The sequence below is a fragment of the Cydia pomonella genome, chromosome 19 (genome assembly GCF_033807575.1).
Source record: "Cydia pomonella isolate Wapato2018A chromosome 19, ilCydPomo1, whole genome shotgun sequence".
NCBI lineage: Eukaryota > Metazoa > Arthropoda > Insecta > Lepidoptera > Tortricidae > Cydia > Cydia pomonella.
In genome coordinates, this window is record NC_084721.1 from 398,559 (window position 1) to 470,647 (window position 72,089).

The 72,089-nt window shown below is 38.2% G+C and overlaps 2 protein-coding genes across 4 annotated transcripts in view; both read left to right on the forward strand.

Annotated features, from left to right (window-relative positions):
* Positions 1-4,777: 4,777 nt before the first annotated feature.
* On the forward strand, positions 4,778-43,980 carry LOC133528415 (paired box protein Pax-1). 2 transcript variants are annotated; one of them, XM_061865800.1, is made up of 5 exons: positions 4,778-5,768; positions 41,971-42,118; positions 42,613-42,745; positions 43,029-43,271; positions 43,818-43,980. In XM_061865800.1, the coding sequence occupies exons 1-5, from the start codon at positions 5,651-5,653 to the stop codon at positions 43,899-43,901; spliced, it is 726 nt and encodes a 241-aa protein (XP_061721784.1). In that variant the 5' UTR covers positions 4,778-5,650; the 3' UTR covers positions 43,902-43,980. The 2 variants fall into 2 exon arrangements, with proteins under 2 accessions (XP_061721784.1, XP_061721785.1); XM_061865801.1 differs by having other exon boundaries at positions 4,778-5,729.
* A 21,117-nt stretch (positions 43,981-65,097) lies between these two features.
* Positions 65,098-72,089, forward strand: part of LOC133528168 (high affinity copper uptake protein 1) — a 31,849-nt gene continuing 24,857 nt past the window's right edge. Inside the window, exon 1 of one of the 2 annotated variants that reach the window (XM_061865428.1) lies at positions 65,098-65,167. The gene's annotated coding sequence lies outside the window, so the exon portion shown is untranslated. Of the gene's footprint in view, positions 65,168-69,762; positions 69,923-72,089 lie in introns of those variants that run through there. The other variant, XM_061865426.1, reaches the window with a different exon arrangement.

A 72,089-nucleotide genomic window follows, 5' to 3' on the forward strand; every position in this document is an offset into this window, starting at 1 on the left:
TTACGTTTACTCTTTTTCCTCCTTTTCCTTCTACGTTCGTCGCTGCTTGTGGATGATGACGAATACTGTGACGCTGAGGTCTCCGATGAGGAACTGGAAGTCGTGGATGGGTCCCTTGTTCGTCGTCTCGGTCTCTTGCGCTTGTGATTACGCGGCATGTTGTGAGCGTATTTTCGAGCACTTCTGATGAGAGAAACACAATGTTAATACCAAATAACACTCTTTATTGTACCATAAACCTACAACTAGACAGGGTGGATAATAGTACAGTGCTATATTTAATCATTAATTGACTCTCTTATTAAATACAACATGTAAGCAACCTTAGCAAGTTCAAATATAATCTATACAGTTACTTTATTTTAATTAATTGATATGCATAGCAAAAGGCAACATTAGCTAATTAATACCTATAATCAAGATAATCAATACTTAATCTGATACTTCTTTACAACTCGACGGCTGGTTAGCGAATGAATGCTCCGTTGGCTGCGTCAGGGTATTTATTAACGACGATGTGACGTCACCGGAACAGGTCTTGACGCCGTTCTTGTTGAGACCGCTCGAACTGGCAGTTTTGCTGCTTGAATAACACTCGGCGACTACAGTACCTATGGTTTTTTTTTATTAAAACAGTAGATATATAATTTACATGAATTACATTATATTATACAGTAGTTTAGTTTCTTTGCTTTAAGATATTTGATCCTTTATATCACCACTGCCCTCCATCCCCTCCTCCTTGCATCGGTTTCCTCATCACTGAGGGTCGTGGTCGTGGTCACTTCTAGGGACAGCTTCTCTTTGACAATTTGCCGCCACCTCTTTCTGTCTGTCGCCGAATGCATTACACCGTGGAGCGTTACATCAAGGGCTTAGCGAATTTGGTCTGTCCACCTCATTGAGCTCCTGCATCTCGGCTTATCGATTACGAATTTACCAGTGCCCAATAATTTATATAATATATTAAATGACGGTACGAATCAATGTCAGTCACCCCTACAGGTAAGCCAATACTAGCCAAAAAGACGACAGTTGACAAAGACTAATCATCTCCAGCTGACTATTGTAATAACAAACATATGTATTCACTTTTGATCAAATAACAGTACATGGATTCTAGGCAGGCCAGTCATTAAATTCCCCACCTTAATCCATTGCAATACAGTTGATTATGAGGCTGTAGGATTCCCGGGGTCATTAGCCGCTAGGGACGGGGTGTCCGTGTCAAAGACGCCGCACATGTGTTCTTTCAGTCTGTCGTCCCGTATTGGTACTTACATGTGTCTCATACAGAAGTCCGCATGTAATACAATGTTTTTTGTATTACCTAATATTGTGATTTACTGAGATAAACTGTTACCTTTTTTCAGCGTGCCTAGACAAGATGACAATCGTTCGCAGAGAAATGAGAGAAAGGAAATGAAACGCTATTTGTTTCTATCGCACTAATATGGAAGAGTGATAGAGAAACAATAAACTATCATTTAGTTGTCTGCAAACGATTGTCATCTTGACTATGCCCCCTGATGTGAATTTTAGTGGGCAGTTCGACAAAATCTTCGCGGAAAAATACGCCAGTTAAAAAATTTACAAATGTAGATTCAATATCACAGTGTATCGAGTATCATTTGTTTTATCAAAAATCATGCGTTGCCCGACGTAATTCCTAAAAAAAAACAATCATTTATTTCAGACATAATAAGCCCATATTATAGAATAGAAGTAATGTCCCAAGACTATTGATTAAGTAGGTTACCCTTGTAAGTTTTATTCTATTTTCTAAATATTGAACAATCTTGAAGAAAGAAACACCTGCAGTAAGTACTAGGTAGGTACCTACGTTATAATGTTTCGTTATAATCTGTAGGTACAGTCAGCATCAAAAGTAGCGGATCAAACAAGGTTTCAAAAGTATCTACTCTGTAACAGCTTAACAAAAAGTGATAGTTCTATATGTAGAACAATTAAGACTATAAATGACATACTTTTGAACGTAAATTTGAGAGATTTATCTATATTTGGAAAAATTATCCGGAATATCTCATACTTTTGGCGCGTTGTTTCATCCGCTACTATTGATGCTGACTGTACTTCCATTTACTTAAACACAAGAACAAACAGAATCTGATTTAAAAACAATAAACTCACAACAGAAACTTAATGATCGATTTCCGAGATACGGGCCGATAATCGAGCTAAAACAATACATTGGCAATAAAACGTGCATTTTCGAAAAAATATCACATTAAAGCTATAAATGCGTATAGAAAAGATAAAGTTATGGAACAATGGGGGTGGAAGGGGGGACAATCGCACATAATCCACGGCTTGCGCGCGAACAATGCGTTAGTTTGCGCCCGCGGCGTTTCCCGCGTGCGATATTGAAGAAACGAGCCTGTTATTGATATTTTATTTGCGTTCCGGTGGGATTTCGGGAGGCCGCCGGGTTCCGAGAACGTTGCAGGCTCATTACTTGCCGGGTTTGTTCCAGGTGTTGTTGCCTCACAGCTATAAACTCGATATGTCGTTCATGTAATTCAAGGAAACTGGCTTACCCGTCCGTACCTCCATCAGGAACCTTTCGGGAAAATCGGCGTTATTTCCATGGACATTACAACACTTTGTTATATGGAAACAACTTATTAGAAGAAGGTTGTAACATGTGTATAACAATAATGTAAGAAAATATATAACTACTTTTGTATAACTCCTAATCGGTTTTGTTTTGTTAAGTTTCTAAAGTTGTTTTAGTAATCATTGCAACAGTTTCTTCGACTCTGCGTAACAGAAAAACATTGGCATAGTCTCTATTATATTAAACCAATACAACTCTGCTGAAGAGAACTTCACAAATAAAAATAATTTCAATTTTGGAGGGCGCAATGTCGTATTATATATGTATAAGTACTCTATTTATTTATTTTCAATATTAACGAAATTCAATACCGATATTACTGCACCAGATTATTCGCATCCCAAGCAATATTCAATATAGGCACTTCCACTTAGCGCTAATAGAAGGTCCGCGCCAACAGAAATTCTCGGTATATAGTCTCCCAGGATAAAATTCTCTTATAGTCTATGAATAAACAATTAAATCAGTCTATTTTCTAGGACAATCTAACACAAATCGACCTAGTCAGATCAAGCTAGCTCAGCAGCGATTTTAATAGCACAGACTGTGCAAGTGTTATTTTAACATCATTCCTAATTCCATAGAAGTTTATTTGACGCTAGCTTGGTCTAGCTCTATCTTTCTTGGAAGATTATATGGTTACGTGGGTTTTAACGCTTATGCTGTCTTAGTAATGTTTGCAAGTTTGAAGCCAAAAATGCTCCGAACTCGTATCTAACTCTGTTCGAAACGTTAATGGGCAGTTAACCTCAATAACATATTTTTTCCTCTACCGGCACATATGAGTCGAATAAACCGTAATAATTCCGTCACAAAAACGCCTCAAACGGGAGCTACCGAAATCCTGTTAATTACCCCAAATATGTCATCTATGTGCGTAAAGACGGTCGGCACTGTCGGCGCAGGAGCACAACAAATTGCTGCACGCAAATGATGCGCGCAGACAAACGCGCCGACGGTTCAAATGCAGTAGTGTATGTGTATGTGTGCAGTAGCAAGTCGAGAATATGAAAATAAAATAATTGTCATAGATTTAAAATGGTTTGTATTTTTTAGCATGTAAGTACCTACGTACTTAGAAAAATACTTTTTTTTTATCATTAGGTAGGGCAATAAAACAAATTTCGTACTTGGCATGAAAAAATCGCGATTTTACCAACCTCTGTTTGTAGGAAACTTGCACTATCCTATTGCAAAGGGCACAGGGATTGTAGGAGTAAGTATTAAGTAAGTAAGTAAATATTCTTTACAGTACATATGGTGCTACTTTACCGCACTAGTGCGAAAATTAGCATATTACATTACTGTGTCGAACATTTAAAGGGCCATATGTACTGTAAAACGTTCTACGATACATGTGCGAATAGGTCCTCCCTTCGGTCGTGTTTTAATTTATCGCCACTCGTTTCGAATTTCCTATTTTTCACACTTGTATCGTAATGTACTATTATTGCACCAACAATTATACATTTTACATACTTACATGTAAAACTGCAAATAAATTTTAAAGGAAAATATAACCAGGTAACAATAGGCGGCCTTATCGCTAAAAAGCGATCTCTTCCAGACAACCTTAATAGTTTTTCATCGTAACGTCAAATAATGTCGTCAAATAGATATGGATTGGATATGTGAGTGTCAAAAGTGACGTTTTTGTTACAAACAATCGTCGTTGTACCTACTGTTGGGATTGTGAAATGAATGTCAACTATTATTTTGTGTTTGTTTATTTTTTAGGAATAAATCTTAGATTCAATAATAAAATGGAAAGGGATAAGTTCGCCTTTGTACAAATGAATGTGTGTTTTTTCCTGTTTTATGTTTCTTTTTGTACAACAAAGTGTTTTACTACCTACTACTACTAGGTAGTATATAAAATCGGACAGACAGACGGACATGACGAATCTATAAGGGTTCCGTTTTTTGCCATTTGACTACGGAACCCTAAAAAGGAGAGAGAATTAATATAAAATTTAAGAAATAATTACTGTTTTACCCAAAACATGTAAAAGCGGACCTAAATTTTCAAATTTTTATATTTATAGGTATTAGCGAAACTATATTTCAACAATTACTTTTCTTTAAAAGATACCTAGATCCATCAGTTTAGCAATTAAATATGTATTAAAAGTTACAAATTATTAGGAAATAAGCCCCATGTAGAGCTATCCCTGGTAACTCTATCTATCTATTGCGGATTTACCTAGTGAAAAGGTCATTGACTCTTGTCGTTCTAATATTTTATTTCCTACCTAGATATTGAGGAGGCTAGGTACTTAATTTTTTCGTAATTTCAACTATTCCGTTAACTAATTAACTACAATCTATAGCGTGATACGCACCTACATTACCTACAGTGTTTTAATTAACATGGTCTACAACAATTTAATGTTTTAAGTTTGATTATAGATCAAGTTTATGCACATTAACCATTGATCATCAGGAATCTAGCTGTGCTTCTATATTTTTTCATTTGACTGTACCTATGAAGGTACTGAAACATATGTATGACGTGATATTCAGCAACTCGTGCGCATACCTACCGAGGTGGAACTAACTAGTCTCTGTTGCGAGTCAGTAAACGGCTAACGAACATACATTATCAATTACAAACCGAGTACACGGATCCGGCACATAACATGCTCCTACATGCCCCGCCGACACACGTTCCTTGCAGCCGTCTCGCTCGCCGCCCGAGCGCAACCGACCGAACGGGAAAACAGACATTTTACAACGCCAATACACTACACCGGCGCCTCTAAAGCCTCCACATAAAGTTCGATACTCCGTGACTCGAGACGGAGATGCATCAACACGCTTCAAATAGAACGCGACACGGAAAAAGGAAAGCGTTCGAAATGAAGCGCGGCGATTGGGCGACGCGCGCCAATGGCGGCGACGGGCGGGGCCGGCGCGCATGCGCGGCGGCGCGCGGCGCGCGCGCACATGTCCCGCTCGCGCGCCGCTCGGCGGACGCATGCGTAGCTCGGTGGTGAGTGCAGTGAAGTGATCATGCTCGGAGGCATGGACGGCAAGGAGTACGGCGCGCTGCACGCGGCAGCCGCCGCCGCCTCCTACGCCATGGACACGGGTACGTCTTTCGCCCGAGAAAACCTGGACCACACACTAGGTAATTCCCGTCAAAACCGTATTTCCTAACACCAACACACATATGGCTAAATTACCACCTAGCTCTGCTCTACATTCGTAGAGAAAATTTTCTAAAATGTTCATCTAACTTTGTAAGGTAAATATTGCCAATTGTATGATTTACTCTACCGTCTACCTACTCTCCTACTGAAAAGCCTCCTTCTTAAACTGTATACATGTAACTTTCTTAACCTGAACCTGCGTATATGCGAAGCGACAGTTATTCTTCCTTTTATGTTAATTAATTCGTTAATCCCATAAGAACCGCGGATACCTAATCCTGTCAAATTATGATAGAACCAGAATAGGCTTACCGGCCTTACGGCAGACATTACATAGGTACCTAAGTATGATAAAACAAAGTCATTGTATTCATAACAGTAAGTATCTTAACAAGAAAATTCGGAAAACTGAGTTTATCCTGAATTCAACACAATTTTAAGATTTTTTTATCTATACATAAACCTCTATATTCTATATTGTTCATCTAAATTATATAGGTAGAGCTGTTTACGAAAACAGATATGCCTACAAAATTATTAACATTTTAACTCCATAACGATTTGGAATACATGTAAGGATTATTTTACTGACTGACTTCTTTTCTTTTACTTTTATTGCCTAATTGTGTGGAACTTGGAAACACTACGATTACTAAGTAGAGTAGAAGAGGTAGGTTTATAATTATGCACGTCGCCTAATATGTGCATTTGTTTTTATGTAGGTTTTATTAAATATCAAATAATCAATATTTAGGATTAAAAATAAATAGGTTTAAAGTTAGGTACACTTAGGATAACCTGTTTTCATAGGTTAGGTTAAGAATATATAAGTTGAAACAATATTGCCAACTACCTTACACCTCCTTCAAAAGAACTAAAGTATGGGAAGAGATAGGGAGTAGGTACCCAACTATGCCCCTTGACTATATGAATCATGAAACCACATTAATCACAAAAAAAAACACCTACAAACATGTATTAAAACTGTAAATATAATACTAAATGTGCCGGTTCATTTACGGCATTGATCATGAAATTATTCCGTACCTACTAGCAACCCGCCCGGCTCCTCACGGGTTACACAAAACCTTAACCAATTATACACCGAAACCTTCCTCAACAATAAATAAATAAATATTTAGGGGATCCTACACAGATCGACCTACCCCCAAACTAAGCAAAGCTTGTTAGTATGGGTACCCAGGCGACGATATCTTTAGATAAATAAGTACATACTTATACACATAAAAAACGCCTATGATTTATGCAGGAACAAATATCTGTGTTCATCACACAAATAAATGCCCTTACCAGGATTTGAACCAGGGTCGCTGCCCACTAGGCTAGACCGGTCGTCAAGAATCATTCTATTGATATTTGACAGGTGAAAAAAGCATGAAAATACGTTCAGTAGTTTTCGAGTTTATCGTGAACATACAGACAGACAGACTTTGTTTTATATGGTATAGTGATTTAAAATAAAAACCTGCGTTTAATTCAGTGTCCAACATTTTACTTCTAAGTTCAATACATTTTGCTCTATTGGTAGTGTTTGCAGGGACCTACAGTGGTGTAATTCCACGGAGTTTAAAACATTTCAACATGTTACCCGGTTAAATTTTAATAATAGGCTAGGCTATATATAGTAGGAAAAAAACGAATGTGAATTAAAAATGACAATAAAAAAACAGTTACATTATGAGCCCCATGTTGCTTAGTACTATATTTGCAAAAGCTTGTGTCAGCCTTCCCCATTGAGTATAGGTTGGTGCATTCAATTACTGGGGTACAGTCAGCATCAAAAGTAACAGACCAGATTACGCGTCAAAAGTATCTTCATTCTCTGATAGCAGTGACAGCTTAATACTATGGCCACACTAAGCTCCTCGCTCTGCTCCTGGCTCTGCTCCTCGCGCTGCCGCGATGTTGCCCGCTCCGGCCCCACACTGCCCTACTCGCGCGATTAATCGCAACGCTCCATACTTTATATTGCCGGTCCTCTGACTCGCGCTAAAAACCGACAAAGGAGGGAGCGGTGGGCATGACGAGGAGCATGACGAGCGCCATGACGAGGAACGTGGCCACACTACGTCTCTGCCTCTTCCCTCGCCACTTCCCGTGTCACTCGTCGAGTGTGTGGCCGGGGTATCACAAATGCAGAACAATTGGTCTGTAACAGATACTTTAGGACGCGAACTGTAGAGATATAATAATATCTTTATTTGGAAAATAATTTTCGGATGACAGATACTTTTGGAGCGCTATTTCATCGTTGTGATAAATGCTGACTGTAATGAACAGAATCAGGTGTTACTTTAGATTCGCGAAAAGAAAACGTGCTTGTCAATCAGTGCCAACCCGTTATACTTACTTGCATATTTTTACATGCAATTAATGTTGCCACCCTCGCACGGCAAAAATAAATACGCAAATAAATATAACAAATCACCAAAAGTACAAAACTCGACACGTGTTTCGCCTCTCTGCTTCTTCTGATAGGATCTTAAAATTGTCTACATGACTTGTGTATCTAATAAGGGGGCACTCCAGAATGATGTGGTTGATGGTTTGGTCTGGTTGCCCGCAGTTACAGGCAGGAGAGGAGCTGAGGCCCCATTTGTACCAGTGGTGGCCGCAGTTGCTAATTCCTTTTCTTAGGCGGTTAAGAGCGGACCACACCCGGCGGGGTTCCTTGAAGCTTGGTAGAGCAGAGAAGAGGTTTGCTTGGTCTCTGACGGATTCCCATTCTGCGGTCCATGCCTCCACCAGGGTACGTGGTCAGGGAGTTTTCCATCCGTAATGCCGGGGGGTTTCGGGATTTAAGACGTTTTCTTCCGATGCCCTCCAGGTCTTGGTGAATTGGTAGATCAAGACTACAGTGCGCTTTCACTAGTTCGCGTTGGAGGCATTTTTCTCTTCGCAGGAGCGCAGCCGCAGAGGCTATGTTGCTGAGAGCGAGGAGCCAGTAGATGGGTGTTGGCTAATATTATTAGATGGAGAGTTGCTGGTTAAGCTGCGTGTCGACGGCTGAAGTATGAACACAATTTATCTAGACTGGAGCGCAGTACTCGGCCGTCGAGTAAACCAGAGCCAACGCTGTGGTTCGGAGACATGCGGCAGAGGCTCCCCAAGATGTTCCTTTTAATTTTTGCACTAGTCTATTCCTGGTCTGCAGTTGATACTTTTTGTAGGTGACACATGTAAGTAAGACTTCTGTCTAGAGTAACTACAAGGTACTTGGGGTGCGGATTATGTTTAAATCAGCCAACTGTAGTAAAATATCAAAACAACGATTCTCAGAATCATTTTTAATGCTGACTGTGCTGTCTTCAGCCGATTCACGCAGAGTACAAATGAAAAGAGGGCAGTATTTCTAGCACAACAAGGAATCTCTTGGTCAGTGGTGCTGGCTCAGCTGCACGCACACAAGCGTAATAGTGACGCACGTGCGATAACCCATGATACCCCCGCGATACCGCTGCAGCGCGCACGCACCATTATGACTGGACTTTAAATAATACCTGACAAAATTAGCAAAATTTTATTTAGAAACCAAAGAGTCATATAAACACACTGATTTAAACTTTCACGATTTTTACACATTATTAACTAACATAAACGGGACTTAATCGCGTATCGATTTGTGTGACCCTGAATATTTAAAGAGCAAGATGTCGCACATTCAGGAGATACTAAAAAGGAACGGGTATAAGGTAAAAAGGTGGCAACCCAGACGGAAAGCAAGAGGGAAACGTCCTGATGTCTCCAGACAACCGGCATTTCTGCCGTATGTAAAAGGGGTAACGGATAAAGTTGGGTACTGTTCCAACTTGGAAATTATTGGAAAGTACTCTATAAAGACTGTTTACACCCCTTTATCCAAAGTCGCAGGGAGCCTAAGGTCGCCAAAGGACGTTATTCCTTTTCAGTCACCTGGCGTTTATAAAATTGATTGCAGTTGTGGTAGTTCCTATATCGGGGAAACAAAGAGCACCATAGCAGAAAGAGTTAAGGAACATATCACAGCTGTCAAAAACCGTCAGGTGAACAAGTCTGCTGTGGCTGAGCATTTACTGGAGTCAGGACCAAACCACTGGATCGAGCTGCATAACCCTTAAATCCTTTCCACGGATCGCCATTTCTACAGCAGAAAAGTGCGGGAAGTCATTGAAATCAAAAAACATTGCTATTTCAATCGGGACGAGGGTTTGGGGATCTCATCCACATGGAATCCAGTCATTAGTTTATGTAAGCGAGAACGAATATCGACAGTCGAAAAATCGAATATCGTTAGTGTTGTGTGTCGACAAAGTAACATCCCTAGTGCGCAGAATGTTCACGTCAATAAACAAGATCAAGTGCGGGTAGTTCGACAAACTCGCGCGGCTAGAAGATGTTGATGTCAACTTTAGCCAGTCTCCTCCGAGACCACTGGGACAACGCCGTCCTCGAAACGTCGGAGGTAAATTTAAAACTTAATACGCGATTAAGTCCCGTTTGTGTTAGTTAATAATCATATAAACACATCAAAAATACAATACAAAAGATGCCCGCAACAAAAGGAAAATACAACAAAAATACCTGGAGGTTCATAGGTAATTATAAACTATAATGCATTAGCTATAATTCTACTTCATAAGTAGAATTATAGCTAATGCATATCAAAGAGAATACGAAGTTATATAAATCTTTGATGCATATTTATATCAGACAGTGTAGTTAGCACTAAAGTACGGACGCTAAGCAGGAAGAATTTTGTACATGGGCACGACATTTACTATCTCAATCGCATGCGCGTGATTACATTGCTGTTTCACCCATAATGTATTGTCAATAATATATATAATATTTACTAATGTAACTCTTCTGTAATGATTGTTTGTGCCAAAATAAAGAGAATTGCTGTTCGACCCATAATGCAGGCGGTCAATGCCCCACTACGCACGACGAACAGCAGTATAATGTATGCGCATGCGATAGATATAGGAAATGACAGGTCAATGTTCGAAATTCTTCGTGCTTAGCGCCCTTAATTTTGTATCTTTACGCACAATGAGAATACGCTACTGACGATTGTATTATATCCACTGACGATTGACGTTCACTTGCTGGCCATATGTAGGGTCCATCTTATAAATGTTATAGAAATTGAATCTCAATATATGTATGGATAGATCAATGTCCTCCTGAGTTCTTTGATTTTGTCCGTTTGTTTGTTCTCCATTTTGAGTAATTACATATGTATCTGAATAATTTATATCTGGGGGCACGTTAGTGCCCCCGCCAAGTCGAGCAGAAAAGCGGCACGGCCGTACCATCATTTACTCGAAGCAGTCCAGGTATCTTTCGACCTCCCCTATAACTTCGTTGAGGATAAAACTAGAAGCCCGAATTGTCAGTAACCAAGCAGGTATTGTATAGACACAGTATATTTCAAATTTCATTCGATTTGAACCAGTCGTTTAAAACGTTCATTTTAAACCTTAATTCAAACAAAAGTCCTGACTCTACGCTAATTTCTTTCTCTTTTCGACTCTCGGCTTTTATGCCATCGCTCTAAAGACTTACCCCCTTATTCATAAACGTGTACTAAAGTTACGATGCCGCTGATCATCGTTTGTCCCTTTTTGACGTATTGGTATGATGGAAAGGGACAAACAATGATCAGCGGCATCGTAACTTTAGTACACGTTTATGAATAAGGGGGTTACTATGTAGAAAGTCTGTTTGTGTACGCTCGAACAGATCCAGAAAGTAAAGAATTAGTGGGCCTGGTTCCTGACCTTTTTGAAGAACATTGCACTATCTGCTATATATTAGTGTAATATTGTACGCACGAATTACGTAAGGATTAGTGTCACATGTAAGCAATAACAAAGATAGATAACCCCGTTATCTCCATTAAACAAGTTAATAGTCTCCCGACCCGATGGTCTTAATACCTAGTGATCTGTCACAGATTTGATTTCTTCCGATTTTATGTATTTGCACGTTTCATACCTATCTTCGTAGTTTTTAGGGTTCCGTAGCCAAATGGCAAAAAACGGAACCCTTATAGATTCGTCATGTCCATCTGTCTGTCCGATTATGTCACAGCCACTTTTTTTTCTTATCGATCAAATTTCGCAGGCTATTTAGTCGAATAATTTAAGATATTCTTAAGTATAAATAGTTATTTCTGCACTAAGAGAGCAAAGTGGGTTTTCAATTTTGTGTCTCGAGCGAAAGAAAGCACAAGATTGTACGAGAAAAAGTTTTGCGTCTTGTGTACACATTTTATAATTACCTATAACATAATTGTAAATTATGCCATATTTAATACTGTACTAAACACAGATTTCAACTTTCGTAATTTTTATTTTAACACATAGGTAGTTTACTTAAACGAGACCTAAATGAATTAATTCATAGAAACAATACAAATATTCTTTATTGCTCCCCAATATGAAAAGAAAAATGACAAGTATCTTTCTTTATACTACATCGGTGGCAAACAAGCCTACGGCCCACCTGATGTTAAGCAGTCTCCGTAGGCTATGGACGCCTGCAACTCCAGAGGAGTTCCATGCGCGCTGCGAGTGCTACGACCGCACCCATTAACGGTTTTAATGATGCTTAAAACCTATAAAATGGGCGCGCACCAAATTAGTTCATATTACGATGTATTTTGTTGTAACTGTTGTAATATAGATAACGATAGTTTATTATTCAAGTAGGCATATTACAATGCGCTTATGAACGTCAAATAAAGCTACACCGGCTCTAACCCTACACCCGGACCCGACCCGACCCAAGAATATTTAAAATTAATTAATTATTAATTATTTATTTTGGATTTGTTAGAATTAACAACTTATACCTACTTGAAAGGCAGGACTACAGGGCAAAAGCGCACGCACAAATACTCAGATACCTATACAGATCAGGTGAAACGCTTAGATTTAGATACCCGTAAATGTATGGAAATCATGGCGCTTCGTTTCGTTTTCTGCAAACGATTGTCATCTTCGCTAGGTCCTTAGATTTATATTTCAGTTTATCTCATGTGTAGGATTGTAGGTTTCTGCGTTATTATTTCTATATGTATACATACTTATATTACTTATGTGTATTTATATAAGTATCCTAATAAATTTTACACCATAATGATCTTACCTATTTTAAAGAATAAAAGATACATCTTAAGTACCCATTTTAAAATAATTGACATTATGGCATTAAGTATGAATGTAAATTGGTGAGGTATTTGGTATTTAGATACAGTCAGCATCAATAGTAGCAGATGAAACAACGCGCCAAAAGTATCTGATATTCGGGATAGCTTTTCTAAATATAGATAAATCTCTAAAATTTACATTCAAAAGTATATATTTTACAGTCTTAATTGCTCCACATATAGAACTATCACTTTTTGTTAAACTATTACAGAATGGTAGATACTTTTGAGACCTTGTTTGATCCGCTACGTTTGATGCTGACTGTACCTACTAACAACACATATAACGAAACATTACATGTCTTAAGTTTTTGAAAAGAAAGTCAGGTACACTTTTACGTACGCATTAACATGTTAACTAATAGTATTTTATGCAAACGTTGTATAAGATGGGTCAAAAAAGGCGAGTATGGCGTAAAGGAATACGCCACGAGCATTTTTTGACCCACTTATACAACGTTGCATACAATACTTTTCCTACGAGTCAACAAAAATAAATCTTAATTTAGGTTAACAAAGCCAAAGTATATAGCTAAGATACGCGAGCATACCTTGTTACGCGCCCGGCCCGCCGCCGCCGCGACCCGGCCGGTCGGCGACGCGTCGTAACTCATGAGGCCCTAATACTTGCTCTTTGCTAAATTAAATTTTTGGACAGTTTTTTTTTCTCGATTTTGGCCACAGTAGCCTGTGGGGACTAACATGCAACGCTAAGTGGTCTTCGTAGTCTATGGGTGTTGCTGTATTACGGGTGTCACATGCGTGTTTCTGACTTATGAAGCAATTGTTTCTACTATGCAATGCAACCAAATGAATATTTTGTAAGTTGACAGCAATGCACTTAGTTTGAAACTGTATTAGTTTTGATTTTGTTAGGTTCGTAGCCATTAATCGCAGTAACGTTCTAGCGATTTTAAAGCCCAAGTGCTGTTATGAGGAATAGACAGCATAGACTTTTCTTGAAACCTTTTATGTATATTCTTATATTCGTGTTAATGAATGTATAAATGACCGATAACAGTAGAGGAGTAGGAAAACATATAAATGTAATATGAATTCATAGTTCATCATACCTTAGTTTACAATTAAGTCGGCTGGCACCGGCGGCCGCGCCGATACGAGTATCGCGGGTCGGCGATAATCGCGGTTATCGCGGGTCGCGTCAGCACGAGCCAACATAAACTAACGTTCCAATTGTTATTTACGGAATTCTGTAGCTGAGTCTTAATAACTTTTGGCTATATGCAAACAGTTGGAGACAACGCACGGCGTGGAAAAAAATTACAACTTCCAGGGTATGCCAATTAAAAATAGTTCTATTTGAAGTTTTGGAAGAAAATTACAATGTTTGACAATGATGCAATGGCGGTCGTTATAAATTAAGTACTTTAATTCCTGAGATTAAACAACAAGAACCGATTTACCCCGATTAGCCCCAGACTTTAAAGACTTACCTAATCTTTTCTACGAGTATTCGTTTTCCCTACATAAATAGCGTGCGTATTGTCTTTTCCTTTATTGAAGATTCTTGTGACATGTTGCAGTTTTTGGAGCTAATGTTTATGATAACAATATTTAAGAATAACATAAACAGTAGTTGTGCCCGCGATATCAAACGTAGACGGAAAGACGTGTAATAATAAGTTAGCTGCAATATCAAGAACATTAATGAATGAGAATGTGCGCGAGTCGACGGTCGATTCACAACTTTATTCGATATTCTATATCGCATTCAAACCGTTTGATATAATTTCTGTTACCTACTCGTGTTGGTCAATTGGTAATAACTTAGTATGGTAGAAGTAAGGTTCTTTAATTTCCGAGCCCTTTATGGGAAATATTCAGTGTAAAGAAAATTTTAAATATGTCTAGCAATTTTAAAGTCCCTGGGGGATTTGATTACTTACGCATGACAAACCCTAAACAACAGAAATATTTTTTACATTACATATGGTGCTACTTTCCCGCACTCGTGAAAAGATTCTTTGTGTCAAAAAAATATTTCTTCTACCTTTTTCTAATCAGAATATGATACCGAATGGGCATATAAAACTAATCCCCACAATTTTTCTTCCATCCTGTATGTGTTTAACTGTGTTCGCGGTTTAATTTAAACTTTAGAGTGGGTCACTCATTACCTAAGAAAATGGTAAAATAATCAACGCATCATTTTAAAATCCCGTAAAACTATTTCCAGGACTACAAACTACAACTTTGGTCCTCAAGTTCAATAAGTATTTGAGTATCAATACCAATGTGTTTTTGGTCATGTCTGAGTTTTTCTTCCATTTAGAAAAATATTTTGCCAAAACTTTGTATGCGGGGTCCTAATAGGAGGCTCTAGGTATTACGATTTATTACTTTACATGTTTTTGATTAGTGGACAAATTTTAAATTATAAGATTTGACATTAATTAATGAAATGATTAGATAAATAGTTTTAAATACATCTTTCTATCGAAACGGTTTATGAACGAGAGATCTACAGTAACGAAAACAAATAAAGTGATACTTGGTAGGCAGTAGTAAATAAATTAATACTTACAATATTGAATAGGTAAAAAAGGCCTAACTGTGTCGTGTAGCCAACAGGAAAAGATACATTTTGTTTTTTTTTTTTAATATACAAGGAAATGATATTAATTAATTCAGCGGTCACATACTTCGTTTTTTTTACAACTTATTAGCGTATGCTGCCTTTCACTTAACATTATTTAACACGCATAAGATTAATTATTATGTGACATGTCTATAGCGAAATAATCTGGTTTAAAAACATAACGCAAATTTTCCCAAAGTTTAATTAGAGCGAATCCTCGAATGGTGGTGAAAATCATGAAAATTAAAGAACCTACCTACGTATTACATATGTATTAGCAATGGGTAAGTTGCAGGACATTCTAAAAACCAACCAACTGCCATCCAACGAGTAGGTTTGGTAAAACACGTTCTGTTGCAATTTTTGCAATGGGTTCTAATAACTGTCGGAAATTCCTAGAAACTTTATGAGAACGTTCTTATGCAAGTTTCCACTTGGAAAATTCTCTTTTACTCGTAGATTAGGGGTTATTACTCAATGTACTAAAAAGTTAACGACTGTTTCATCTGACATTTACGTCACACAAAGTGGCATCACAATCGAAACTATCCGTCAGAACTATTGGCAATAATAAACGTGCAACTAAATATAAATAATAAAATAATAAATAAAATAAATTTTTATTGGCATTAAGGTAAGTACATTTTAGTGATTGAAGTCCCTGACTTCTGAGCTAGGTAAAAAGTGTAAAAACCTGTGTTACAGAAGTCAGTGTCCTCTCCCAAACATAATAGTAACTATTAAGACTTTAACCATTTTCATTTTAGACTTAAAGTAGATAATTAAGGCTTGTTTTAATAATACCGAGAATTTTCCATGAAAATTTTGCAACTTTTGAAAATTCTCTTTAGCGCAACCTAGTCAACCTATCCCAGTACCCTATTACCGCTAGCGCTAGCGGCGACGCGCGCCGGCGCCATCGCTAAAGCTCTGCTCAAACAGCGCATAATGTTACAATTTCCTGTCAATTAGCACTATTTACACTACCCTGCTCCCATCACCCTTATTACCTACGCCGTAAGGTAGGCTGCGAGGGCGCGCAAGTAGAGGACAAACATTGCTGTAGCCATTTGTACTGCCTAATCGTATTGTGGTTGTTTGGTTACTGCGCTTTTTATTCACATTTGTGTTGGCTCGGCGGGACAAAGTAGCTGTCTTTGTTTGTTGATAGGATTAATCTTTGTTCATATGATTTATGTTTGTTTAGACTCAACCACTTCAAAGAAACAAAGGTATTTACCTAATATTTAATAACATTTATGTAACTTTTTCTTTATGAATATTCAATATTCATGAAATAAAATTTTGTAGATACTTATACATAAATCAAAATAAAAAATGATAAAATGTGTGTAAGATTCACATATAAGTAAGCATCCAATTGTTCGGTTTTATACCTAAATAGGTATCTGAATGCTAATGTAGGTTGGGATACCTAAGCAACAAATTGCAGTTCGTTTCGTGGTTTACTATAGAGTTGTGCTAGTTGCAACTCTTTCCTCAATACATACCTACGAAATGAAACTGACGCAGCAACGCAGCGCAATAATAAATCACGGATTGTGATGCTGCATAGTGCCGAGTAATGGCAATTTGCACATAATACCTATTTACAAACAATTAAGAGAATCGGAAAGCTTCTGCAAATGAAAAACCCAGAAAAATATTAAAGGCAAATTCTTAAATTGAATATGGCCGATAACCTCACATGAGGCATGAGCCACTCAAGCTCTGGTTTGAATTAAGCAATGCTTTTACTCGGGAGTGGACAAACAATTCAATAATTCAATAAACGGCGGCGCCTTCACGGCTGCCGCAGCTCTCGCATCACATCGGTAGTCTAAGATGCTTTAAAACACCTAACACCTTCTACTAACCAACATTGTATTATATTCTACGAAATAAGCAATTTAAATTCAAATTGAAAACTATAGCGGCTAACGCCCTGAACCCTTAGGCCACCGGTCGAACCTGTCCTGTGATTCGGCCTCATTCAATTGAAAACTTGTATCGTAAAACTGAATGCACTAGCAAACACACCATAGATCATTGGCAGGCTTTACAATAAGGTTTAGAGGAGTAGGTGTAATAGTCTAGAAGTGGAAGTAGCTTCTATGTAGCTATGTCTACTGTGCGACATAATGAACAAGAACCTAACGGAATTAATGATGATATATTAACGGGTGGTAAGAAAGCGACTATTAGCAATCGAATATTTTTTTACCCGAGAGTCTTATGTAAACTGATTTTTCACACTGCCACCGAGTTAAAGAAAATAACACTTGCTCGTAAAGCCCGTAATAAAACTCGCTCATAGGCTTGCTTGACTCTGCCAGCAGCGCGTTGTTGTAAACTGTGTACTGTGGCCAGTTTCTCTTCGGTAGCTTGTTTGCAGTAGCGACGCGGAACGCGGCTGTTTGGGCGCAGTCATAACACAAGAAAGGTCTTAACTGTCCGAGACCTTTGTCCCTCTGACTGTCTTTTTTGTGTGAGCCGAGGTTGTGTCTGAGATGCTCCGCTACCTCTCTCTTTGCTCAGTATGTGTGTGATTATCGTACTGCTAAGTGACGCTATTGTACTGGTATTAAATTTCAGGATAGGTACTAATTACTGAATGCAAACAGTTTGTAATTAAGATTACCACTTTAATAACATTTGGCATGTGTGACACGGTTTGTAGGCAATTAATTTGGCATGTTTGTACCTAATTAAAAAATCACAGCGATCGATTAATACTATCACTTCGTGTAATGACATTATGACTAATAAATGGAGCTATATTTTGGTAGAATATTATCAGGATCTAATTTTATTGTCGATTTTGTCATTGAAATAGAAAGTTAGCGTTTTGTCTTGGTTTCACTTGATCTGATTAATAATGATAATTATGAACAACGAAAAAAAGAAACACGTTTACAACTTAAGTAATCTTCTTAGTAATACCAAGAACGTTGATGAAATCAGTTGTTCAAAGTCTTAGAAATTATTTATTCGTTTCACGAAATTTTCCACTATTGTGTGTATAAACGCCAATTTTCTGAAAATTTGCAAGTATTAGGAGCTACTTTTTGCTCTTGCTCAGAAAAATAATCAACACTGAAAAAGAAATTCGAGTAAGTAGAAGTACACGAAATAATATGTGGAATTCTCCTTTAGCTTGTAAGTACAGGGGCCCATTTCTCGAACGGTATTAGACTAATATACTGTGACTACAACTATTTCTATATAGTTGTAGTCTTATAAATATGAATTGTTTTGATATCTAGCTGATATTATTTTAAGAACATACCACATGCTTGTGTTAGACTCTAGCCAGGCCCAGATGTAAAATAAAATAAATGAAAAAACAAATCTAAGTAAAAAGTGTCCCTATAGCTAGGACTGCGTCCTCGCGTTGTTGACGCACGCATTAGCCGAGTCAACATCGTAATGGCGGCAAACACGACCCCCCCACCCCCTCCCTACCTGCGACTACTGAATCAACTCCCGCGCACCGAGAGCGCGCTCTTCTATTTAAATGGATTGTTATGCAAGATCTTCAGAAGCCTTACGGCATCTAGTAAAGATTTAGATAGTTTATTCTTCAAAGTATATTACAGGAACAATGCGTTTAAGAACGTCAAAAAGGAAAACTACCACCGTATCGGTTTTACTTGTACGGTAGAAATCTATGACAAGAATATTGAATGGATAATGATCTGAAACTTCTGTAAGTAATGGATTTCGGCAATTGGCATTCAGATGTTTTCGGGGGTTATTGTTGGTTTTATAATCTCTGCTCTCATACTGATGATTTTCCAATATGTCGGGCCTTTCAAACCTCGTCAGCGCGTCGGAATCTCAAATATACCGGTTAGGTACGGTTGTTGATCTTTGAGTTTCGCAAACAAGGGCATTCTCTCTCCTTGTCTCTCGAAAAGCATCCTACTCTTTCGTCTTATTTAAGGATTCGAAATAAATGTACGTAAATAGGTAATGATGAGGTCTAAAACCTTATAATACCTTTGTCATGTTGTTTCAAAGTATAATAACAGACTGAAATCACTTACATTTATTGAGTAAGTATGCGTTTTTTAAATATCAAATGAAATTTTACAGTCTCGTGGCAGGCTTGTCCACTTGTTCTTTAGTATATTTTATGATATGACATCTATGCTCAATTGCAGTTTAAAAATAAAAACCGGCCAAGAGCATGTCGGGCCACGCTCAGTGTAGGGTTCCGTAGTTACTCTTCCGTCACAATAAGCTAAACTGGAGCTTAAAGTATAGTATATTGTTAACCAAGGGATGAAACGGTACCTTTCACGCGAGTTAAAAAAATAGGCAAATTTGCATAATCAGTACCTAATTAAAGTAAGTCTTTTTACTATGGGAGAAACTTTTTGCGATAACTCAAAAACAGCTAAACTGATCATGTCTGCTATAGTTTTCATTTAATGTCTTTCTTAAGCTCTACTTCCACGATTTTTTTCATATTTTTTGGACCTATGGTTCAAAAGTTAGATGGTGGGGAAACATTTTTTTCTCCTTCGGAGCGATTATCTCCGAATATATTCACTTTATCAAAAAATGTTTGTTGAAGACCCCTATTAGTTTTGAAAGACCTTTCCAACGATACCGATAACTTTCCACACTGTAGGGTTGAAGCAAAAAAATTCACCCCCGCTTTACGTGTACCCTCAAAAAAATTGAATTTTTATATTTTATTGTACGACTTTGTCGGCTTTATTGATTTATATATCCATGCCTCGGAGCAAAGCCTCGGACAGACAGACAGACAGACAGACAGACAGACGGACATGGCGAAACTATAAGGGTTCCTAGTTGACTACGGAACCCTAAAAATGCTTATTATACCTACGCGTGCAATACGTACGCATAGGTAGATACAATATACGTAAGTAAACAAAGTGAGTTGCACCCTCCAAACCCAAAAATATCATAACTCAGCGTCCAACTCTCTCAAAAGTCTCAAAACATCTTGAAATATTTACGTTATGGAATCTCATGGGGTGTACAAGAAGTCTGCAGTCCAAACCATTACTCAAAGTTTTTCCAGAGTCCAGCTGTAACCTTTAATTGAGCGCTTGACTTTAAAACCATTACTTCTTAAAGATCTTTACTCAACAAACCATGTATTGCGATTGAGAAGCCAAACACAGGCTAGTCGGGACCAACGTAACACGACCTATAACAAATTTGTGTAATGTTAGACCACACTTATACTGGTCTCCCTGAACCTACAACTCTGTAAGAGTTCTGAATGTCATCCCCGTTGTGCGGAAATCTGACTCTAAAAATACGCCGAACAAATTGAATCCCCTTAGTTTGGTCGTAAAAGTGCCACAGCCTAACAAATTGTGCTCGAGCGACGGTTTCGAGCCGCGTGATGGATCGTTGGCCATCGAAGAACTTGCCAGATCGATTTATTTCTGTGGCTGTAGATACATATATTATATTAAGGTGGTTCGACTAGGTTACCCAAAGCTTAAACCTCACTAGATAGCGCCACAATTGCAAATTTTGAGTTTTAATTTTTTTGTGGAGTAGTCTTGGTATTTCTATACTGTAAAGTATAATTAGCGCACTCTTTAAATAAATATTGAAGTCGTACTGGGATCCTTGTAGTAGACAATTTGGCACAGCGTGAGTAGGCTTCAATAGCGTTGCGGTATATACGTGGAAATACATGCAAGAGGATGTGGGTTCGAGACTCATTATTTTTTTTTTGTTTTGTTATCAGTATTATCAAGTATTATGAATAAATTATTTTATGAGAAATATGAGCGTTTTCCATAAAAATATTAAAAATCTGATTCTCACACATCATGATATTTTTGGGTTCTTCCAACTCAGAATCACTAGCATAATCAATCCTCGTGCTAAAAAAACCCGAAAATTTGTATTTTAGTTTTACACCAAAATTTCTTTCACACTAAAATGTGACGTAATGGTATGGATATTTTAGGATATCTTTTTTTAATGCTAGGATGGAGAAGATTCTAAGTAGAATGAACCTAAAAAAGTCCAAATTTGTAAGTCAGTTTTTCCGGTATTTTTTTCAAAAAAAAAACGCTGTTTTATTTTGTTCTAAAATTGAAACAATCCCTTATTGCCCAGCCTTTAAAAAAGTAGGTACTATTTTACAGTAGAATTAAAACATTTTTTTTACGATACATTTAATTAAATTACAGTGAGTTACAAAATTGCATTGCCTTTTATTTATAACCATTATAAATAAAATGAGATATTTACTAGAAGTTTCACACAATGCCTAGAGATAGAAAATTATTTATTTATTTTATTTATTGTCAATTTCATTCAACGGATCACATCATATCCAATTTATGTGTTTATGTATTGCATTGTTTTCTACCTAGTTGGTTATTAAATTCTGTTACTGCAATAATCTTTATCTATATAAAATATACGAACGAAAGTTTAATAAAGTATATATTAAAATGAAGTACACAAAATCAGGAATTACATATGACAATATTCAAAATCGCCTCCTCTGGCTTTGACACAGGCCCTCAAATGACGAGGCCAGTCATCAATAGCGGCACGCACGATTGTCATGTCTAATTCCGTCTTAACTATGGCCCGCTTGAGGGAGTCAAGATTTGTGTGGGGTTTAGCATAGGCTTTCTCCTCAATAACCTGCCATATGGCATAATCCAGGGGGTTAAGGTCCGGGCTGGAGGACGGCCAGTCTTCATGGGCAATAAAGTCAATTTTGTTCCTTCGAAACCAGGCTTGAGTTATTTTTGCCTTATGTGCAGGAGCTGAGTCCTGTTCAAAGATCCATGGCTGGTTTTGAAATAGGGTGTGGCTTAAGGGCTTTAGTATTGGTTCGAGAACGGTTTCCAGTTTCTGGTTTTCACACCTTTTTCACAGAAGTGAACCTGTGTTAGCCCTGAGTATGACACACCCAAAATCATATTTGGCGGGTGCCCACATTTGTGCAACGCAATTACTGCGATACGATTCTCTTTTAGGTCCCAATTCATTATAGATACGACGAGATAAGCGTTATGTGTGGTATATAATTATAGCTCACAAATCCACCACATTATGTCATTTTTTATTTTTTCGGTAGCATTTGTTTTAACGGAAATAAAGAGGTTGCAAATCGAGTAACAGAACTTCAGAACAGATATCATTTGATATTTACCAGTCGCTTTTCGGTGAAGGAAAACATCGTGAGGAAACTGGACTAATCCCAACAAGGCTTAGTTTTACCCTCTGGGTTGGAAGCTCAGATGGCAGTCGCTTTCGTAAAAACTAGTGCCTACGCCAAATCTTGGGATTAGTTGTCAAAGCGGACCCCAGGCTCACTTGAGCCGTGGCAATATGCCGGGACAACGCTAGGAAGAAAGAAAGAAATCGAGTAACAGAACTTAGTAACCAACTAGGTAAAATAGTTATGATGTAAATGTCCATATCATGTTGGAGTCATATATTGGCCAACTAATTATTCAAGATCAATACACTTAGCTCCCTTAGGAGGTATTCGCCGAAGTACAATCTCGGGCAAAATTGAGTTTATATAAAAGTGAACTAGTTTCTGGATCATATTTTCTATGAATTGGTCATTTTTGTAGACTTCAATTACAGATAGTGTAGATGGATTCACGTAACAAACGAAAGAACATTTTTTCATATTTGTTATCCGTAGCTGTCCCTGTACCTGAAAGAAAAATAATGTCATGATAAGACAAAATCTCATATGTTATAAAAGAAAGATGATGCAAAAGCACTAACTACAACGAAGGAGTGAAACTGTAACTTACGACACTTCACCATCATTATTGCGCTTCAATTGAGCGCGAACTCTTTTCCTGGATTTTCTTGGACCAGAATATCGATGAGTTTTGTAACTTGATTTAATAAAATGACAATTCAGAACATGCGGCAGCGTTGTTTTCTATCAAGTACCTCAAGCACCAGGGCGGCTACCGGGAAAATCGAAATTCGTCAATTGCGGGCATTTTTCTCTGTCACTCTAATTACGTTTTAGTGAGAGTAAAAGAGAAAGATCCCCGCAATTTGCGAATTTCGGTTTTCGCGGTAAGCCTCCAGGTCCTGTCAAGTTTCAGCAGTGTTGCCAGGTGAGCGGAAGAGAATTATCGTACTTGAGTGTCAATATTATTGTACCGTTGAAAAAAAATATCGTACGCCAATCAAACAGGCAGCCCCTAAAAATGTCTAGCAAAATAAGCTTAAATTTTCAATTAATATTTAAAAAAAGCCAATTTTCGTCTAAATTGCGCAAAAAATCTGTTTATGTTTGTGTATTTTTGGGATAGACTCAAACGGTATACAGGAAATTGAGACATTTCAAAGTTTAAGCTTACACCAAGGAGCCGAACACCCAAAAGATACTAATTTTGGCCTATTTCTGAGAGAAAGTGTCATATTTTGCTTCAAATTACTAGACTTTTAAGGTGGCAGGTGTACGATAATGTTCTTTGGAACATTACGTTGTACCGGGGCCCAAATTATCGTACATGTACGACAATTATCGTACGCCTGGTCACACTGAGTGTCAGTGTCGACAGAGTCAGCTAAAAACGCGTCAAACATCGCAACGTCGCACCGATGGCCGTCCGAGGCATGGAGTGGCAACGCCGCAATGTATTTGTACACGACATTTGTCACACACACATGAGTAAAATTTATAAAAATATAACGTTGATTATTGCATGATTTCTGTATGAAACAAAGTTTTTCTATTCATTTAGCGCAAATGAATATTCGAAAGTAGATAGATGCGCAAATATTTATGTAATAATATTGTGTAATGAATTAATAAATAGCGATTGTTTTTTGTATGAAAATCGAACCACCTTAAATGGTAATAGCTACAGTATTAAAAGTTTTATAAAGCTGTAACGTTTACAACGTATTTTTTCATGGTTTTATGTTAATCTGCTTAAAGCATCTATAAAGGTTTGTGGAAATAGATATTAAAAACGTCAACAACTTCATTTCTCATGTTAAGAAAGTGGGTCGCTGTTGATCTAAAAAGTGTGCAGAAAATGATACGTTTCTGCTCTAGAGCACTGTACTTTCTTAGTAGGTACCTACCTACGTTAATTCTTTTTTTAACGATAAGCAATTGAAATTTGATATTAAATGGATTTTCTGTACAATTTCCATTCTGATAATGTACTCCCCATTCCATAAATAATGATATTTTTTACCGGAATTGTTAATTGAAATTACCCTTAAGAAATACTACTACAGTTCATACTTAGCCGTTTTTTACTTTCCTCGTATTCGAAATAAAATATCTATAGAGTGTTTAACACCTGAGTTAAAGTAAAATAGTCCGAGACTGAAATTAATGCAATATTTTACCCTCCCACCCTCATGGAAATTGGAATACTATAAAAGTTTACTTACCTTGTTATGTTTCTTTTTATACACGTGTATTTTACTTTCCTCGTATTAGAAATGAAAAGTAGAGTGTTTAACTCGGGTAAAAGGCACCATTGCAGCCTCGGACTATTGGCGAACTACCTTGACAAAAATGGGTGCCTTAATACATCCCTTGGTTAACAATAAGATTTAATCAAACGTTAAGTCGTATTTCAAAATGAGTACGCCAGTGAGTATGAGGCCACTCCGACATGAGTAGTATGAGTACACGCTAGATCCTTTGCAATTAATAGGCAAGGTTTTTTTTAAGGTGCTGAAGTTTTTCTATGTTCCCATTTGTTGTGATAAATCTTACAGATCTGTGTGAGAGCTATAACAAAAATAATGTTGAATTCTAATAACACACTACATGGTGCTATATTTTTCTTCTTCTTCTTCCTCCTGCCCTTATCCCACGTTATGTGGGGTCGGCACAACATGTTCTTCTCTTCCATTCTCCTCCATCTTTCGTCACCTCAGCACTCACTCCTTTCTTTCTCATATCCTCTTTCACACAATCCATCCATCGTTTTTTGGGTCTACCATCCGCTCTCCGTCCACCAACATTCATTCCTAACATTCTATATCTTATCGCTTTGAACTTAAAATATAAGCCTTGCATTTTTGCTTCTTGCCCTCCTAATAAATGATGTTGGTCCTCGGGCACGTGCCTGCGGACAATTAGCGGGGGCACGTGTCGGAATGGCAGCTGGGTGCCCTGGGCCACCTCCGACACTCATTAAAGTTGATTTAAGGTGACACGAATTGTCGCGCCAATGCTTGCCGGTATTCGACCTACTTTGTGCGACAGTAAACCCAATAGATCATGATATCTACATCCTAATCTAAGACTTTAACCCCCTTATTCATAAAAACAAACAATACTTTACGAGCCTGATTCATTTAAATTATGTTTTATAGCTTCTTACAAATAGGTACATAAGTCAAAATTACAGATAAATACAAACGATTCATAGTTAATTCCGGCCAGTAACGCGTTTATAAATAACGCCATAAATCTTTTCATAACAAATACTTAAAACAAAAAACTACTTTATGGAAAAGTTGCAGTACAGGTTTACTCAAACATAAAAAGCTGAATTTACTAGCTACTCGCAATGTTCGCATGGACATTATTCATATTACTTGCCCCTAGGCCGTGTAGGTAAACCGCCGCTCTTTGTACCTGCAAGTGCGGCTAATCGGACTAATCAAGACACTCGGCCCGATTCGAAGAATGTGACACGATAACGATGAGTTGTGGTTTAGACAAGTTCTCATTTAGATATCATTTGTACGTCATGTAATTGACAGAAGCAACTCGATTCGGGCAACCAATGTCACTTTGACGTTAGAAATATCGTAGATAGATCTTACTGGGATCACATCGGAATCGAAATCAACGTCAATTTTGACGTGTCGTTTAGTTATCGATCTTTTAAAGATCTTTCCAAGATCTTAAACGTGTCTTAACCATTCTTCGAATCGGGCCGACTATAGAAGAAATATGACTTAGGCTTTGGAAATTTGGAATTGCTACAACTTGCTCTGATGCTGTTGTATATTCAAAAAACTGCTCTGCCCTGCTAGGATTGAAATACTTATATGCTTATATTGAACAATCAAGTTGCCCGAGTTAAGAATGACATTTCCGCACGTGTATCGTTTACTTACTACTACTTACTAGTACTTTTTTTTTAATAACCATAGTTGATTTTGAGAGCTGATTTTCTGGACCATCAGTGACGCCGACCGGTGAGCACGTTGACAACCTTAACTTAATGTGTATAATGGCCCGATTCGAAGAATGATTAAGACACGTTTAAGATCTTTAAAAGATCGATAACTAAACGACATGTCAAAATTTATGTTTATTTCGATTCCGCTGTGATCCCAATAAGATCTATCTACGATACTTCTAACGTCAAAGTGGCATTGGTTGCCCGAATCGAGCTGATTCTGACAATTATACGACATACAAACGATATCTAAATGAGAACTTACTAAACCACAACTTATCGTTATCGTATCATATTCTTCGAATCTGGCCGTAAGTAATGTAAATGTAGCAAGGAACAGCATGCGATTTCCCCATCCATCCCCTATCCAATGCTTAGTACAAGCAGGATAATATTTTCTTACATAGAAATCTGTAGAAACACGCAAGGTTTTGATAAATCAGTGGTAGTGGGATTTCTGTTTCAGTACGCAACATTCTGTAATATTCGTAACCGAATGCACGGAATTTGGTCCGAGTTTACGAGCGCGACACGGACCAATCACAGCCGAGCGCCATTACAGATGTAACGTGCACGATACGGAATAATTACATTTACTATTAAACTCCGTGATTAAAATGCTCCAATGTTTAGGTGGTTATCAAACGGCGACGCGCTGATAACGCGGAACCAAATGCGTGTACATTTGATTTACTGCTATTTTAATAATACGTACAACTGTATTTATAAGTTTAAAAAATATAATAATACTAAAAACGGATCCCGGGGTCCTTAAGAATTTAATGACGAACGCTCTAACATAAGGTTTTTAAAATACCTACTCAAATATGCCAGTATTTTGTCAAGTCAAATTATAGAGTCAGACCAAGCTAGATGTAGATAGATGTAGATGTAGTGTAGGGACGCCCGGCCGGAAGCAGGCGGGCTGTCGATCGCGTTTTGCGTTCATTCAGCCCAATTCCCTGAAGTTGGAGCTGCAGGTTACTGTCCCGGCGGCATTCCCATACCAATCTACCCAATTCCTCTTGTTTTCCTGCAGAACAGAAAGACATCTTTAAGTTCGACGCCCTTTAGTTCGTTTTCTATTAGTGAGTCTCTACCGAATGTAAGTATTATATCGCAGTGCCGCGTACATGATACATTCTGCTAGTAGATGGAAGCTAGTTTCCTCCTTACCACAGTGTGGACAGGAGGCGTCTCTGTTTGTTTTCATTACCTTGAGATGTCTGTTGAGAGTGTTGTAACCAGTGATAATACCCGTCAATATTCTCAGACTGCTTTTACCTGGTTCTTTTGTGATCCATACCCTTGATCATCACCTCAGACTGTCTGCAGCTAGTCTCTTCTTCCCATTCTCTCTGTGCTTCCAAAATACTAAAGTTTCAATAAAAAGGTAGAGTCAGACCAAGCTAAGTTGGCAGCGATTTTGATAGCCCAGCCTGTTCAAGTGTTAAGTAAAAGTCATAATTTCATAGAAGTTTGACGTTTAAAATAACACTTGCACTGCCTGGGCTGTCAAAATCGCTGCCAACGTATCTTGGTCTGACTCTACCTTTTTATTGAAACTTTAGTATCTACAAACCTTGACATAAATATCTACTAAAGGCAATTGAGTGATGCATAAACAGAATTCGCTTAATTATGGGTACTTACACTTATGCGTGAATACAATGATACTCGTATGGCAGGAATTTCACATGTATATTATTTATGTTACTGATATTTATACAGCAAAATGTTGAATAATCCTGGCTGCCACGCTCGCAAGCGCGCCTTTAATAGGCGCTCCGCCAATCAACGCTCGACGTAAGGCTCTCACGCTCAGGGGTAAACAAGCTTTGGCTTCCATGTTTAATAAATTATGAATGTTTGATTAGCATAGTTGCAAGCAACATACTATTTCCTCTATTCCTACTGGCTTACCCATTCGAAGGCGTTTTATTGACTGGTTTTCAAGACTAAAGGGGCCCATTGATTTCCAGTTCGCCGGACGATATCGGACTGACAGTTATTCGCGATTGTGAGCTTTTTGGAGTAGTTGACAGGCCGGTATCGTTCGGCGAACTGGTAATCAATGGGCCCCTTTAGTCTTGAAAACCAGTCAATAAAACGCCTTTAAAGGCGTAAATTAGCTCCAGCTCGCCCTATTGATATGTTTGATAATTTTCCAGAGTTCATACTTTTATACATTTACATTATTTGAAAACATTTAGGTACATATGTGCAAAATGTCCCTCGTCGCCTAGTACCTATTATACATAAGTATTTATATGTTAATAAAAATAAACTCTTATACCTATCTATGTAATATTGTTTTTATTTCTACTTTTAAAAATGAATTTTCACTTTGCTCGCGCACAATGAGGCGTTAATTAATAATTAGTAAGTTTCTTACTACTACTTATGTCTTTTATGGACTGTTATTTTGATGTTTTAAGTTTTAACGTATATCGTAGGATCGTAGCTTTGTAGCAGAACAGCGGTCATCAAAACACAACCAGTAGTGCTGGCACTCGAAGCCACTCGTGTCTAATACTTGTTTGCGGGCCCGCCCGCGGCGACAGGGCGCCGACAGACCGACAAACAGAGCCACCGGACGGCAAACATACGGGAGCGCTGCGCGCGCACTTGCAAGAGAGCTGTTCCAAAAAACATTTGTATTGGACTGGCTTGTCTGTCTAGTTATTATGGATGGCATTGTCGAGGGGCCCATTTCATGAACGGTATTAGTCTAATATTATTTGTGTTTTGCCGTGGTAACCCATACGACTTCACAGATCGTTATTGCACCATCCAGGGTTAACCTTTAATTTGTAGTTTAGCTTCGGGTTTAATCGGTTGACCCCGAGTTAGTGCCTCACCGTGGATGGCGCAAGTGGCCCCAATTATATTAGTCTATTGCCGTTCGAGAAATATTAGATGATAATACAATCGTCACTTTTTATTAATAAATATGTCGTAGCAATCATATTGATGCGATATCTAATGCGTTTAAGTCGGTATATTCATCTCAGGGTGAAAAATGTTACCTTGCACTTGGCAGCAACGTTTGTTTACTTAACAAATATCTATTTAACTAATTAAGGGAGCAGTAGCTTATCAAAAAGTTGGCAAAGTAATAAATTAAATTGGTAACTTATATTTATTTGATATACGTAAATAATTACGTATCAATGTTAGCACGAGCGGTAAAACAACAACTTTGCCCCCTTGTAAAACATATCCCACCAAAAACATTTCATGTAAAGTGTTGCCAGGACTAACATGCGCCTATAGTTTTCACACTAAAAAGTCATCAGATCTCTTAATACCAAGACTTTTACTCCGTTAATCCTACGGAGCACGAGCTAAGCGTCTCCGTTTCACCTTGAACAAAAATGTTTTCTTATGAAATGTTATTTTTTATTATGTGTATTTTTTATTATTTTAGGTCGCATTACTAAACCGATTTTCGTGTAATTTTGTGAGTACATTCGAAGCAATTACTCCAAAAAGTATTCACTTTCTAAAACGTTCTAAAAGTTTTAATTATGTGTCTAAAGTTGGCAGTAAATTTTCGTCGCTGCAAAGTTTTATTTGACAATACACCTCTATTTCAAATTATCTTTGGTTGTAAGTAAAGATACATGGATTGAGTTGTAAAGTTGAGAAAGCTTACGACAAGAAACAGTGGCAATACTATAGAGGGCGCTACTTGGCTCAGCTCTTATCAGCTCTTTGTTTTTTTTTATTGTTAAAAAACCAAAATCGGAGCGGGGCGGAGTGTTAGAGTCGGAAACGCGCATGTAACTCCTCTGGAGTTGCAGGCGTACATGGGCTATGGAGACTGCTTACCATCAGGCGGGCCGTATGCTTGTTTGCCACCGACGTAGTATATAAAAAAAGGTCTACAGCTGACAGGACCATTCGTTTTTTAATTTTCTAAAAGTGATCGTGAACTGCATGGTCACTTGTGTTTGTTGTAAGTAAATTTACTGCCATCTTTCGATACATAATTAAAACTTTTAGAACGCCATTTGACTTTGATTCTCATTCTTTCACTGATATGTATTCAATTTGTTAAATATCAAAAAGTGGCGCTATATGGCGTTTTAGTAGCAATACTATAGAGGTTGGCTGCTTTACGTGAACCCCGTTGAAATCAGCACTTCCATTTTTTATTGTACTTTTTTATTGTTGTTTTTTTATAAGCATTCCAATCACTGCTACCACACAAAATTTCACGATTTATAAATTATAATTTACATTAATTTCTAGAAATATTTAAATGTCAAAACAAGTATATAAGTAGTAAAATAAAAATAATGCATGCAGAAGCATATTTAATAAATCATTGGTAATCATCAGTCATACGAAAATAAAAAATTAACAATAATTAATTAATAATATCATAAAATTCATAAACAATCATTTTCACAATCCAGACTATTATCATCAAAAAATTCATCCATTGAATAATAACATTTTTCTTCTATTAATATTTCCTTTAACCGTTTCTTAAATAACCTATCACTAATTTCTAGATTCAGGAAACCAAGCACTTTATTCATTTTAAGGAGTTGCAGGGTGAAAGTTATAGATTTCTCTCGACCATATGTGTAGAATACAGACCCGTCTCTACATGCCAAATTTCAGCCTTCTAAGACTTCAGGAAGTAGTCTATCTTTTCTATGACACGGATTTCATATGGCTCGGACAGTGAAAATTAGGGTATCTATAAAATCTAAAGTATAATAGGTAGCCTAATAAAACTTGGTATTTTTGATAAGTCTACTGACTACATATTAGTAATTTGAAAATTTCAACTCTCTAGCGTTATTCAAGCCGAAACTATGAGGGTCCGAAAATACGACGAAACGTGCCGAGAAAAGATAGGCACTGCCTTTTGCCCTTTGTCTCGTCTTGGCGGGGGCACGGCCGTGCCCCCAGATACCTATTGCTCTGATCATTAACATCATGAATTTCTTCAGTCAGCATAACGAAAATTTCGTTCGGTCGATTTTGCATTGCAATTTTTTTTAAATATAGTTCGAATTAATAGATTATTAAAGTAGAGGTATAGGTGTAGGTCTTTCATAGGTAAAAAAAAAAAAAAGTAAAAAAGTAAAAATTGTTTATTTCAAAAAAATATTCACTTGGATACAGTTTTTACTGACCTCCACACTAGGCTTTGCCTGTCCCGTGGAGGAGAGAATGATAACCCTAAATATCTAGTAATACAATAATGCTAATAACGAATAACAAGTTTAAATGAAATTATTAGACAAAATAGTATTAGAGAATTGAACAATGGGTAGGTACATTCGTTATTACAGGGAAGACTAAATTGTAAAACTAGACGATATATATTTAATATAGTGAAAGAAGATAGAGAAAATAAAGATAAAGTAAAATAAAATTGTTGTCTTCTATTAACTTAATAAAGTAAAATATTAGGATAGAATAAGAGTTGTGCTTGTGTGTGTGTGTGTGTGTGTGTGTGTGTTTGTGTGCGAGTGTGTGTGTGGGACTGGGATGCATAGGAGTGCATATGTTTGTGTTCATATGAGTATGCAAGTGTGTATCAGTATGGTATCCTTATGAGGTTCTCTGTCTCTGAATAGGATAGGTGCATCATGCACTTTATTAGTAGCTTTTTTGCTTCAATTACTGAGTGTTCCTGAAATTTATAAAGCCTGATTAATCGGTTGTAGATACGGGGATACAAGAAAATTGCAAAGCGGTGTGAAAATGAAGTGTTGACGGAAGTGACAGGTACTTTGAATATTCTGTTTGTAAGTAATGTCTTATATTCGGGGAGGTTTAAGGCTTTTTTATGTACATGTAATGCAACTCTTATTATATATAGCTTTCGAACACTGAGCACTTGAGCGTCATGGTATAAAGTAGATGTGGGATATCTCATTGGCTTTCGCAAGGCTACTTTTAGAACAGCTCTTTGCGCTCGTTCAAGTTTTATAAGGTTGGTAGTTGTTGTGCCTCCCCAGGCAAGAATACAATAGTTTATTATTGACTGACCAAGGGCCAAATAAACTGTTTTAAGTAAGGAAAGGTTAGCGGACTCTCGGAGCATTTTCATTGTGTAAATTAATTTTCTTATTCTTCCTGAGACAGCAATCATATGCTCCCTGAAGGTGAGTTTATCATCAATTTGAATTCCTAGGTACTTGATTGAACTGGCTCTCGTCATGGTGTCACAATTGCATAGTTGGGCTGGAGCGAAAGGGGTAAAACAATTAGGGATATGGATTTTAAGATTACTTAGAGATCTTGGAGATGAAGCAGATGTTTTATGGAAACAAAGAAACTTAGTTTTTGATGTGTTCAAGGTAAGAAGATTCTGTTTCAGCCACTTTGATACTAGCGAGATTCCGTGTTCGGCGGTATCTTGGACAACCTCCCAAGAAGGACCGTGGAAAACTATTGCAGTATCGTCGGCGTAACACAAGATGTCAGCATTTTTTATTGATACAAGCGAGATATCGTTTATATATAAGAGAAATAGAGATGGTCCTAAAATGCTGCCTTGTGGTACACCGAACGATATTGGTTTAATGTCACTAAGGTATTTGCCAATTTTGATGCATTGAGTTCTATTTGTCAGGTAGCTATTGAACCAATGCAGTATTTTACCTCGAATACCGTATGCTTCCAATTTCCTCAGCAGGATGGGAATGGAAACTGTGTCGAAAGCCTTTGCTAAATCAAGAAAGACTCCGACACAGGCCCGTCCCTCATCCAAATGCTTTGAAATTGTTTTTGTAAGAGTCGATACCGCATCTTCTGTTGATAGACCTTTGCGAAAGCCAAATTGTCTATTCGTTAAGAGTAAATTTGTTTCGAGATAAGCCACTAATCTTTTATTAACGATACGCTCTAAAATCTTTGAAATAGATCCTAATAGAGATATCGGCCTATAGTTACTAGGTGTATTTTTCGCGTTTCCTTTATGTATCGGTACGACTGCTGCTATTTTCCAAGCCGAAGGGAATACTCCGCTCTCAATACTAAGGTTAAATATTGTTACAAGTGGGTCCGCAATCACTGTTGCGATAGCTTTCAAAATCTTATTATTTATGTTATCTAGGCCTGGGGAACTGTTAGGGTCTAATTTTTGAATGAGGCAGATGACTTCTTGCTTATCTGTGGGAGGCATGAACATAGAGTTCGATGGGGACCAGTTTACTTTAAGCTTGTTGGCTAGGGACTCTTGTGTTTCATTTTCCTGAACGAGTATTTTGTTTGAAAGGATTTGGCCGACTGAGGAAAAATATTCATTACAAACGTTTAATGAATCCGTTTCATTGTCTTTTATTTTGGTCAAATCTTGCACCGCGGGTGCTGATGGATTACGATGCGTAATTTTATTAATGGTTTGCCATAATTTTTTGGGAGACTTTTTGTGAGCGGTTAGTTGGTTTTTCTCGTATTCTGCTTTTAACTTTCTAAGAAGATTATTGAAAAAGTTGCGATACCTTGTGTAAATAAGTTTCTTAGTGTCATCATTCGGGAATTGTTTTGAGATGAGATGGAGTTTGTCTCTCTGTTTTGAGCACCTAATGAGCCCAGGCGTCATCCATGGTTGTATGCAGAACTTGGCGCGGCTTATTTGAATGAGTTTAGAGTGTTTTGAGATTGCTTCTGATATTGTAGTGCTAAAGCTGGATACTGCGTCGTCGACAGAGTCAGTGTATCCAAGCGGGGACCAGTCTACAGATTCTAGCTCTTTATACAGCCCTGCATAGTCAACTTTCAGCGTTGATCTTTTCAGAGGTGCTTGTTTAGGATGTTCTGTTTTAATGCCTATCATGGTCAAATTATGGTCAGTGAGGTCAGTGGAACAAACAATTGATTTAGCTTCAAAGGTACTTTGAATGAATATGTGATCTATACAGGATTTACCACGTGTGGGTTTGTTGATGTATGGTAGTAACCCATAAGAAGCAAGTAGTTCAAGGTAATTAGATACGTGTTCTTCATCTGATGTTGCGTCTACAATGTTAATATTTACATCTCCGGATAGTATGAGGCAAGGATTCCGACTAACAGATTTAAGGAGTTGATCTAAGGATGAGATAAAATTATCGGTATTAATAAATGAGGTATAACACTAATTCTAAAATAGTTTTATATTATTCTAAATTCCAAACCGTACAATAGGTATCGTAATTTAGATTTTATAATAGTTTACATTATGGAGTAGCTACTTATTAAGTACTTAGTATATTAAATTTGTACGTGTATTGTTTTTTTATGCTGTTCCATAAATAATTCAATAGGTATGCATATAACAATTTGTTTAAGTACATCCTTCTACCTAGGTAGGTAAAGCTTGACCAGTAATATATGATCACGCGCCATATTGCGGAATTTCATTAGAACTCAATTTTTCATATCAAACTGAACTGTCACCCTATACATGAGAATAACAGCGCCCTCTTGACAATGATCATATATTTCATAATATGAGCGACCAACTGCATGATTGAAATAATTGTATGCACTCAAATTAGTTTTTATTGAATGAATGAATGAATGATTTTGTTCATCCTCAGTTACACTTTAGCCTGAATAATATTTTATTTGGTACCCGCGTCATTTCCACAGCTCTTCGTTTCGGCATCTTTTTCATCTACTTATAGTCCAAATACTTATAAATACTTCTCATCGACACACTTCACAGGACGCCTGAAATACACCGCTTTTGTTCTGTAAGCCCCGTAGCGACCAAAATACTCACTCAACTGTTGTCCGACTCTCCGACATTATCATTAGAATCAAAGAAACTAATAATTATCATATTTACGGGCCACAAACCCGACCACTAGCCGCTTAACGATCCATTGCATCCTTTGTTCTTCCTAAAACATCGGCCAAGTATACGGGAAAAGCAATATATCTCGCTTTCTGAAGCGCCGCTTGAATTAATGAATGCATTCGCCGAAAACACTAGTAACTGTCAGCGAACAAACGTCAAAGAAAACAGTAAATTATTGCTGAAAAAGATGTTCCCCGCCTTATTGCTCTGTGCTCTTTGCGCTCGCTGTGAGTCGTATGTGGCTGTCCCGCTTTGGAACCAATTAGTTGATACTCAAAGAAAGCCGAGCCGTTTAAATTGAGAAGTCGATTTGAGACTATCGCGAGTGAGGGACCGTTTAAGTATCGACGAAATGTTATTGGACAATAAGAGCCTGATTTGACACCTTACGTAGTGTAGTTTCTTGTATATTAATATTAGAGAATTATTTCTGCTTGCGATAAAGTCAATATGATTTCTATTTTTTTCTATCTAAACTACAACTACTACTACTATAACACATTTGCACATAAGAAAAAGTTACGTAGTTCCGACATCTATAACTTGCAATGTCGCATACATAGGTGCACAATTCACTCAGTTCAATCGGATAGCCTAAAGCCAACAGGCGTTTGGCGTCATCTTGTAAACAATTCTATGCGTAGATAGTCCTGCAAACCAATATATTGGTAGGACAGACAGTCGTGTAGTCGGACAGCAAACAGTTCGAACTCCCCTAGTAATTTTTAAATTCGCGTCTTTTCTCCTGGCAATGGTTTTGCCAGACCAAGATATTATTCATCGATCCAGCCAGAGTTAGTTGCTCGCCCGTCCCTAGCCCGTCGCTAATGTGTTGATCGGCGCGGGCGCGACACTATCACCTCGTAAATATCGCGCTTCACACTTTGTTAGCTTTATTGTGGAGGCAATCTACAACACTGTCATCTCCCGGCGGAATACGCATTCATTGTCGCGGTTTTAATGTACTTACTACCTTATTTAATAAATTTGTTTATTGCGAGCTCTTAGTAATGAAAATGTAGTAAGTTTTTAGGTTTAGTAGGTACGTGCGACTCTGTTCGCCTGTTTGTCTGTTACGCAACTACTTACGCATGCTTTCGCTATCGATTTGAAATTCGGAATAGTCCAACTGAGACGCATTGAAAGTGTTTTTATATATTCACTATGCAAAATATGGGAGGGGGCAAAATTTCAGTCCAGATTCAGGTCAAGTGGGGTATCATCATATGAAAGAGCCTGAGTTGCACACTGTAAAACAAATTATTTTTACCGTGATACCAAAAATTTCAAGAAAAATGTACAAAGAGGTCAGGAAAAAAAAACGCTACTGTCGTAAGAAATTGGTAATAAAAAAAACTTACGGTTTTTTTACTACCTAAATGCGAAACAGATTGCATTTCCTGATACATCAAATAACTTATTATTACCAACTTTTTTCAAGCTACCGACAGAGTTGCAGGCGTACATAGGCTACGGAGACTGCTTACCATCAGGCGGGCCGTATGCATGTTTGCCACAGACGTAGTATAAAAAAAAAAACGAAAAAAAATCTCAATAAAAATAACAGGTGGTAGGTACAGTCAGCCAAGAAAGTGGTTTACCACTTTTCGAGTCTATTTGTCAAGTAATAAAGTCGAAAAGTGGTAAACCACTTTCTTGGCTGACTGTACCTAATAATAAAACGTCAAAATTAAAGGACTGTTTGTGGTCAAAGAAACATCTCTTGCTTCGCACATAAATCACAAAGATGTTTCCAAAAAGTGAAGCAGCGGCAATCCTTTGAAACAACAATCGTGTGACAGTGTTCCTTGAATTTGCGCCACGTGCAGCGCACGCCACCGCACGCCCGCGCGGGGCGGCCGTTTCTACATATATCTTAACTTCATAAACGCTAAGCTTATACAGGAATAGTTAGTAACATTAGTACACAAAACCGTCCAAAATTAAAAAGTTTAATTACGTCAGTAAACTTTACTCAGGGTCTCTCCATATCGTATTTAGGAATATTTCGTTTGAAACGAAAATGGCAAAAGGATGGACGAAGAAATCGCGTAGTGGTTTAAAAAATATATATCTTTACAGCACTACTTTGTGACATGAAAATATATGTTGCGGTATTGCTACATACATTGCATCCAATGGAATCTGTCTGTATTAGGATCCTTTAGATTAGGTCTAGTAGGTAAGATATATGTATAACCCTTCTTAAATCCGATGGTTTTCATAATAAATCCAAAAATGTCGCAAAATTGGTACATCTACATAAAAATATGAATTTACATTTTTTCACGGGTACTTAGCTAGTTTAATACACTGATATTTAGACTGTATTTAGACGTTATTTTGCGAGCAACAGGCAACTTGATTTGTTAAGCATTTGCAATTTAGTGACTGCGTGCAATTAGAAAAAATGCTCGTTACAATAATGTATTAAATCTAGATACGCGGCAGCGTGTCCAGCCAAGTTCAAAGAAAAAGGAACTGGCGACGCAACCGTGTGTAATATTACACGAACCATTTTCAGCTACTTTTGACCCCTTCACAAGTTAAAACCTATTTACATGAAATTTGGAACAGTTATTAAACAAATTTCTTGAGACTATTAACCGACAGGATACTAAAAACAAGTGTGTACTTAACTTACTCTTTTTGCAAAACTCCAATCAAAATAAAACTACAGGATGTAATGAGCTCCCGGGCAGTATTAGGTACTCATTAATCCTTAAAACGCTTTAAATTTGCCGACACCTCGATCTAAATCCGTAAAGTCGCAACAAGACGACTCGGCTGTCAGCCGATTTGTCGGGGCCGACTAGTGGGGCTGCGCACACGTCGTTTTGGGCTGTCAGCCGCGAAGGGTTGATTTGTGAACGAGAAATTTATGAGGCGATGACTATACATTAAAATTTTGCGACAGGATTTCCGATGTTCAGTCTATATGTTCGTAAGTAATGAGTAGGCAGGTTTTGTGTCAGTTGTATGCATCTCACAAATTTAAATTGGCCTAAGGCATACTTTGTTACGTAAAGTAAGTTGAACAAATATAAATAGATGAAATGATTCCAAATGAAATGAAATTCTGTAGTGAAATGAAATGAAGTTTTACTTGAGACATCTACGCATACGAAAACATGTCTAAAACATATACTTCTAATTCTAAGTCCTAATCTCACACCTAGCTAGTATTTGTCACAAAATTAAAACCATCTTGATTTAAATCAGTGGTGGACAAAGCAAGACCCGCGGGCCAGCTCCGGCTCGCGAAATAATTTTATCCGGCCCGCCGCCTGTTCTTCGTAATAATTTGTACATAGACCGAGAAATAATAACAATGCATTTTTGCTGCAAGTCTGGCTCTCCTCTGAAATTTCTTAAACTTTCTGGCCCGCCATTAAGAAAGTATGCCCACCACTGATTTAAATGTTCATTGATCGCTAAACTCAGGTATTAGCGTAATTTTCCAAAATGACAATAGTTATTTGTTTAATAAGGGGGCAAAGTTGTTGTTTAACCGTTCGTGCTAATATTGATACCCGAGCAAGCGAAAGATTCCAAAATTGAAAAAATGAAAAATGAAACCTCGAGTGTTGCGAGGATTTCAAGGTACGAGGGTTAAATAAATTTCCCTCCGAGTGAAACACAAAAAATTTCACCACACTAAGCGAAGAAAATATTAACTGTAAGATATCAAACAAAATCAAACCAAATAAAATCCAAATGAACGTCATTAAATATTTACAATTCAAAATCATTATTTAAACAACAACAACTCAAAATTTGCATCAGATTACTTTACCCCACTTGTAGATAAAATACAACTTTTTCATCAGTTTTTGAACAATCAAGAGAGCTTTTACCAGCTCGTGTGCTGAAAAATACCGAGTACATACCTAAGATATCTAATTTAAGCTGACAACTTCAACATTTCTTAGACTAATAAATAATCCATGCTGCAAATAATCACACAAAACTGCGTTTTAAATAAGAGAAACGCTGACAGTTAGAAAGGATACAAGACAAGATACAAAATGATCCGGATTGCACTAAAAATATCAAAACGGAACACTTTACACGTGTTTTCCTCTAATTTGACAGCAGCCGTGCACTTTTACTGTCATCTAACATTTTAAAGTCAATCAGTCAACCGTTCACGAAGATTGACAGCCGGCTCCCGTTCGTTCATTCACTCGTTTGTTGTTCGGCGGTGTCGCGGCGGCTCGGGTGGCGTTGGCGTGACACTGATGTGACATTTATTAGGAGGATGCAACGCGATATGGTAGGGCCGCTTTAAAAACGCTTCAGACGCTTTGAAGTCTCCCGTTCTTATTCTGATGCATTAATATGACATTTTTGTAAGGGTCAACTCTTTGCTCATGGGAGCTGGCTGCGTTCCAATTACAGTTCGTTCGGAATAAAGGTTGGGAATTCTAACGAGCTTACATTTTACAGCCGGAGTCGGATTCGCAGCATGGCCGCCACATCAAAGGTCGCGAGGCGACACCCGACACCGGCTGACGTCAACACACGTGTCTTTCAGTAGGAGACATTCGGGGAAACGTGGTTGTTGTTTTGTGTGAGGGTTATGATATCAAAACCCTAAAAATTACAATGTAGCAGTGTTTTTGTCTAAATCAGAGTGTCAGTTATTTTAACGAGAAGTACTTGCTTGGGCCGTTATACTTTTGATTAGAGGCGTATTCAGTAATTCAAAATACGATACCTACCAATTTATTATAGGTACCTAGTACATATATCAGTTTAACATGAACTTTAATTTTTGAGTAAGCTACTGACGCTTTTTTCTTAACGATACGTTCGAGTGCTAGGTACTTACAGGGTGTTTTTTGAACACTTAGCCATATTTTAGTGTGATGAATATATGTATATTATACCTATTGTTTACGGGATTTACCCGAAAACGGGATCTGTTGTCCTCTAGGTCTAGATCTATAAGAGCCGCCATGAATTTGAATTTGAATTTTTTTATTCATAACATACAGTTATATGTCAATACACTTTGTAATTTGTAAATACATTGTATTATTATATTGCGAGAGGCAAATTGAAAAAATCCTAATAATTATAAAAAATATTCTCACTGAGCCACGACTACAGTCTAGTTTTAAATTTTTGGACGGATGCTGCATTTTTCACTGTGGCTGGCAACCGATTGTATACGGAAGGTCCCAGGTATACAGATATTTCCGTTTTGGCGAGTTTGTGCGAGACTGTACTTAGCCTATCCTCATGCTTATTGCTACGTAAGCTGTATTTGGGATTCGTACTCCTGCGCTTGAATTCATCAATGTGTCCATGAACACGGCCACTTGGTACAGATATAAGCAAGGCAGGGGTAGGATACGGAATTCTTGAGACAGCTCACGTGCGGAGGCGTCTGCAGACACGTCGGCCATTGCTCGAACTGCTCTCTTTTGCATCGAGAACACTCGCTGCCAGTCCGAGGCTCGGGCCCCATAGATCGGTGCCGTACGTTAGCAGCGAGTGAACCGTTGCAAAGTAACATTCGCGCACCGCAGTCCGCCCGGCCGTGCGCGCCCGAGCCGGCTGCAAAACTCGTCTATATGAGTGTCCCACACCAGGGCGCCGTCAAGGTAAAAGCCGAGGAGACGCGTGCAGGTCATATGCTGTATCTGGGCATCGCCTGTATTTACTTTCAGGTTTTGTGTAAAATATCCATTGAGTTTGAACGTGATGAAGCACGTTTTTTCTTTGTTCAGTGCGAAACCGTTTGACATAAACCAGTCCTGTAGCTGCCCCACAACGTTTTTGAGGGCTCCCTCCAACTTTCGTGCAGATAGCGTGCTCACTACCGCTGTAACAGCCGTACATGCATATACTTGCACCATTTATTGTCCGTGGTAGGTCATTTAGGAGCAAGCTAAACAGGGTATTGGATAGGCAGGATCCCTGCGGAACGCCCATTAAGTTTTGCATCTCCGCAGACAAAACTTGCCCGTTTTCACCAAAAACGACTTGGGTTCGCTTGGTCATAAATGACAGGAGCAGGCTCAGGGCTGGTCCGCGGATCCCACAATGGGCGAGCTTCTCGGCGACGAGCGAGTGGTCGGCCGTGTCGAACGCGCGCGACTGATCACAGCAGATGGCTGCGACGTGGCGGCCCGCAACGCGCGCGCGCACCACGTCACGCAGCACTTCTCGCACTAGATCGGTAGTGGAGCGGCCCTGGCGGTAGGCGTACTGACAGTCGGACAACACGTTCCGAGGGAACCAATACTCCAATATCCTTCTGTTAAGTCCGACCTCGAAGTATTTGCTAGGGCTTGGCACTAGTGAAATTGGGCGGCATGTTTAGAAGAGATGCGCCTATTCACTACGTATCAACATATTTCTCGTTTGCCCACAGATCCGAGTGGCGGCTCACTAGGCGGCGGCGTAGGTGGCTCGCAGCAATACGGCGAAGTGAATCAGCTGGGCGGAGTGTTCGTCAACGGGCGACCGCTACCCAACGCAGTGCGGCTGCGAATAGTGGAGCTGGCACAGCTAGGCATCAGGTAAGCACAGAAACCTGTTACCCGACAACGGCAGTACAGTAAAATTGACCAAGGCTATAACCGCGAAAATCGAGGTTCGTCAATTGCGGCCATTTTTCTCTGTCACTGTAATTTCGTCTTAATGAGAATAAAACAGAAAGATCCCCGCAATTTGCGAATTTTGGTTTTCACGGTAGACCCCAGTTGGACGACCTTCTTCATCCTGCCGCGGCTAAATAACCATGAGACCTACTCACAAGAAAAAAATATGAATTTTGGTCACTGGTGTGAAGAGATTGGGCTAAATCACAATATAAAATTAATTATTATTGCTATCAATATCGACATTACTGAATTTCATATTCAACATGGCAATGTATTATAATTCTTTTAGCTTTGCTCATGAAGATATCCGGTTTGTAACATTATCGTGCGCGCGCGTCTCGTTTGTACGTAATATAAGTACATAAGTAGTGCGTTAAATAACTTCAGCTCTAATCATTTTTTCTCCCCAGGCCCTGTGACATCAGCCGGCAACTTCGAGTGTCACATGGCTGTGTATCAAAGATCCTGGCGCGCTACCACGAGACGGGGTCAATTCTTCCTGGCGCTATTGGGGGATCAAAGCCCCGCGTTACGACGCCCAAGGTAAGCCAACGTATAATAACATTAAGGGTGTTGCCACTATAAAGACAGGTATACATACAAACAAGTAGATATTCCTAAAAAAGAAAGACACTAAAACTTGATTTTTAGTTCTACAAGACCGATTATACGAAATATCGTACGCTTTACGAATTTTTTTAAGAGGATTATGCTGGCTCCTTTGAATAGGTAATTTACATAACTAACGCTTCAACGTAGCTTTTGTGCAAGAGTGACTGCATTGAGATTATATGAGCGTTTTACAAAACTCGCTTTCCCGCTCCAGGTGGTGTCCTACATAAAGCAACTAAAAGCGAAAGATCCCGGCATCTTCGCGTGGGAGATCCGCGACCGGCTGCTCGCGGACGGCGTGTGCGACAAGTACAACGTGCCCTCCGTGTCCTCCATCAGCAGGATCCTGCGCAACAAGCTGGGCGGCGCGCTGTACCCGGTGCCGCCGCTGTACCCCGTGCCGCCACAGCGCTGTTGGCCGCTACACCAGCCCTACGACTACTATGTCTACCTCCAGGTTGGTCGGCTTCACTCCCGTGTAACCAGGATCCTGCAACAAGCTGGGAGGTGCGCTGTACCCGGTGCCGCCGTTGTACACCGTGTCACTGCAGCGCTGCTGGCCGCTGCACCAGCTCTACGGCTACTACGTCTACCTCCAGGTTGGTCTGCTTCACCCCCGTGTTGTGATGATCCTGCAACAAGTTGGGCGGCGCGCGGTGCCCGGTGCGGCAACTGTACCAGCCCTAGGACTACTAAGTATACCTCCAGGTACATTTGCACACTTCTGCTTCATTCATCTAATCACGGAACATCTTGCCCTGGTTCATGTCCTTGAACAATTAAACGTATGAGTACGATTGTTCCGGACTGCTTTCATCAGACAACAAGTGTAAATTCTATCTATTACACTTGTTTTCAAGTACGTCACGTCACGTGTGTGCAATTGAATTTATAAGAATATAACTTACTATATGTATCAAAGCCAGTCAGTGGTTTGGCCAATGTTGAATAAAGCGTATGTGCAGTTAATGTAACAGTTGATTAACTTCTATGTTGTCTTCAGGGCCGGCAACACGCCGGCGGCGCGCCGCACGGGCTGCATCCACACCAGCAGCCCGCGCCGCCGCACCACGCACACGCGCTCTGACCCGCCGCGCCCGCGCACCCTCACCGCGCCACCGATCACGACCGGTGACCAACTGAGAACCAGAGGGTGATTGGTTGAGTACCCTTACCACTCCACCGACCACAACCGGTTGAGTGCACCAGCGATCACAATCAGTGACCGCAGAGACCGACTGGGAACTAGTAGTGACTGATTGAGCACCCTGATCTCGCCACCTACGACGACCGGTGACCGACTGGGAATCAAAGGGTGACTGGTTGAGTACCCTTACCACTCCACCGACCACAACCGGTTGAGTGCACCAGCGATCACAATCAGTGACCGCAGTGACCGACCGGAAACCATAGGGTGACGGTCACTGCGACTGACAAAGGTAGCCAGTGCGTGAAAACTGAGGCCGATGCAAGTTAAATGACACTTCGGCTGCAGGGATTGGCAGAAGGGATTGATAGTGTCAACCAGACAAAATAAAGGTACCACGGCTTGAGAGAGGGAACGTATATGAAAGGCCTGCGTAACAGAACTGCATTGAAGTCCTTGCGCTGCGGTATACAGGCCGATAGTGACTGCTGTGATTTTGCTTTGAGCTGGAATAGACAGCGTTTATAGTGCATCATTATACATAAGTAGAACTTTTGGTGTGGAAAACAAACCATGACTGTCGTTTATGACAAAATGACGCAGAAGTGAAGTGTTTTGTGTCAGGTACTGGTAAATAATGTACTCGGTGTTCGGATTAAATACTTTAGGCGAATTTAAATATGTGATCATATTATTTAATGTGCTATAATTTAAAAAAGGGTAATGCGTGTTTTGTTAAGTTTAAAGCGCTAAAGTGTCTTACATTTGCATGTACGATACGCTTTAGTGAAATTCGTTTCACATTATTATTATTTTCCATTTTAGTCACAGAAGGTGTAGTTGCGATTATATTTAGTTAATATACAGAAAACTGTCCCTGACTTGACTGTACTATACCCAGCTATATATTTATTAAACAGGTAAAGTCACCTGCATAATGAAGCACGCAAAAATATATGACACCCTTTTATGGCTTTACCTGAGAAGAAAACGTCAGCCCATTAACGCTCCGTAGCGCAGTCATATCTCTCTATCATTCTTCAATATTAGTGCGACAGTGACAGTTGGACTACTGTTGTTGGACGACTGGAATGTTGGCTACGCGGGCAGATATTTTTACGTGCCTCTTTATGCAACATATTATGTATTACAGGTGACTGTACTGTACAGTATCAACAGCTTGGTTTCTGGGCCACTTCGTTCTTTCAGCAGTGACAATCAATATGAAATCCATAGACGATGATGAACTGACATCAACTGGCACTGAAATCAATTTAATTGGTGAGGCGCATAGCACACTGAGGGCTTACCGCGAACCACGTTTGACGTATTGCCTCCCTGTCACACTTACGTACGAATTTACAGATGCGACAGAGAGGTAGATGTCGCTATAATACGCGCATAGCGTTGTCTCGCCCAAACATCGGAACGACGTGCGAATCGGATCCAGTGTGCTAAACGCCTTAACGTACAGTCGACGTCAAAAATAGGTTTACATTTTTCTTTAAAGGTGCTTTTATTCAATTTATTTTTTCAAAATGCTCTTTCAGTGGTTTTATTCATTTAATAGGTACCAGCGCAGATCTAAAGTATTATCTAGTGTAAATACCTACATGTTAACTTCATGATATTTATAAGTCAATGTACAATGTCTAATTGTTTATCTTTACGATAAGTATTACCGGTAGAGTAGTACTGACGAGAGTTGCGTCATAGGTTCAGAGTATTCACCCTCCTACCCGAAGTTTGTATTTACACAATTATTGAAATACGACTGCATGGACTTTTCATTTGTTGGGAGAGTGGAGGATAGGAAAGATAGTTATTTTCAATTCAGTGCAATAAAATGATTTCTAAATAGAGTTTTTTTTTTTTGTTTGAAGTTATATATTTCTAACGGAAGATTCATGCATGATATGTAAATACACATTTTTTTGCTCGTAATAAGGCACTTCTATTTGTACCTAGTAGTTCCTAAGGGTTTGAAGACGGTGAATTTCTGAGCCTACCGCTTTAAATAGGGCACTGACGCGGGTGCTATGTTTTCTTGTAAAAAATTAATTGCTAGTAGTTAAATAAGCTCAGAATATTTCTTCGTTTGTAAGTCAAAGATGGGTACTTAAATTAAGTATTTATAGCTAAGAATTAAAAAGCTGCGAAAGTAGCTGAGCGGGTGAGGTGTTCAAAATGACCTACACACGCCCATAGTCACCTAAAAATAAGTTAAGTTTGGTCAATTTTGAACACCAAGCCCGCTTCTGCCGCAGCCTATACAAACACAAATATTTTATTTTCTTTTGTATTTGCCCGCCGAATAAATTCATACAATCTAAGTACGAGTTTTTCAAATAGAGTTGTATTCAAATTTAAATCATTATGTATATGTATTGATATGATTTCAATATATTTTCACATTTCTAAATTTTTTCTACGTTTCCAAAAGTACCTTTAGCCCTTTGTATGTCTTTGTAAAACGTTTTCTATTGAATTAATAACCTTGAAAGTGTTCAAAGTTTGTCTAGTATGTATACGGGACACGGGACAAGGCATGCGAAAGACTAAACATTTTTTTAATTTCCCGTAAAACCTCCAAACTAAATTACAAGTGGTTCAACAAGAAAATGCTTAATTGATCAAATCTCAGAAACACTACGTTATTCATAATATTAATTCAACTTCTTAATTTTAAGTACATGTCTTAAGTGAAATGGAAAATGGACTAGGTAGATAGATATAGGGAGCGTGCATGAACTGTAGGCGGCAGCACAGGAGCCGTCAGATTTTTGGCGCGCGGCGTAAATGTGATATATATTGTTCCGATGTAGCCCACAAGATGGCAGAACCTACTATGCACAGGAAAACACTTGACGTATAAATGTACATGTTTTTGGTTCCGATTCAGGCCACAAGATGGCAGACCCTCCAACGCGCACGGTCCCTATAATACTCTTTATTGGCACACCTCTGTAACAGTTACAGCTTAAAGAAAAACAATTGATTAGTGATAGAGGCAAACAACAGGCGGTCTTATCGCTAAAGAGTGATCTCTTCCAGACCACCTTTGAGTAGCGGAAACAAAAACAATTAATGAAAAAGAGTAGGTGTTGCAAAAAAAACCTTATGAAGCCTACTTTCATACACAATTTAGGTCAATAAACCTAGGTAACCTAGGTAGATATAGTTTAGTTAGAGGTTTTACGGCACTTTTGTTGGTAAAAAGTAACAATATGTTGGTAATTTGCATGACGTCACTTAAAACCTATTCTCTCGTTGTATGACTAAAGTACTTAATTATATGCGGGCCACAGCCTCCCGACCCGGCCTGAGGCAGTCAGGAGTCAGCTCAAAGGTCATTTCCAGGTTAAAGATTATTTTAACGAATATTTTACATGATAGCATCAATTTGTAAGTAAATAAGTGCCTTTATTAGAGCTAACGGTGTAAATATATACATATATAGGTATTTATGATAATTTAGATCCATTTATGGATACGACCATTTACAAATTAAATCGGTTTGCACGTGACTAATTTGTTTTCCTTTCTCCTTTTATACAGGGTGTTACAAAAATAGCGGGGTTACGTTTAAGGGCATATTCAGTATCATGTTCTGATTAGGAAAAAAAAGAAGAAAAAAATTTTTGATGCGAAAAAAAATCAATGGGGCAGGTCGTTTAAATTGGCCAACTCTCGCTTCTCTCTCGCAATATCTCTTTTATCGCGTCAAAAAAAATTCTTCCACTTTTTCCTACAGAGGACATACCGAATATGCTCTTAAATGGATCCCCACTATTTATATTCCACCTTGTAGATTAAATAAATGCCATTATAATATACATACAGACTAATTACTACGTAAGTACTTTATTGAACCGCACAGCAAGTCATCATCAACCGTTAATATGTAGGTAGGTGTAGGCTGAGCAAAAGCCGCATCTAAAAAAATAAAGAGTGATTTCGGCTATAATCCACACGCTAACCAAGTGCGAATTCGAAACATGAAACACTCCTCCAAATTTAGTTATAATTAAACGTACGAGTTTAGTTTCGCTCTGTTTTCCTTCACCATAGAAACTGGTAAAAAAATAAATAGGTATTTCGTGTGAAGTTCCGAGAAACACAATGGTATTGGTAATGGTAATGGTATTGTAAGTATTGTTTTTATTTCATGTTTTTTTTTTATATTTATGTACCTATTGACAGATGCTGGCATAGTTGACATGATGGAAGTGCATATCCCACTCGGGACACTAATGTTTGGATAGCAAAAGTATATGCTTAGTAAAATTACATTTAAAAACTAGCCACCTAGAATATAATACTTAGGTATGCATACACATAAACCGCAAAAGATTTTATCGTCGAAACTCTAATTCCAACGAATGAAAATAATCTCGAGCGTTTTTAATTGATTCGCGGCGGGCAGCGGCGCGGGCGCAGCGCACACGACACTCGACCCGCTGAATCGGCTTTACAGGCGAAAACAATAACCCACACGAATTACCAATTAAATCCTTGCTTTGTTTCGAATTTAAAGCACCTAATCTGAAATTTTACTGAATTAATAACAAATTTTACGATGGCAGAAAGCGCGGGAGCAAAAAACATGGCGACTGTAAAGTGACATCCGACGCTCTGACGTAATTAAACCGCCGGCGGCTTTGCGCAGGCGCGGCTCCGCCGTAAAACCTTCGCGAATAAAATCAAATAAGAATTTGTAAGCATTCGACGTGTATTTATTCGAGCACGCAGGTAAACCTCGAATCGATCCAATGGAATAAGAAATGTTGATTTTTAAAAGGAATTATTTTCCCGGTTAATGTTAGTGTTTATAGGGGTTTGTCATTTATTAGTTAACACGCGGCTTATCTAACTTATCTTTGAACGGATGTCGAGTAGAATGTATGGGAACCAATACATTCTACGACTCTTCTCTTTCCGCACATACTCCATACGTTTTGCATTATCAGTTAGCCGCGCAAGATAAACAATTTCATGTTAAATCATATTTTAGAAAATTTGCATAAGTAAATTAATGTGAACACACCAGAGGCATGAAAAAATATTTATATTTTTAATTAAAGAAAAACGGAGAAATTCACCACCACGGGCATATTTATGACTGGCATGGCAACAGCGGCAAATATCGGACACCGGTTCGCCGTCCTATAAATGTAACGCGCGCCAAAGCGCGGTTGGTCTGGTGTGAGCCGTGTGAGTAGGAGCCTGGCATGAGCATGTCTGATGTGTAAGTATAAGTAATATAACTCCCATTTTCCTTTCAACGAACGGCCTTCTTCACACTCACTGAAGGACGGGGAGCAAAGTAATGTTTGTCAGAGGTATTGGTTGATGCCATATAACAGGAAATTGATGTGGATAGATCAATTGACTTTATATAAAAGTCTTTATATAAAATTACAATAGTACCTACCTACCACTACAAAATCATGTAAGTAAACAAATACGTGAGGTAGATCACAGACAAAAAAAGCAGTAAAAAAATTGCGGCTAGGTTTACACGGCGTTAATTTTACTAGTATACCTACCGTATACGGGATTTTATCGAATACCGTAGTGACAGCAAAATTAATAGCATGACAACTTACAAAATCGTTCACACGGCTAGACGGCTTTCCCGCATAGACGTCGCCGTGTGAACCTTGCCTATTGGGTTATTGGGTAACTAAGCACAGAAAGTTCTAGCGCGCAATTATTCGTACAATTATAAGATTGCAATATTATTTTGTTCATTTAAAAAAAAAATACATGCTAAAACTATCAGATAATCAATTGCTAGGCTTCCAACCAATTATATAGGTATGAGAGGTATAGATAATCACGCCGCCCTGTCAATTGCCATTTACTACATGATTTTACTGACAATCATGATTACCTTATCTCTAATCTCCGTCGAGTAATTTACTGGCTTACACCGGATTACGCGATTCATGCTGTTTAGTGCTTGTCCGATCCGAGCCTAATTAATTACTTGTGAGTAATTACACATTTCATACGCACACGCGCACCACACCTGATTGCAACTAATCCAAGTAATATGAGAAAAAAACTCTCATTTTTGGGACTTCATTGAGACAAACTGGCAAAAACGGAACCCTTATAGTTTCGTCGTGTCCGTCTGTCCATCGATCTGCCCGTATGACACAGCAATTATATTCGAAAACTATAAATGGAATTTGGAACATATAGGTGTATTTTGCTAAAGCCGTTACTTTGTTAAAGTAAAAAAAAATATAGATAAGTAGCCCCCCATCTCCATACATATAACTTAAAACGATTGTCCAAAAAATTAGTGACCTCTAAAATACAGCTTAATTAAAACTTTTCACGGAAATTGATTTGAAAATGACCGGTTGATTTTTTTTTTCAAAAATTTTTATTTTTATTAAAAGGACGTAAATTCTGTTAAGGTACTCACTTTTTTACAAGATTTTATTTAACTTGCCCTGTTAGTTGTTGGTTGACATAGTTAGTATGGGTCAAATCTCGGAAAATATTAGGGTCATATTTTTCCGATTGAGCTGAAATTTTGCTGCCGCTTTCGAATGAAAGAAGCGCCTGGCATTCGTTGGCTCGTTGGGTGGATGAAATTCGAAAAATCGCGGGACACTTCTGGATGCGACTAGCCCAGGACCGGGATAAGTGGCGTACACGAAGAGAGGCCTGTGCTCAGCAGTGGGCGACTGGAGGCTAAAAATGATGAATGATGATGGTGATGTAAGTCGGGTGACAATGCTATATTATGGTACCATCCAGCTGATCTGATAATAGAGACAGGAGGTGGCCATCGGAACTCTGTGATGAGTATTAGTTATCTGTGGTAAGAAAAGTACAGTCAGCGATAAAAGCTTGTACCAAAAATGAAATTTTTGGCAAAAACTTACGATTGTTTGGCTTTTTCATATGATAAAAAGGTAAGGACCTTCTTATCATATGAAAAAGCCAAACTCTCCACCACGCGTGGACTGACACGCACATGGCAAGTGTTTTCTCATGCATACATTGAATCCCGGGAGAGATTTTTAGGTCACTTTAATGGTCCACTAATCTAGACGTGGGTTAAATTCATTTCAACGAGCCCATCTTGTCTAATATTTCCATTTTATCGGATATCACACGCAACACAAAATGGAGCCTCACATAGAGCTGCTTTAAGTAGGTACGAAGCCATGGACGCGGGGCACACTTCATCGTCTATTATTTTACCTGTAGTAAACAATTATATAATATATATGTATTCGTAATTCTATTAAAACACTTTACAACCACATCTCAAGTGGTGGGTAGAAACATGGCACAAACCATCACAAACAAGTCAAGCCAGTGGCCACACGTTCTCGCCCTGACGACCGACAGGCCCGACAGCTGAGGCTCTAAGGCGCCACCCGCGGTCCATTGCATCTGGGCGGAGCGGCTCGGGTTTCACTTTCAAAGCGCCCGCGCCCCCTCGGCGACAACGTCTATGATACTGGTGTGGCTACGAAAATATACTTTTAAAAATGTATAAAAAGTATATCAGTTCAACTGCGGTGGCAGCATGGTTCCATTTTTATCACTTGTCACTATGTCCATCACTTTCTCACTTACATACTTGTTAGAACGTGACAGGCATGGTGACAAATGATAAAGAGCCGACCATCTTAACCCTACTGCTGCAGCAAACAAAGCTTATCGACTCATGAGGTATAATTTTATATATGGTGTTTAATCTAAATAGGATAGCGTGGAAAATCTGATACTATTACACTATACTTAGAAAAAAAATGTACTTAGGATTCACCAAGCCGGTTTAAGAAAATATTCAATCCGCACTCAAATATTTTTATAAGAAGACTTACGTGACACTATGATACATTGCAACTTAATTTTGACCTTCGTCCCAGTTCAGGGTTCTAGTACTAGGTAGTCTTTATCTTACTAGGTACTACTATTGATATATATTCCAGCAATTACAGTTAGCATCATATAGGTAGAAAGTGGATTTATAAAGTGGGCAAATATATCGCACAAACCCTTATTTCTATGGCATCTACGTAGGTATTGTTATAATAATAATAGCCCTTTATTCATGCAATTTGTTCGCGTCCATACTTCCGTCAAGTTCTTTAATATAAACTGTTACCAAATATCCCGTGAGATGGCGCTGTACCGGGAGCGGTGATTTCTACATCACGCTATCGAAATGTTTATAGGGATTGTATATAAGAGTTTGAGATAATTTTTAAAATATTGGCTTTATTTGTGACTGGTGGTTCATTTTCATAGTCAATCCTCCTAAAGTAAAGAGTGTCCTTTTTTGAAAGAGTTAGGAGTACGTACATAATTTAACAATATTACAATTACATAATTAGCATATAACATGCAAATAATATCTACTTATTTATCAATATTTTTCATAAATAATAAATTTATATTTTACAGCTTTCTATTATGTAATATTAATTGATTTGTACGAATTTTATTAAGATTAAAAATAAATGAATTATTTATTATAGATATAGTTACAACGGTGTCTTACGGTATATTTAGCAGTACTGTACTGTACTACATCGGCCTAATGTTGAATTAGTTTTTCAGGAAAGTGAACTTCGACAATAATAATTATTACCTAACAATGTTTTATGAAATTATCATAGCAATAAATGAATTGTCAAGAGGGAAGTATACCTACCACGAGATCGTCCATGCAAACAGAGAGTTTTTCCATTTCTAAATATTTTCCATTCTCCATGATTTTTTAGTATGTTTCCTTTCTTTTCAAATTTTCAAAACATTTTTTTTAATGTGAAACGTATAAATCTACAATATATTACGCTGAAGCGATCAACATCAAAATCAAAGTGATTTGTTATGATTTAGTTAGTAGAAAACGTTTTTTTCCGAAATGGAATTACTTACATAGAAAAATTACCGTTATTTCGTAAGCTTCGAAAACCTATTCTTCCCTCTTAAAAGGCAAAATCCTAACGAGTAAGGGGTAACCTATTTCTTACTTTTAAATTGTTGCTGTGCTACCTGCTGAACATACTGGTGAATACAGAAGGGGTAAAAGCTGCCTCAAATTTAAACTGCCGGCAATAAATATTTTTATCGCTTTTCCCTAGACTTTATCGATATTAAATTGATCGTGAGCGTGACCCACATAGACAATTTGGCTAGAGTTTACCTGTGCCGGGCGCCATGTGACGCGGCCGAGTGACCCGGGGCGGGGCGCGCGCGTCGCGTTACAAAGCGCGCCGGCGGCGGCGCATTCGTCACGCCTAAGTCTGCGCATGCGACACAGACGCAGTGGCAAAAAATCGCACAACGGCGGTGGATTGTAGGGATGATCATGTAGAATTAAGCTTGAGATATTGTAATCAACCAAATTAATGTGACAGACCTCTGTACCGAAAAAAATGTAAATTTCAAGGCGCAGTAATTTTGTTTCTAAGCAAGATGACTACGGCATTTTTACCGCGATAAAAAGTCTTATTATTATATAGTAAATAAAAAAGATCACTGAAAATTGGTCTTTTCCAAATAGCAAGAAAATTTGCAACATCCTACATGCCTGATTTCAAAACTCATAAAATTACCTCGAAGTTTCGTGCATTTCATAATAAATAACTAATTTAGTATGCTGTCTCTTGAACAGAAGCCTCGAAGCGGCAGGTCTCTAGGAACAAGTGACCCTGGGCCCATCACAAAGATTGCTAATAGCTAATAGAATCCGTAGCGTAGCGTAGTCATCTCTCTCTATCACTCTCCCATATTAGTGCGACTGTGACAGTTGCGTTTCGTTCGCCACGGAGCGTGAACGATATGCACGTTGGCTACGCGGGCTGACATAATTATCGTAAACACTGGGGTACATATCCGTCTAAAGTGGAACAAAAGTCAGTTCAGTTCTTCGTACGAAGGTAAACTTAATTCTAGGCCTAAGTCGAAAATCATACAATTTCCTTCGTACAAAAATCGCATTTGGTAGTTGACATAGAATAGAATAAGAGCTCCAAACGTCCTGTAGTGCCGTTCTCTCTCAGCCATTATTGGGCTCAAATCAAAAGTGTATTAAAAGAGAAGAATGAAATAGCTAAAAAACATTAACAATTCCAGCAGGTGACGGGCTGATGCAGGCAAATATGAAAAACGGATCCGTAAAAAGCTGCCACTGAATGCGCTAGGAAGAAGCTGCCACAGAAAAAATAATTAATAAATAAACTGACAATTATCTAAATTAAAAATAGCTTTTTATTGTAGTTATTTTAAAAACATTAGTTTGTTCACAATCAATTACAGTTTTTTTTTCGGTACACCACTTATATTTTCGGGAGACCTGATAGAGAAAGTTCCGTTTAAAAAAATCGAATAAATTACATGTGGTCGTGTTTTTCTAATTTTCCTATCAAAGAATATAAATTATTACTGAAACGTCGTTTAATAAAATGCGACGTAAAATTGTGGAATCGTTTTCGAGAACAAGAAAAAAACCCTAAACCATTATAATATTATGCTCGTATTTTTATCTTATCTGAGGTCACTATGCTGACCTCCAAATGTGAAACATTTAATGAGACTATGAATCTATAATATTATAAATATTATTTATAGCCATTTAATGATGCCTATGACGACGAACGTTGGAACGTGATAGCTTGGGATTTATTAATATTAACGAGTTTAACGACGTCCCAACCGAATACGTAGAAAACATAATATTTATTTGTGGTAGGTACTAAAGTTGTTGTTTCTCATGTTTAAACTGATTATATAGCAAGTAAAAAAATATGTAAAGATAAAATATGTAAAATAGTAACAATTAAAATAGATGCATTTCGATACCGATTTTTGCTGTACTGTGATGCCTGTGGCTGTAAATCCTGTTAATAAAAGCGGCCAAGTGCGAGTCGGGCTCGCCCATGAAGGGTTCCGTACCATTTATGACGTATTAAAAAAAACTACTTACTAGATCTCGTTCAAACCAATTTTCGGTGGAAGTTTGCATGGTAATGTATATCATATATTTTTTTTTGATTTTTCATTCTGTTATTTTAGAAGTTACAGGGGGGGGGGGACACACATTTTACCACTTTGGAAGTGTCTCTCGCGCAAACTATTCAGTTTAGAAAAAAATGATATTAGAAACCTAAATATCATTTTTGAAGACCTATGACACGTATGGGTTTGATGAAAAAAGATTTTTTGAGTTTCGGTTCTAAGTATGGGGAGCCCTCAAAATTTATTGTTTTTTTTTTCTATTTTTGTGTAAAAATCTTAATGCGGTTCATAGAATACATCTACTTACCAAGTTTGAACAGTATAGCTCTTATAGTTTCGGAAAAAAGTGGCTGTGACATAAACGGACAGACAGACGGACATGACGAATCTATAAGGGTTCCGTTTTTTGCCGTTTGGCTACGGAACCCTAAAAATGAGATAAGCTATTTTTCAAGTATATATTTTATGATAAATGAGGAAAAAACATAAAATAGCATATTTTCTGTAACCTAACACGTCATGATTGACGTCACAGATTATCATGAATTCAATTGACCGATTGACTTTACGAAACAGCAGTCCCGGCAGTCCCACTTCACCAATTGTCGCTTCCTGAGAGAACATGCACCCAATACTATATCTAAAAAAACACCCAAATCCTAATAGTGATCCTATCCTTTCAAGACCCAGCCATACAAGGACAAAATGCAAAACTTGTCAGTGAAATCTAGACACGCGGTAGCGTGACTAGCCAAGTTCAGAAAAAAAGGAACTGGCGATGTAGCAACCGTGTGTAATATTATACGAACCATTTCGAGCCACTTTTGACCCCTTCACACCTGTTTAACCTGCACATATTCAATTTGGCACATTTATTCAAGCCCCTTAGCTTCTCAAGAACACAAAACTTCGTTGAGAAACTAGTAGTTCGCCCCGAACTGAGAACTCGTGGTTCGCCAAAAAGGTGGAAATTAGAATTGAATGCACCTACTTAGAAAACCGCGTACGATTTATTGCAAGGTCTGTGGAGCCACTTCCAGAAGACCTAGAAACCAATAGTTTGGCATCGTGGTAGACTATTAGGTGTATGTAGAGGAAAAAATCTCAAAACTGAAAATTGATTGATAATTCGACGGAAAATATCATATATTAAAAAATATATATCTGGGGACACGGTAGCTCCGCCAAGACGAGCTAAGCAAAGCGCAAGGGCCCTACCTAACTTTTCTCGAAGCGATTCGTCGTTTTTGTGAATCCTCATAACTTGGGTTTGGATTATACCAGATAAACAAAATTCTCGGGATGTAAATGTTAATAGTTGACTTATTAAGCATAAAAATTTTCAATTGCATAGCTTCTAATACTTAGTTTAGATATTATTCATACAGAACTTCAGCAAATACCTCAAGATCAGAGAAACGCAAGCCTTCCAATTGGACTTCAAATGAATCGTGCAAAGACTCAGATGATGACTAATACGCACGAACGTATTAGAGTTGAGGTAGACGGGCAGATTATATTACAATATGTCAACGAGTATATATATATACGAGTAAGTATATACTTGGGCCAGTTAGTCTCTTTCAGCGACAGGCAAGACAAGGAGGTCGAGCGCCGTGTTCAAAATGCCTGGAAGAGCTATTGGTCCATGAAGGAACTAATGAAGGGCGACCTTCCAATGTCACTAAAGCGTAAACTTGTTGATATGTGGTATTCTGCCTGTCCTAACCTACGGTGCCCAAACATGGTCGCTCACCGAGAGTCAGAAGTCCAAATTGAAGGTATGCCAACGAGCAATGGAGCGCAGCATTCTAAGTGTCACAAGGACGGATCGCATCCGAAACACTACATTTCGCTCCAAAACACGCTTAGCTGACGTAGGGGCGAAGACCGCCAGGCTGATGTAGGACTGGGCGGATCACGTCTGCCGCATGCATCCGGAAAGGTGGGCTAGTATAGCCACCAAGTGGATGCCGCAAGTTAAGCGCGAACGTGGCAGGCCCAGACGGAGATGGTGGGACGACCTAGACACCTTCATCAGTAACTGGCCAAAAATAGCACAACAGCGGGAGCTGTGGAGATCACGGGAGAGCCTTCGCCCAGCAGTGGGACACTATGACGGGCTAATAAAAAAATATATAATTATATTATTATCTAAACAACCCCGATTTCATAACTGACTCACTCACTCACTGATGATCATCGAAACCCTTAGGGTACTTCCTGAAGTCCTAGAAAGCTGAAATTTGGTACTAGTACACAAACAACAAAACAATTAAAAAAAAAAAATTTGGGGTGGGGTGAAAATGGGAGTGGGATTTTGTATGGGGAATCAATAACCACTGAAGCGATTTAGTTGAAATTTGCTATGTAGATTGTTTTTGTTATGGGGAAGGATATAGAATAGTTTTCAACCCCAAGTAAGGCTGAAAAGGGCGAGGAAGAGGGCATCAAGGGGAAAAAGGGATTGAATAGTTTGTATGGGGAATCAGTAAAAAGCAGATTGTATAAAAAGGTGCCCCCAGATACGCATTTCAGGAACTTTAATAGTAAATCACCCCCAACCGTCTAGTTTAAATTAGAGGATGGAAGATTGTCATAAGCAACTTACAAAAAGAAGTGGAATCCCATCAAACACATTTTCATGTAAAATGTTGCCAAGACGAAACCATAAGGCTCGCACTGTCAAAAAGTTATCAGATCTCTTAGAGCCAAGCTTCTAACTCTACAAGCCCTAACTTCACAAATCCTACACCTTATTGTTAGTCAAAATATGTGGCTTGGCCGTTTCGCTACTGCAAGAACTATTGTATGATAAAAATATAATAAATAGTGAGTAAAAGTTTCACCTTACGGGGCAATCGTCGCTATACTTAGATACGTATATCAGCGGGCCTACCGCGAGAACCGAAATTAGCAAATTGCTGGGATCTTTCTCTTTTACTCTCACTAAGACGTGATTAGAGTGACAGAGAAAATTCCCCTCAATTACCGAACTTCGATATTCGCGGTTATAGCCCAGATAAAGTACGACGAGCCAAAAAATAGCCATTTTCATCATCATCATGTTTCTAACATAATATTTCAAGCGGACAAAGCCATCTAGCGGCGAGTAGAGACACCACGAAAGCGAGAAGAAGGTCATGAACCTATGTTAGTTAGCACGTTGTTTGTGGGTTTCATCTATTGGCCGCTAGATGTCGCTATGTGTTGCATACCCTTTTATATTGCGTTTTCAACAAATTCTCTTTGGTTTTCAAAAAGGGAAAAAGATTACAAATTACGAATGACTAATAATTTCCCTGGTTTTAGCCAAGTCATTGTGTATAAATAACCTTTTATCCTTCAGTTTTAATCCACTGGAATTTTGTAATACCTAAATATGAAGATATGGACAAGGTGTAGTGACCGGGCTAGGCGACACCGGCTGATTGAGTGATACAGTATCTCAATTAGGCGCCTGATAAATTGGTAGAAAGCCTTCTTGCACACGGCACTAGTGCCGGGTGACTGATATTTAAGGAGAAGTCCTAGTGTAAAATGTTTCATGATGTTACAAGTTTTCAGCAGAATTTGTGAGACTGGGTTACGCACTCGCCTGGTTTCATAATAACTAAAGCTAAAATGAAAGCCAAAATTGCATCAACATTTTATTGTATTAGGTATATATTGCAATATATCTTTAAAAGATTTTGTTGATTTTGGGCCACAAAAACAGCTTTGAATAACATAGGGTTGTTTAGTACTTTACCTACATAAATTTCTTGGCACGCTACTTATTATTCGTGTTGCAATACCCAACGTTGCTCATCAACGTGCATCATCATCGTCCGTTTACCTACACCTGACCACTGTTTCACAATGTTCTAGGAATGCCCTCAGCGGTAAAATCTATTGACGTTCGAATTTGCGGCTCTAAAGATTTCACGAATACCGTTCATGACGCTATCAAAAGGAAAAGTAAGTATGTATGTTGTAACCAACTACGTCTTCCACTTAAGGTGATGTTTGCACACGGCTCCAATCTCCTTATCGTTAGCTTTAATATCAATTAATACCACTGATAGGCGCAAGTTCGGTGGCCAGGCGAGCGCGCGTCGGCCACTTCTCCGTACCTATCTTTTATGAACACCCAAATCAAAGATAGCGTGCCGGGTGCAAAGATTTTTTATGCTACTCTGGTGCCAAATAAGCAAATAGTAGTACTTGTCAGCGGTTATCGTAGTCTATGGATGCTAATGCTTGGAATCGTGGATTTTACTTGTGTTTTAATTACCCCTTATATTCTGTAGGTTCTCGTTCTCATATACTCAAATCTTCAAACTGTAGTACCCATTTATATATACCTCGAGAGCGCAGCGTTTCGAACAACTACATAAATAATATATAAAAAAATATTATAGTACATTATTACACAAATTGACCAAGTCCCACAGTAAGCTCAATAAGGCTTGTGTTGAGGGTACTTAGACAACGATATATATAATATATAAATACTTAAATACATAGAAAGCACCCATGATTCAGGGACAAATATCCATGCTCATCACACGAATAAATGCCCTTACCAGGATTTGAGCCCGGGACCATCAGCTTCGTAGGCAGGGTCACTACCCACTAGGCCAAACCGGTCGTCTAACATATAATACATACATATAATAAAATATTTTAGTATAAGAAGATACTTTCAATATATCTTATGATACGTAGGTAATTAATTACTTACTTAACAATTTCTACGATATAGAAAGTTACTCGTACCTATAGGTAGGCTAGGCAGTTTATTTTAAATGTAATTACTGCACAGTAATCAAATATACAACAATCAGTGGACTTTGTACCTGTGGCAACAATAAAACTAGACAGAAACATAATTGTCCTACAAACATTTCCAACAATACCATGAGGTTAAAAGTCCAAATTATAATGGATTCTCTTGGTCTTGGAGTAAAACCTAAGTATTATTTTTTAGTCGAATAAGAAAAGACTATGAATACAAACATCAAACAACAAACAAAAATTTGAAAGCCGAAAAGAAAAAATCAAACATGACGTGGGACCCTTCATTTACCAAATAATGTACCAGAACCCCTAGTGTAAATTTATTCGATAGCGTAACGTGACGTACGCGTTTGCGTTAAGTCTCATTTTGTATGGGATTTAGAAACAGCGCGCCAAGCGAGACGTTTTGGAAACTCAAAATCCCATACAAAATGAGACTTAACGCAAACGTGTACGTCACGTTTCGCTATCGAATAAATTTACACTAGGGGTACAGAACACAGTAACGCGTGTAACTTGTAATGTAAGACACTGAAGTAAGAATATAAAAACATCAGTATCATCGAAACTATCTGCAAATGAAGCCATAAATTTTGCACACGCTTTGCCCGACTTCGATATGTTGATGCAGCATAATCAATCGTTACAGTTTGCGCGCGCGCATGTTACATAGCGCGCAGACTGCCATCACCAGCACTTGAGGGCCTCGAGACTCCGGGTGGAAGATGTTTGCGAGGCCCCTGACATTTGTTCTACTTAACAAAATGGTCAAGTTGCGCGCGGCGCGGAGAGCGAGGCCCCTGGGCTACTGCCCCGCGCGCCATCCTCTCTAACCTCGAGACAACACCAGCTAGTCAAATACAGGTAAGAGCAACCAACTGCAAAACTATAACCATGGCAATCAAGTTCTCACTAGGTATCATACTCATGTCAAAATGTGTTACAATAGGTAGGAACATTTATTTAATCAATGAGGTTTATAAATCCACAGAGTAAAGGTGGATGTTCAAAATAATTTTCCTGGAAAGTACCTAAGTATTTATTTATATTAACGTATTAATAAGATATACTTATTCTCTTAATTTATCTATCAGTTCAATATTTATTATACATATAGACGGACGGACCAGTATACCACTGACCTTCCTCCTCGCGTTGTCCCGGCATTTTTGCCACGGCTCAAGGGAGCCTGGGGTCCGCTTGACAACTAATCCCCAGAATTGGCGTAGGAACTAGTTTTTACGAAAACGACTGCCTTCTGACCTTCCAGCCCAGAGGGTAAACTAGGCCTTATTGGGATTAGTCCGGTTTCCTCACGATGTTTTCCTTCACCGAAAAGCGACTGGTAAATATCAAATGATATTTCGTACATTAGTTCCTAAAAACTCATTGGTACAGTCAGCATCGAAAGTAGCGGATCAAGTAACGCTTCATAAGTATCTACCATTCTCTAACAGCTTAACAAAAAGTGATGTCTTCAATATAACTAAGACTGTAAAAGATATACTTTTGAATGTAGTAAAAAATTTTTTTTTTCTATATTTGGAAAAGTTATCTGGGATATCAGATACTTTTGGCGCGTTGTTTCATCCGCTACTATTGATGCTGACTGTACGAACCGGGGTTTGAACCCGCGACCTCCGGATTGAAAGTAGCACTCTCTTACCGCTAAGCCACCAGCGCTTTTAAAATATAATCGTCTCTAATACCACTATATATAAGCTTATAACAGTTATAATCTCTTTTCTATTAGTTATCTATATAGCAGGAAAATATATGGCAATTACTATTATTCTACTTTATATGTATGTACGACAAGTGTGTAGTTTGGCAAACCGAACTCATCCCATTTTTCGGATGATGACGATAATACTATGTAGGGCAAAACAAAAGACAATATGATTGTAGCTTTTGCTACGGCTACATTATCGAGCGAAGTCACATTACCGAAAAAACGTCTTAATGTTCTTTCTACGTCGAACTATGTATGGCCACATACGTCGAGGTAAATATTTAGGGGCTAACTACATACTAAGTACATCGGCTCATTCTGAATATAAAGTTTTCAAGTATAGCCACTTGCAGAAACGTTGCCGCGAGAAAATGCCTTTGATGTGCGAGGAAACCGACATGAGTTCAGTCAGGAAAACCGGAGGATTTTCCTGAGTATTGTTTTAATTGAGTCTCTCTGCCTATACTCCAGTGATAATTGAGTATTGTCAAAGTATAACTAGTAAAAGTAGGTAGTCGTGGGGTCTCACAGGGAACCATTATACCGGCTATCAAAGACCACACTAAGACCAGACATCAAAAAGAATGGGACAGTCTGCCGGGTCTAATGCACTCAAAGCTCTTTATACAAGGAGTAGACTCCGGTTGGAGTAAAAAGCTATGGAAACAGCAAAAAACAACTCCAAATTATAACTGGGGTGTTTAGGGGCCATTACGGGGTCAGAAGAATTTTGGCCAGGATGGGACACTCCGACAACATCGATTGTCGAATGTGTGGTGAAGAGGAAGAGACAGTAACACACTGAATGTGTGAATGTCACGCCCTCGCCAGACAAAGAATTAGTCACTTTGGAGCAGGATATCTGGAACCAAAGGAATTCAAAAGGCTACTCATAAGCTCCATCAGCCGGCACATGGAAATGGTCAAAAAAGCTCTTGAGTAGCCGACGGATCTTTCCTAAGGGAGCAACTAGACAAAAGATCCCTATGGGTCGAAGTTTATCCGCAAAGGCCCCAGAAAATAAGATAGAGGATAAGATAAGGTAGTCGTTACCATAATTGTACTACTTACCTACCTACATGCAGTTCCGGCCTCAATACAGAAGCATAGAACTAAGGTAGGTAATACTTGCGCCAAAGAAGGCTCATTGTTATTTTAATATTCATTTTTATGAACTTGCAGTATTATCTATGGTACTAGCGAACATGAACGCAAAACTTAAATAAAATGAAATAAATTAAAAATTAAAAAATATATATATATATATATATATATATATATATATATATATTTTTTTTTTTAAAATAAAAATATTTAAATTATAAGTAAAAAATATGAAATTTTGAAAATAGACAAAATTAAGAATCGGGCCTTCTTTGGCTTGTAGTAGCGAAAATTTGTAGCGTCGATCACCTATTATTTTACATGATCAAAATAACTTCGATTTCCACTTGATTAACTCATTAGTCCATAATTACTTTACTTACCAATGCATCGCATGCATAAACTGACTAATCGCCCTCGTTAACTCAAAACGATGCCTTGTTCATAAAATCAATGATCAATAGTCATTGGATTGCTTACTGTCTGATTTATTGCCTATTTCATAAAAAGATTACTTACTGTACGTTTATGCGAATTGGTAAGAAGCAATAACCTAGCACTGGGCACATGGCACTGTGCAAGGTCACTTTATATTAATGTACCTACGGGACGGTCAGCATTTTAGCAGCCTAATGGATTCTAGCAGTTTGGGCTGTTTGGCCTTAGGAACGCCAATCGGGGATTATTGCATCGTTGGGTTGGGTTATATAATATAATTAGGTGTGTTGATTTAAAACCAGATCGAGTCTAAACAATGAATTCTAGTTAGATAATATTAGCTGCCAATTATAATGTGCATTTTAAAAGATAACGTGCCTTGAATAAAAATATAATGGGATTAGAGGTAAATATATAGTTACAGGTAACTACATATTTTTTTACATAAAATAAATAATTATCACCTGCAATAATTTACGGGGTGAATACATAGGTCATACTGAGCAACTTTTACTTTAGGACCAACCCCGAAATCACGAAAAAATTTCCTGTTTCATACTTTTGGCTGTCTGGCCTTGACAGTTTCTATGGGAGAGTAACATTTTTTTTCTAGATATATATAGATTCACTCTGTAAACTATTGTAGGTGACTAAATAAACAGCCTGTATATGTATATTTCGTATTGTAACTCAAGAAAATTAATAAAATCAAGTGAAATAATTCCTATAGTTTTTTTTAAATTGTTATAGTTATATTATACCTTGTGGTATCCAGATAAACGTACTAAAAGTCCTCGATTTTTACTCTACGATCAATATTTTAGGAGCTACAGGGTGTTTAAGTTTACAAAGAAACAAATACCAACCAAATAAACTATTTTGGTTTTTTTTTATTTGATTTTCATTACCCGCTCATCCGGTCACCCGCTGACCAATATATAAAAAAAACCGGCCAAGAGCATGTCAGGTCATGCTCAGTGTAGAGTTAGTAGTTACCCGTCCGTCAAAATAGTCTTTTTGCAAAAACTCAAAAAAGACTAGACCGATTAGGTTCGCTATAGTATTCGTTGAACAAAGACGTTCACGATTTTTTTCATATTATTGAGACCCATGGTTCAGAAATAGAAGATATTATTTTAGTAGAAGCGATTATTTCCAAAAATATAACGTTTATCAAAAAATGTTGCTTGTAGGCCCTCATTAGTTTTAAAAGACCTATCGAGCTATCCAACGACACCCCACATTATAGGGTTGAACAAAAAAAACATCGCGGTTTTGGTGTAGGGGGCAGCCTAAGCCAAACGGCCAAGGCATATATTTTGACTAAGGGCCGGTACCGATGCCGACTGTACTCCAACTGCAACGTCGACGCGCAGTTCCCATATAAGTTGCAGTCGAGTTGCAGTCCGTCTGTACCGGCCCTAAGGTAGAGCTTGTGAAGTCAGGCCTTGTAGAGTTTGAAGCTTGGCTCTACAAGAGATCTGATAACTTTTTGACAGTGCGAGCCTTATGGTTTCATCTTGGCTATATTTGACATGAAAATGTTTTAGATGGGATTGAACATAGTCCAAAAAGCGGATCGGCAAAAAAAATATGGAGATATTTAGTTACATAACTATATTCGACGACCCCACAGTCAATCCTATAGTTGAGTTATGACTATATTTAAGAATACCACTGTATTTTAATAAATAAAAAATAATAATATAACAATCAATGCTCACAAAATTTCATAAGAATCAGTTCAGAAATGTGACCTGTACCTATGCGAAGAACAAACAGAACATACGAAACAATTTTTAGAGACGCTTCGTTCGTGCTTCGCGAACGATCAGTAAATTAAAAACAATTATAACATAAGTACCTATACATGAGTAGAGAGGATGAGAGAGAGAGGACTACGATGTTTTAACATAGAAACTTATGTCTTCAGCGGCTTAAAATGGGCATACTTCATTGTTATCCAAGAAATCTTCGCCCCTGAGCAACCGCGTAGCTGGAAGCCCCATCGTGCACAGGGTCTACTGAACGGTTATCAGTGCGTTCAGTACACGCGTAGGCTATATATAAGGGATACTCTCGGGTACACTCGCATAATTACGAGTAGCAGCGGACAGCGCTATCTACACCACGGACATCGACCAGATAGGTAAGTGTCATCGGAACATAGCTAAATACAAACGTTTTCCCAATAAGATTACGGTAATCATTTGAATGAGTTTTCCCAGGGCAGTCTCGTCTGTTACTACTATAATATTATACTTATAATAAAATAAGGGTGACAGCTGGTAACTACAGTTACCAAAAGGAAGTGAGTGGTTAAGTGGTAGAAGGCATCAAGTTATGCTTAAGACTGCTGGTCGCTATTGTACACCTACGCTCTAATTTTTAATTTTCAATTATGTGTCTTACGCTTACTTACTATGGTATTCAACAATAAGTGACATAAAACATAAAACAACTAAGCACCATTTTAAGTTCTTAGTGAACATATATGTATGTATTTGCATACCCGTATCCGCGACGAGGGCTGCCAAATGACTTCACATACTCGTACATCACCTCCGCGTGGCAAGAAGAGGGAATGCCTGATTTACACACGGATTACTGGTACGAGTACGAGCGGTTTCTATGATTGCTAGCAAATTATACCCAAAAGCAATAAAATATACTCACGAATGTATGATTGGTTTCTGCTCTCAATATTTTCCTAAGTTTTCCCGTAATGTTAAAAAAAAATATTTATTTTCGTAAGGTTTTTCAATCCATTTCATGAAAAGTGTTGAATTTTCCAACATTACATATAAAATTGGCCCGGATACCCGTATCTGTACCCTTCAGCCATAGACAGGATAAAGACGTCGAAAGACGGATCCAAAACGTGGAGGAGCTGTTGGTCTATGAAGGAGCTGATGAAGGGCCACCTTCCTCTGACCTTAAAGCGGAAACTCGTCGACATGTGCATTCTGCCTGTCCTAACCTACAGTGCTCGAACGTGGTCATTCACCGAGGCGCAAAAGACCAAATTGAAGGTTTGCCAAAGAGCTATGGAGCGCAGCATAATACTAGAAGTAAAATGAATTGACCGAATCCGTAACTCTACGCTGCGCTCAAAAACACGCATTACTGAGCTAAGACCATGTCTGCCGCATGCACCTACAGAGATTGGCCAAAATAACCACGGTATGGGTGCTGCAAGACGGGCGAGGATCGGATAGGCCCAGACGGAGATGGCGGGACGACCAGGACGCATATCTCAACGACTGGCCGGAGATTTCGCAAACCTAAGACGAGTGGGAATCGAGGGCGAAGGCGTTTGCCCAACACTAGGACACCGTATAGGTTTATAGTATAATATAATACCTATATTACATATAAACAGCCACTTTACCCAGAAGGGGTCCATATTTCATTAGCATTAAGACTAACAAATTAATTTATGTACTTTTTTTTTCTTTCTACTACAACCTACTAACAAAATTTAAATGTATATATGCGAAATATGGAATAAATGGCTTTATTATTATTACATATAAAATTCGTACAGTTTCACTGTTTACGTTGTAGAAGCCATTTTTGCAACCAAACTACATATATATTTTCAGTTTTTCATACTGATGTAAGCATTGGATGGAAGGCACTCCAACGACTTGTAATTTGATAACGTAACTGGTGACCGAAGAACTGACGGCTTCCTCGCACAACGTATCAGTATTGCGATACAACGAGGAGATGCCGCCAGCATCCTTGGTACAATGCCTCAAGGGCCTATTTTAGATATAAGCTAGTTATATTAATCCTCTGTATACATATATCCAGTCTTTTACAAATACCGCAAATAAAATTAAAATAGTTAGACTTACCTACCACAGTTGTCAAAAACACTCGTTATTTTTTTATCTTCTTGTCTCTAGATGAAAAGAGTACTTCCCTATGATATCCATATGTATATTGTTATTGTAATTAAGAATTCGATAATGAAGTATTTTTTAAGTAGTACCTATTATTCGGGGCTACTTTTAAGTTGGTTAAAGCGGATTGGTATTTAACTATTTAGGCAAAGCATATATTTATAAGTAAAATACAATTAAAATTAAATGTCGTATTTATCACACAAGTAGTTCAAGAGATCAACAAAACTATGATAAAATTATGAACAACCAAAATACACGACTTTTTCCCTATAAAAATGTTTTATAATTAGATCAGCATAACCAAAATCACGTTAGGTTTATTACATAAAGGAGCGCAGCACTTTTAACTCAAGAAGCGCTTAGTGTACATTCAATGGTCATTGATAGATTAGATAACCGTCTTTACTAACTGCATGCACAATATGTATCTACATAATTATACTAAGTATCACTATCAACACACGAAACTGACAAGTTTTGGACATTATCTCGTCGCGATAAGATTTAAATCAGCCAGGTATACATGTGGAAGATGGTACTCCAGCCAAATATCACAGAGAGCCATCGCCGGCGCATTACAAGCATGACAAACCGAAACCAGTAGCTGTAGAAGGTTATATCACTCGCTTCCTATTTCTACTGACCGATTTACACTGAGCAAACTTAGCAGTGCCGGTGACTAAATTAAGAACTTTTAAAACTTGAATATTATTGCATTTGTACTACTAATCTTTCCTTTCCCTCAATCAAAGTTGTTTTCTTTACTACAGCAATTCATAAAATTGACTATTGCACACTTGAATTCTAAGATAAAACGTGGCAATTACTGCGGTAACATATTTAAGAATATTTTGTATCTAAGTATGTACAATCTCGGTATGTACATAACAAAATTTCGTATTTGATGAAATTGGTATAGACTAAAAAACCTAATTTCATTACATTTTCTGCACTTATATAATAGTTAATATGATGCGAAAACCAATAATATCCTTGGTGAAACTTAGTTAATCATGTCAGTTTATTATTATTTTTTTGTACTGATCATGCAACTCGCATATGTGAAGTAACTATAATTTGTATTCGCCGTGGTGCTCTATGTTATGTTTTTTATCGATGTATGTGATGTCACCTACTATTTATTTACAATAGATTCGTAGTGGGTTTTTCGTGCAGCGACGCGCGGAGTTATGGTTGGTACCGTTTCGACATATTAATGCGAACAATCAGCGTATTAAGTGCTTTGTATGTACAAAATTTAGATCATACGACGCGATACGAATTTAAGTTCCAAATAAAAATGGACAGTAGTGTGCAAATCTTGCAAAACAATAAGTAAATATGTAATAACGTTATTGAGAAAACTGGCCATTGAAATCATACGTGAATAAAGCATTGCCGTACCTGTTGATTTTTAACGTTCGTATAACTTTTTTTTTAAAGAGCCTATCAAGTGTCCCACTGCTGGGCAAAGGCCTCCCCCCTAGACTTCCAATCTCCCCGATGAACTGCAGCATCCGTCCAGTTGTTGAGAAATGAGATTTCTCATTTCTCATAACTTTTTTAAATATTTGAAATGATTTAAACTTTAAAGCTTACCCTGTAAAGGTGTTGTTACGTATTAACAACTTAGACTTTTATATGACACATGTCTGTGCAATATGAACGTCTATGATACTTAATATTCCAATAGACAAGCATCATGTAAACTTGTTGAGCTATAATCGGAATAGGATTTGTAATTAATATTTTTAAAGAACTATCTAAAAGGCTGGTCGACTTCACAGGTGACCGAAGAGCTGGCAGCTTTCTCGCACAACGTATTAGCATCGCTATACAGCGGGGAAATGCTGCCAGCATCCTCGGCACCATGCAAAGGGGCCAAATTTTTTAGACATATTTTAATTTTATTTAGTATTAGTTTTTAGTTTTAATTTAGTTTTATTTAATAGATAAGTTAGTTTATTTTTATAATGCCCAATTAAATGTATTTTGTTCTTAAATAAATTTGAATTAATATTAATTCATCGTAATAAGGTGAAAAATAGTATACATATTTATGAACTCGACTGTAGGTACGCTTTACGATTATTTACGTATTTAATTGTCTTCATACAATAGAATATTAAAACAAATCATTATCATATAAATTAGTAAAGGAGAATTTATTTACTAGACTTATACATATTAGTTAAATATGTCTGTCAGCTCAAACTGTCGTCATGTCATAGATTATTATCAATTCATTATATACAGAATAGGCATAGGTATTGAATTAAAGGACTACATTAACATAATTGGGTATGAGTTAAATGACAAAAATAGGCTTTTATCTTTTGGCGATGTTATCACTCAACTACATTGCTAACTGCAAACACATATGGAATTACCTCAATACCTACCTATCCTATATCTTGGATGACTCACTAGGTATCTCTAATTTGTTTCATACATAAGAGTGTCAGTCAGAAGGTTCTATTTTGAGCTTCATATTTTTTTACTTACCTCTAGATATGCTTCTTTTTTTTTACTTCATACCTCTAGATATTTAATTACTTAGACTTCATATCCCTTAGAAATAGAGAAGGATACCGGGAATAAAACACACAACTTTCGACTCTGTCCCAAAGAAAGGTCAAAGGTGACTGACTGCTCGTGGAGTCAAAGGCCCTTATTTGACATGTTACATCATAGAGTCTAGATTTACTACCTCAGGCAATTATCCAGCTTGGCTAAAGTTAGTGCTCAGCACATTTTGCAGTGCGGTAAGAAACAAGATACGAACTAGGTGACTGAGTGTCGCAAGCGCTGCTCGCCGCCGCCGCCGCCGCCAGACCGCGACCGCGCGCCGCCGCTACAGCACGCCGCTGACGCTACTCCCCACACATTGACAGTATCGATATAAATATCGCGAGTGTTTATTTGCCAATCAAAATTTCAAGCAACGAACTTGCTTCAAGATTTTTTAGTGATTACTGACTGAATTTTTGGTGAGTTTTTTTTAGCTAACTAGGTATTCTTTTAAGGTATTTTTAGGTTTTTGAAACTCTATTCGATAAATTAAAAACGAAATCCTAATAATATTTTTGTTTTATGTGACTTGCCTAGTCTGTTTTTAGTTTACATAAAGGAACTAAGGTACCTCAAAATTAATCTGATATTAAAGTTTGAGGTCAATAAATAAATAAAAACTTCATTTGCTAGTCGTGCGCGTAACCTTGTGTTGTTTAATTAAGTAATGCGTGTGTTTACGAGTCATAACTTAATTTGCCGGATTTTTGATTACCTTTGTTCGACTGATTAATTTCTAATTGCCTTATTGTTTACATACGGATCTTTGATATCGAAACTAGTAAAGTCATTAACGAAACTAGATTAAACGATGTCAATTACCTAGTGGCAGCTGCAGCTTTCTGAGGCAATCCGGGAATGTTGTCGGTAGACAGGTAACTAGAAGAATGCTAATATAAGAGATCACTCCTTAATATAAGAGATCACACCCACATATGTACGCTGTCACTTTTCATAGAAAATGACTTCTAGTGCACCGAGAAAATGTTGACCATTATATTTAGCCCTGTAATGCTTCGACTCTATTAAAACATTTTGATTGCTGGCTAATTCCGCAGGGTTCTTATATAGGACTTTTCAGTAAAGAGTCATCTGTTATCCCTTAAATACTTATAAATATCAATATGCCTGCCTAGTACCCAAGCTCTCTCATGTGTCCCAACTCACGAAAGTGTTAAATGTTAATTTTACAAGTAAAATAATATCAATAATTTAATTTGGTACAGTCAGCATCAATAATAGTGGATGAAACAACGCGCCAAAAGTATCTGATATTCCGGATAACTTTTCCAAATATAGATAAATCTTTAAAATTTACATGCAAAAGTATATGTTTTACCAACTTACATGTTCTACATATAGAACCACCACATTTTGTTAAGCTGTTACAGAATGGTAGATACTTTTGAAACCTTGTTTGTTCCGCTACTTTTGATGCTGACTGTACCTACCTCTCAGATAAGTAGCTAATTCAGAAGTTTATTGTCTGAGTAAATAAAAACATTAACAAACTTAACAACACTTACTATTTAGGTACTGATTATATTTAACAGTTCGGGCGCCCTGTCTCATAGATACCTACTGCAACGGCATGCCAAATGGCATTTTCTACCAGTTAATCATAGGGCCAAACAGAGATACCTATCTACCTTACGTACAGTTGGTGTAAAGAGAAAAGTTTGTTTGTATTATAGTTATATACTATGTACATACAACAAACATTTTCGTAAGTGGGTGACCGCGGTACCACAACAAAACAAACGGCCTCCGCGCATGCGATTGGCCAGGCGCAATCGACGCAACCAGCAAGCCTCTTGCGCCGATGTTGATGTTGCCCGGCGTGTTAGACCACTGTCACCATGTGCGAGTGTTATTGCGCATTGATATATAAACTGCTGTTCACAAGTTTCACAACGACCATCGAGCATCTATCGCCTCAAGCTAGCCGGCGTTAATGTGATTTCGGAAGGGTTAACCTAAATCTCAGTAGATAGCTGTGACAACAGGGCCAAATTCTATGGTTTGGTAGCCATTCAGTCTTGCTTTATCTTGAACCAAGACTATAAGAAACCTCAGTCACCGAGGGCAAACCAGAGTTTGCAAATCTTTGCACGCTCTCCAAAATGTAGGCGGATAAAACACAGACAAGTGGTAAAGACCCAATGTTCAAGTACTCTGTGACTTGACTCAAGCCTTCGCTGGACTCACCAGACTTTTTTTATACTACGTCGGAGACAAACAAGCATACGGCCCGCCTAATGGTAAGCAGTTTCCGTAGCCTATGGACGCTTGCAATTCCAGAGGAGTTACATGCGCGTTGCCGACCCTAACGCTCCGCAACCTCGTTGAGCTCTGGCAACCTTACTCACCGGCAGGAACACAACAGTATAAGTAGGGTCTAGTGTTATTTGGCTGCGGATTTTAATAAGGTAGATGTACTTCCCCAGTTGGGCTCTGCTCTAGATCTGGAATGACATCCACTGGCTGTGCCCTACCACACAAAGCGAGCATTCACAATGCCCATACCTCTCTTTTGGACGTAGTTTAAGGACGTACCCGGGTCTAAAAACAACCAGTCTATTAGTG

What these genes read in the sequence shown, in the direction of transcription:
- LOC133528415 (XM_061865800.1), top strand. Translation starts at nt 5,651, where the DNA reads ATGCTCGGAGGCATGGACGGCAAGGAGTACGGCGCGCTGCACGCGGCA. An exon ending in CTGGCACAGCTAGGCATCAG is followed by an intron (nt 42,119 to 42,612) that starts GTAAGCACAGAA and finishes TTTTCTCCCCAG; the next exon opens with GCCCTGTGACATCAGCCGGC. An exon ending in CCCGCGTTACGACGCCCAAG is followed by an intron (nt 42,746 to 43,028) that starts GTAAGCCAACGT and finishes TTCCCGCTCCAG; the next exon opens with GTGGTGTCCTACATAAAGCA.